Source organism: Manihot esculenta, chromosome 18, assembly GCF_001659605.2.
Source record: "Manihot esculenta cultivar AM560-2 chromosome 18, M.esculenta_v8, whole genome shotgun sequence".
Classification (NCBI taxonomy): Eukaryota; Viridiplantae; Streptophyta; class Magnoliopsida; order Malpighiales; family Euphorbiaceae; genus Manihot; species Manihot esculenta.
The window spans coordinates 25,070,977-25,143,065 of NC_035178.2; the positions used below are offsets into that span (position 1 = coordinate 25,070,977).

A 72,089-nucleotide genomic window follows, 5' to 3' on the forward strand; every position below is an offset into this window, starting at 1 on the left:
ATCAACAACATACATAAAAATTAAAAATTTTCTTTCCATATACATCAACCATACTTAACCTGTGCATGCACTGTATATAACATAACTAATAAACAATGATCCCTCTGAGAGATCTCATCAGTGCCCCCAAATGGGTGACATAACATATGTCGAGTTGGTTTACATAAACATCATAAAATCACTAAGATCATGTATTAAAAGGGATAACAACATTCTACGGTCAAGCACACCTCTAATATCCATAAACATCATTACATAACTATACTGTACTTTTACATTACATCGTACTACGATTTGTCATGTCCACATTCTATCTATTACACAACAAGCTTTACTCTAACCGACCTCCTCTTCTATCCTGTACCTGCAAGCCTGGGGGTAAAAGGGAGAGGGGTGAGCTAAAAGCCCAGTGAGTTGAACTATAAAACATAATAACACTATGCTCCAATGAGATGCATCATAACACAGACAATTCACATAAGGGTTGGGTGAACTTGTCACCAATTAGTCCAAGCTAACTCTGTGCCAGGCCGTAGCATGGGGTCCTGGTCTTCCTGTCATACATACATTACTTACCATTATCCCAGGGCCTCCTCTGGGCTCCTGGTCTTCGAGTCCCATTACCGTGCCAGGCCGTAGAATGGGGTCCTGGTCTTTCCTTACTCTGTGCCAGGCCGTAGAATGGGGTCCTGGTCTTCCTGTCATGGACTAATTGGGTCATCCAACATTCACCCACATCAACAACAATCGATGCAATGCGGCATATTCGTGAAACTAATGCAATCATCCTATTGCATAATCATGATGCATGAAACATGATAAAACATTTAATTTAAAAGATTAAGTTTAGTTCCACTCACCTCTGGCTGACTCTGACAACACCGAAGCAGCTGAACTCACTGCTGGGGTCCTCGGTTCCTCGGGTCCGAACCTACACAGGTGGACTCAAATGAGGGACCAAACATACCTGAACATAACTATAAACTAGTCCCCAAAAACCCCCTAAAACATCATGAAACAACAATACAAAATCATGCAAAGGAGGCCTGGACAGGGCACTTTCGGCGGCAGGTTCGGCGGCTGAAAGTCCCTCCAGAGCCGAAAGTTAGGCAGGTTCGGCGGCACCTTCGGCGGCCGAAACTCCCAGACAGAGACGAAACTCATGCATGTTCGGTGGCACTTTCGGCGGCCGAAACTGCCAGACAGAGACGAAAGTCTCCCTTTCAGGGGCAAGCTTCGGCAGCCAAAAGGCTGCCTCCCCAGCCATGTTCGGCGGCCGAAAATCCTTCGGCTGCCGAACCTGGTTTCTGCCAAAGGGCAGAAACTTGGCTCCCTTTGCACATTTCGCCTCCAAAGTTATCAAACATGCATCAAACCTATTCTACAACACACAAACACAAGCATACATGTTCCTAGGGGCCTCAAACCAACATAAACCCCATCTACAACACATCAAGAAACTCACATTGTTCATGAACATACATTTATACCCATAAACTCCAAAAACATAACCATAACCTAAACATACATTCTATCCCATATATCTACTTAAAACTTACTTAAAACATGTAATGAGCTTAAGATCGGCTCTTACCTCTTGAAGATCGAGAGAGAGACGACCTAAACTCGAAGTTGGGAGAGATTGGGTTCTTGAACCTCCAAGCTCCAAAACTTTGCTCAAAAGCTTTAATCTTCAAAACAAAGTTAAAACAAATGAAAATCTTGAAAGATTTAGAGGAAAAACATCAAAGATGGGTGAGGGACGGCGAAGAGCTCACCTTGGCCGAAAATGGGGAAAAAGCTCGCCCGTTTTCGGCTAAGGGACCCTTTTATAGTGGCTGGCCAGACCACGTTCGGGGGCCGAATGTGCCTCCGCATGCATGCCATGTTCGGCGGCCGAACTTAGGGTTCGGCGGCCGAACCTGGACTTCCCTCACTTATGCTTTCGAGGGCCTAAAGCACACCCGCAACGCATGCATGTTCGGCAGCCGAACTTGAGGTTCGGCGGCCGAACCTGAGTTTTCCTCCAATGCTATTTTCATGCTAAAACTCATTTTCTTTCATGCTTAAAACATAAAACACATTAAAATATTTAATAAAAACATGGTTTTACCCTACTAGAGGCTTCCGACATCCGAGATTCCACCGGACGGTAGGAATTTGGATACCGGAGTCTAGCCGGGTATTACATGACCCGTTTGTGTATCTTGAGAGGGTCAAAGTGATCACAGATGAGATTGGGGCTGATGATAGTAGAGCCATTCAGATGGCTGGGTTCACACTTAAGTGCAAGAAGGCACGAGAGTGGTTCAAGAATTATGTGAACCCGAAAGTGGATAGCATGTCTTGGGAGGAATTTGCAAACGAGTTTGCAGGATGGGCCTTCCCAGATAGTTCAAGGGAGCTGAAGATGATAGAGTTTGAGCAGTTGAGGCAGACTGATGAGATGGGTGTAGAGGAGTTCACAGACAGATTCTTGGAGTTGTTGCCATTTGCAGGGCAAAACCTTGACTCAGACCAGAAAAGGTCAAGGAGGTATATCATGAAACTCCACTCCAGATATTCCTCCTTGATCCAGTCAGCAGATAGGGAGAGCTTCCATGCCATAGTGGATATGGCCTGGAAAATGGAGGCCAGTGCCATCGTTCAGGGGACAGTTAAACAGTCAGTGGCACAGCCTTCTTGTTCTAAGACCCCAGGCTCTTCTTCAATGAGTGCAGCAGCTTCAGGTAGCAAGAAGTGGGACAGAGGTCCCAGGAAGTCTAAGAAGAACAAGTTTTGGAACAAGGTTAAGTCCAGTCTGGGACTAGGGATCGGCTCAAGCTCTGGTGCGGATAATGCAGTTTGTGCAAGGTGTGGTAAGCCACACAAGGGAGTATGTCGGTTCGGGATGACAGCCTGTTACAGATGTGGTTAGGAGGGGCATATGGCTTGAGAATGTCCAAGAGCAGTCCCGATGGCTCAGTCCCAGCAGACAGCTTCAGATAGTGTAGCGCAGCCAGCAGCTCTAGCCATGACTCAGGCCAGTGGCAGAGGCAGAGGGAGAGGGGCAGCCTCTTCTTCAGCGGGTTTCAGAGGTGAAGGTCCATCAGCTCCAGCACGGATCTTCACGATGACACAGCAGGAGGAAGATGCATCTAACACCGTGGTGGCAGGTAACTTAGTCATTGGTTGTTCAGATGTGTATGCCTTGATGGACCCGGGCACATCTCACTCTTTTATTGCACCGAGAGCCGTCCAGAGGTTAGGGTTGATGATCTCTGAGTTAGAGTGTCCTCTCTGGGTCAGTGGACCCAAGTGTGATCCATCAGTGGCAGAGTCAGTCTGCCAGTGCAGTCCAGTCTTTGTTGAGGGAAGATGCCTTTCTGCCGACCTTGTGGTTCTAGATTTGACAGATTTTGACGTCATTCTAGGGATGGACTGGTTATCTACCCATGGTGTTACCTTGGACTGCAGGGACAAGGTAGTCAGGTTCAGAAGTCAGGATGGGTCAGAGGTTATCTTCAGGGGAGACAGGAGGGGTACACCTAGAGGTCTGATATTAGCTCTTCAGGCTTGTAGGTTGCTTAGGAAGGGATGTCAGGGGTATTTGGCTCATGTGAGAGAGCTTAACAGTCAGGTTAGAGAACCCGCCTCGGTGCCAGTGGTTAGAGAGTTTCTAGACGTCTTCCCAGACGAACTGCCAGGTTTACCACCTGCTAGGGAGATAGAGTTCGAGATAGAATTGATGCCTGGAACCCGACCGATCTCTATCCCTCCCTACAGGATGGCTCCAGCTGAGTTGAAAGAATTGAAAGAACAGTTGGAAGAGCTGATAGAAAAGGGCTTCGTCCGACCAAGCACCTCACCTTGGGGTGCACCAGTCTTGTTTGTGAGAAAGAAGGATGGATCCCTTAGGCTTTGTATCGACTACAGGCAGTTGAACAAAGTCACTACCAAGAATAAGTACCCGTTGCCTAGGATCGACGATCTATTTGACCAGCTAGCCGGAGCAGGTTGTTTCTCCAAAATAGATCTGAGATCGGGGTACCATCAGCTCAGGATAAGGGAGGAGGATGTGCCGAAGATAGCCTTCAGGACCAGATATGGGCATTTTGAGTTCCTTGTAATGCCGTTCGGGTTAACCAACGCCCCTGCAGCATTCATGGATCTCATGAACAGAGTGTTTAGCCAGTACCAGGATCACTTTGTTATTGTCTTCATAGATGATATCTTAGTGTATTTCAGGAATGCAAAGGAGCATGCCCATCATCTGAGGTTGGTTCTGCAGACCTTGAGGGAACATGGCTTATACGCCAAGTTCTCCAAGTGTGAGTTCTGGCTGAGGAGCATTTCCTTCTTGGGGCATGTAGTGTCAGAAAATGGAATAGAGGTGGACCCCAAGAAGACAGAAACTGTGGCTAACTGGCCTAGACCCACTTCAGTGACAGAGATTAGAAGTTTCTTGGGTTTGGCAGGTTACTACAGGAGGTTCATTCAGGACTTCTCGAAAAAAGCAGCTCCTCTGACCAGGTTGACCAGGAAGAATCAGAAGTTTGTGTGGACCGACCAGTGCGAAGAGAGTTTTGAAGAGCTTAAGAAGAGGTTGACTTCAACACCAGTGTTAGCTCTGCCATCTAGTGATGAGGACTTTACAGTCTTTTGTGATGCGTCCCGTGTGGGACTGGGTTGTGTACTAATGCAGAATGAGAGGGTGATTGCTTATGCTTCCAGGCAGCTGAAGAAGCATGAGTTGAATTACCCCACACATGACCTAGAGATGGCAGCAGTAATCTTTGCGCTCAAGATGTGGAGGCACTACCTCTATGGGGTAAAATGTGAGATCTTTACAGATCATAAGAGCCTGCAGTACATCCTGAGTCAAAGAGATTTGAACTTGAGACAGAGGAGATGGGTAGAGCTGCTGAGTGACTATGATTGCAAGATTCAGTATCATCCGGGTAAGGCGAAGGTTGTGGCAGACGCCCTAAGCCGGAAGTCACTAGGCAGTCTATCCCACATCACGGCAGTGAGGAGACCAGTGGTAAAGGAGTTTTACAAGCTTATTAATGAAGGTCTACAATTGGAGTTGTCTGGTACAGGTGCTTTAGTGGCCCAGATGAGAGTGGCACCCGTGTTTCTGGAGCAGGTGGCTCAGAAACAGCATGAGGACCCAGAGTTAGTGAAGATTGCCAGGACTGTTCAGTCAGGCAAAGATAATGAGTTCAGATTCGACAATAAGGGGATCCTCCGCTATGGGAGTCGATTGTGTGTACCAGATGACATAGGGCTAAAAGGAGACATTATGAGAGAGGCTCATAATGCAAGATACAGCGTTCACCCCGGAGCCACCAAGATGTATCAAGATTTGAAGAAAGTTTATTGGTGGTCAGCGATGAAGAAAGAAGTGGCACAGTTTGTGTCAGCCTGCGAAGTGTGTCAGAGGGTGAAGCTGGAACATCAGAAGCCGGCTGGAATGCTTAACCCGCTACCTATTCCAGAGTGGAAATGGGAGAATATAGCTATGGACTTCGTAGTGGGGTTACCGGCAGCGTCCAACAGATTGGACTCCATATGGGTGATTGTGGACAGACTCACCAAATCTGCTCACTTCATCCCTGTCAGGAGTGGCTATTCTGTGCACAAGTTGGCGCAGGTGTATGTTGATGAGATCGTCAGGCTGCATGGGGTTCCTGTTTCAATAGTGTCAGATAGAGGGCCCCAGTTCACCTCCAGATTTTGGCGGAGTCTGCAGAATGCCATGGGTACTAGATCGGATTTCAGTACTGCCTTCCACCCCCAGACGGACGGACAGTTCGAAAGGACCATCCAGACTATCGAGGATATGCTTAGAATGTGTGTGCTGGACTTTGGCGGTTCTTGGAGGCAGCATCTACCTTTGGTGGAGTTTGCCTACAATAACAGCCATCATGCTAGCATCGGAATGGCTCCATATGAAGCTTTATATCGGAGGAAGTGCAGGTCACCTGTTTGCTGGGAGGAAGTTGGAGAGAAGGCCTTGGCAGGGCCTGAGCTAGTAGAGATCACCAGCAGGGTGGTACCCATAATCAGAGAAAGAATCAAGACTGCTGCAAGCAGACAGAAGAGTTATGCAGACATCCGCAGAAGACAGGTAGAGTTTCAGGAGGGGGATCTGGTATTGCTCAAGGTGTCTCCAATGAAAGGAGTGGTTCGCTTTGGGAAGAAAGGTAAACTAGCCCCACGATACATCGGACCCTTTGAAATTTTGCAGAAGATTGGAAATGTGTCGTACAAGCTAGATTTGCCTACTTCAATGGCAAGAATCCATCCGGTTTTCCATGTTTCAATGTTGAGGAAATTTGTATCAGATCTGGGCAAGGTTCTTAGTGAGCCTGATGTGGAGATCCAAGAGGATCTCACCTATGTTGAGCAGCCAGTGCGGATCATAGACACCCAGATCAGAAAGCTGAGAAACAAGGAAATCCCGATGGTGAAAGTAAATATGGAAGAGTGCACCTGGGAGGCACGGGAGTCCATGCTCCAGCAATACCCCTATCTTTTCTAAGGTTAGTTCCCTGTGAGTTTTATGTGCTTTGCATGTATGTTATGTGTATGCCATGCTATGTGTTAGTTGAGGAACATTCGGGGACGAATGTTCTTAAGGGGGGGAGAATGTAATACCCGGCTAGACTCCGGTATCGGAATTCCTACCGTCCGGTGGAATCTCGGATGTCGGAGACCTCTAGAAGGGTAAAACCATGTTTTCATGAAATGTTTTAATGTTTTTGATGATTTTAAGTAAAGAGGAAATGAGTTTTTGAATAAAAAACAACCTTGGAGGAAAGCTCAGGTTCGGCCGCCGAAACTCAAAGTTCGGCCGCCGAACATGCATGCATTTCAGGTGTGCCTTAGGCCCCCGAAGGCATAAGTGAGGGAAGTCCAGGTTCGGCCGCCGAACCTTAAGTTCGGCCGCCGAACATTGCATGCATGCGGAGGCACATTCGGCCCCCGAACGTGGCCTGGACAGCCACTATAAAAGGGTCCCTTAGCCGAAAACGGGCGAGCTTTTTCCCCATTTTCGGCCAAGGTGAGCTCTCCGCCGTCCCTCACCGATCTTTGATGTTTTTCCTCTAGATCTTTCAAGTTTTTCATTTGTTTTGACTTTGTTTTGAAGATTTGAGCCTTTGAGCAAAGTTTTGGAGCTTGGAGGTTCAAGAACCCAATCTCTCCCACCTCCGAGTTTTAGGTCGTCTCTCTCTCGATCTTTAAGAGGTAAGAGTCGATCTTAAGCTCATTGTATGTTTTAAGTAAGTTTTATGAAGTTCATGGGGTAGAAAATGCATGAGTAAGCTTATGTTGAGTTTATGAGTTTTTGATGAGTTTTTGAGCAATGTGGCTTGTAATGTGCGTTTGATGTGTTGTAGTTGGGGTTTAAGGTAGTTTGAGACCCCTAGGAACTTGTATGCATGTTTTGGTTGAGCTAAATGCATGATGGTTTGAGTTTGGAGGCATTTGTGCATGTTTGAACCAAGTTTCTGCCCTTTGGGAGAAACCAGGTTCGGCAGCCGAAGGGACTTTCGGCCGCCGAACCCTCTTGTGGAGGCAGCCTTCGGCTGCCGAAGCTTGCCCCCGAAAGGAGACTTTCGTCTCTGTCTAGGAGTTTTGGCCGCTGAAAGTGCCACCGAACATGCATGAGTTTCGCCTCTGTCTGGGAGTTTCGGCCGCCGAAGGTGCTGCAGAACCTGCCTGACTTTCGGCTCTGGAGGGACTTTTGGCCGCTGAACCTGCCGCCGAAAGTGCCCTGTCCAGGCCTCCTTTGCATGTTCTTCTATGGTTGTTTCATGATGTTTTAGGGAGTTTTTGGGGGATGTTTTTAGAGTTATGTTCTAGTTGTTTGGTCCCTCATTTGAGTCCACCTGTGTAGGTTTGGACCCGAGGAACCAAGGACCCCAGCAGTGAGTCAGTTGCTTCAGTCAGTGTCAGAGCTAGCCAGAGGTGAGTGGAATAACTCTTATGCTCTTAAGTAAATAAATCAGTTTTGAGCATGTTCATGCATCACGGATGCCATGTGATATTTTAGGTTGTTTGCATTAGAAATCACGAATATGTTGCATTGCATAATATGTTGTTGATGTGGATGAATGTTGAATGATCCATTAGCCCTCATATGTTATGACATGATGATATGGTATGGAAGTCCAGGTGTGGCCTGCACTACGCCCCTGGCACTATGTAAGAGAAAGACCGGACGTGGCCTGCACTACGCCCCCGGCACCATGGATTATGTATGTTATGTTATGCATAAGAGAAAGACCAGGTGTGGCCTGCACTACGCCCCTGGCATGATTGGAATATGTAAAGGGCTAGATGGTGACAAGTTCATCCTTGATATGATTAGTTGTGATGTGATGCATTTCATGTTATCATATGTTTTTAAATGTTTTATTATTCTGCTCACTGGGCTCTTGTAGCTCACCCCTTTCCCCTTAACCCCAGGTATGCAGGTACAGGGTAGACCAGGAGGTCCGTAAGAGTATTGAAGTCGTTATATGTAATAGATAGAATGCGGACATGATGAAATTGTAAAGTTATAAATGGTTATGTAATGTAATGATATTGAGGATTAGAGATTGTGCTTGATCCTATGTGTATGGTATCCCTTTTAATACATGATCTTAGAGGTTTTGTAATGCTTATGTAAACCAACTCAACTCATGTTATGCCACCCTTTGGGGGCATTGATGAGGTCCCACTGAGGGACCAATGTTTATGATTTATGATTATGTTCAGTGCATGCACAGGTTGAGTTTGGTGTATGAACGAAAGAAAAGTTTTAATTTTTATGTATGTTGTTGATCATGTATGGGATTAAACAGGTTTTCAGGTTGCATGTCAGGCTTGCTACGGGTCCCGGCAGCCTTAAGCCGACCTGGATCCTAGCGCAGGTAGCGGTCCGATTTTCGGGTCGTTACATTATAAATTAAAATTTTAGTTTTGATATTTAATTAACTGGTAAATTTAAAATAATATAAGAATATAAATATATATTTAACATCTATCTATTTATTTTTTATTTTTCTAGCAAATAATATTGATTTAGTTTTAATTTTGTAAATGATGACTGCCGAGTCAAATCCATCATGGGCAAGGCCAGACCTAAGAAAACAGCGCTGACCCAAAGCCACGAAATCCTTTTAGCTGACCGATTCAGTATCTCAAGTTTTGATCCAGACACGCAGGGCAGGCCGGGTCGACCGTGAGTCCAGATCCAGCGGGAAGAAATCTATCCCGGAGATGTGACGTGAGGAAAAGTAGCAGGCCCAGTCACTTCGCAACCCTGCCCGCATGCGCGCCGGGAGGAATTAAATGGCCACCTGGTGTGGAGAGCGGCTTTGACACATCCGTACGTACGAACCTGAGTGAAAGAGACAGGTGGCACTGTAGCAGAGAGGTCGTTAGACATCACTAGCGGAAAAAAGGAAAGGAATAAAAGGCGAGGAACATCTTCCTCTCCAATCTAAGCTTACACCCATACTGTAAACCCTATTTTCTAGATCTTGGAACATCAATTGGCGCCGTCTGTAGGAAACGAAGGAGATCTTTTCGTCACCGGAGTTTCGTTCTTGCAATACCCACTGAGATCTACAATAGCAAACCATAACGAAAACCACACCATTAACACCCCAAATGACCTGAGCTCTGCTCAAGAAGGGCAGCAGTTCTCTTTCTCTAGCCCTACAACTCCCTCCAGCTAACCACGAATACTGTTTAACCCCTCGCCGAGCTCAGCAGGGAACGCACCCAGAACCACCATATCCAACCAAGAACTCCAAACCATGGCACTTCAACTACAAAACACCGCCCACTGGCTAGGGCAAATAATGCAGCAGAGGGGTCTCAATACCCATTGAACGTTTTCTCTGTAGCTGAAGAGGCCCATACTACAGAGCCTCAACCCACCTTTAACCACCAAATCTCTCAGCAAAGTAGCCACAGAATTGGAGAAGGGAGTGGAGGAGTTTATAGAGAAGGCGAGCCAGCAGCCAGGGCTCGAGGGAGAAAGGTGAGGGAGCTCATTGAGAATGATGAGGCAGAAAGTTATTTTGCAGGAACGGCCAGGAGGACAGAAAGCGAAGAATGGAGGGATGGGTACCGCCTGGAGAAGAGGCAGAGGCAAGAAGAGGCAGACGTAGATCAAAAACTGCAGAAGGTGAAGGAACAGCTCCTGGCTGAGCTGGGGGCAAAGGACCATAGCCAGACCCTCCTACCAACATCCTCACCTTTTTCGGGATGGATCCAACAGGAGACCATTCCCAAGAAGTTCATGATGCCTCCCATGGCGACATACGATAGAGCGGGGAACCCGAGGGAGCACATTCTTAACTACAAGACATTCAATGGAGCTGCAAACTCTATCGGATGCCTTGATGTGCAAGGTATTCTCCATAACACTCACCGAGCTAGCAAGGGTCTGGTTTAATAGTCTGGAGGTCGGAAGCATCAGAAGCTTTGGAGACCTTGCCAACATCTTCATCAGTTGGTTCATAGCGGGAGTTCCGGCTGAAAGGAAGACCAGTTATTTAGAGACCGTCCGGCAGAGGAAAAATGAGTCCTTAAGGGAGTATGTAGCCCGTTTTAATACGGAAGCCCTGCAGATCTCGGAGCTGGATGAAAGCCGGGTTGTGGAGGCCATGTAGAAGGGGACCACATCCCCTCGAGTTCTTTGGGTCGCTATGCAGGAAGCCGCCCACCACCCTAGCCTAACTGATGAAGAGAGCGAAGAAATATATAAGGCAAAATGACTCCTTGATAACTAGCAGGTTCGCCAGGGAAGCTGCAGACAAAGGGAAAGCCCTAGATGAAAGGAGGTCGGAGAGACCGGAGAGAAGGCAGAATAAAGGCCCAAAGGTGTATAGGAAACCCTGGGACAGGAGGTAACAAAGGCCATATCCACCTCGGGTCCCTGAAGCAATAACCTCCCTCAATGCATCTAGAGCCGAAGTGCTTATGGCAGTTCAAGACAAGGAGTTCCTCCAGTGGCCCAAGCCTATGAAAGCAGATGCAAGCGGGCGAGATCCTGACAAGTACTGCCAGTACCACCGCACCCACGACCATGACACCAACAACTGCTACCAGCTGATCAGTGAGATCGAGAGGCTGATTAAGAGGGGACACCTCTGAAATTTTGTAAAGAAGCTAGAGGGGGAGAGACCCCAGCAAAACCGCACAGCAGAGAGGCCCCGTAGACAGGGGGCAGGGCTTGTGAATGACGGCTCCAGCGGAACCATTAACATGATCGTCGAAGGGACTGAAGGCTGGATGAGCATGAGGGGAAGGAAAAGAAGTCGAGATGGGGAGGGGAGCAGCAGCAAAGTCCTGTAGGTAGTAGAACACTCCCCATCAATTATCTCCTTCTCCCCTGAGGACGCCCATGGCATTCAGATGCCCCATGATGACGCCCTTGTCATTGAAGCCATCATTCACAACTACTGAGTCCAGAAGATCCTAGTTGATGATGGGAGCAAAGTGAACTTACTGCCGTACAGGGTCTTCCAATAGATGGGGATACCGGAGGAGCAGCTGGTATGGGAACAAGCCCCGGTGAAGGGGATTGGAGGAACCCTAGTGGTCGTGGAGGGGAAGGTGAAGGTAGCCTTGACTTTGGGAGAGCCACCCCTGTCTCGGACTCACTACGCTGTGTTTTTGGTAGTGAAGCTCCCGTTGAGTTACAATGCGATCTTGGGAAGACCTGTGTTGTACGACTTCGAGGTGGTGACCAGCATCAGGTACCTGACCATGAAATTCTCAATAGAGGCAGGGGTGGGAGTAGTCCAAGGGCGTCAGGAGGAAGCAAGAACAGTATATATGGCCACGGTGGCAGAACCGAGCTTAGCAGATGAGGGGATCAACTCAAAGGTCATGGAAGTCAGGGATGAGAAGAAAGAGGCAAGGACAGAGCCCGTGGGGGATTTGAAAACCTTCCCACTATCAGAAGAATAGACAGACAAGGTTTTTAGCCTCAACGCCGGCTTGACTGAAGAGCAAAAGGAGGCAGCTATGGCCTTAATCCGAAGCCATGCCTCAAGCTTCACCTGGAAGCCATCCGACATGCCAGGAATAGACCCTGAGGTGATGACCCACAAGCTAAACATTCTCCCAAGGGCAAAGCCAATAAAGTAGAAGAAGAGGGTGGTTGGGAAGGAGAAGCAGCAAGCTACCAGGGAGGAAGTGCAGAAATTAGAAGAGGCAGGGTTCATTAGGGAAGTCATGTACCCACAGTGGTTAACAAACCTTGTGTTAGTCAAAAAAGCCAATGGCAAGTATAGAATGTGTATAGACTTTACTGATCTGAACCAGACCTGTCTAAAAGATTGTTACCCCCTCTCTGATATTAATAAAATGGTCGATTCTACAGCCAATTTTGATTATATGTTGTCCCTTGATGCAATGTTTGGTTATCACCAAATTCTAATGGACAAGTCGGATGAGGAGAAGACCTCGTTCATAATTGAGGATGGGACTTATTGCTATAGGGCCATGCCCTTCGGGCTGAAAAACACGCGGGTGACATATCAAAGACTGATGAATAAGATTTTCAAAGGTCAGATAGGGAGGAATGTGGAGGTATATGTAGATGACATGGTGGTGAAGAGTCAGACCTTCCAGCAGCACTTGGCATATCTGAAAGAAGTATTCGGAGTCCTGGAGCAGTACAAAATGAGGCTAAATCCAGCGAAATGCGCTTTCTTCATCAGAGGAGGAAAATTCCTGGAGTACATAATCAGTGGAAAGGGCATTGAGCCAAATCCTGAGAAAGTAAAAGCCATACTGAAGATGCCTGAGCCGACCTGTGTGAGAGATATGCAGAGACTCACAGGAAGGGTGGTAGCACTTAACCGTTTCATGTCAAAGTCTGCAGAAAGGTGCCTACCATTCTTCAAGAAGCTAAGGAAGGTTGGAAACTTTGAGTGGACTGAGGATTGCCAACAAGCTTTCAAGGGCCTCAAACAATACCTCAGCTCACAGCATGTGCTCAGCAGCCCATTAGCCGGAGAGGAACTCCTGATCTACTTGGCAGCCTCAGAACAAGCCATAAGTTCCGTGCTGGTAAAGGAAGAAGGAGGAGAGTAGAAACCAGTGTTTTATGTCAGCAAGGTGCTCAAGGACGCCAAGGTTAGATACTTGAACATAGAGAAGTTAGCATACGCCTTACTATTGGCCGTGAGGAAATTCAGGGTCTACCTTGAAAGCCATCAGGGAGTGGTGATGACAGATCAGCCATTGAAAAGAATTCTTCACAGACCGAAAACGTCAGGTCGGATGCTTGCTTGGTCTGTTGAAATTGGCCCATACTGCCTTGAATACCAACCTCAGACAACCATCAAAGCTCAAGCTTACTGACTTCATAGCAGAATGTTCCTTCAACGAAGAACAGACAGAGCTCAGTAGAAAACCGTCAGGAGTGTCAGAAGGAGAGAGTGATGAGCAGCCCTCATGAGAGTTCAGCTAGAAGTTGTTTGTAGATGGGGTGTCCAGTGTTGAAGTCAGTGGTGCTAGAATAATGCTAAAAGGACCCGAAGGGTTCAAGGTCTATTACGCCTTGTGATTGGAGTTCGCTGCTTCAAATAAAATGGCAGAGTATGAAGCCTTAATAAATGGAATGCTGATAGCGATGGAGGTAGGGGCAACCGACCTCAAAATAAACAGCAATTCTCAGCTGGTGGTCAATCAAATAACGGGGGCATATCAGGCAAGAGACCCCACTATGCAGAAGTACCTTGCAAAGGTGAAAGCTGTGGAAGTTGAGCTCGGCGAGTAGGGAATTATTGTACAGTATCAGAGAATACCCTGAGAGGAAAATGAGGAAGCAGACCTGCTCAGCCGTTTATCTAAGGAAGAGTTAGAACAACTTCCAGATGAAGTGTACATACAGCACATCAGCATCCCCGCCTTCGAAAGGCATGTTGCAATAATGGAGATCAAAAAAGGGTAGAACTGGATGACCCCATATCTGGAGTATTCAAAAAAAAGGGAAACTCCCCAAAGATAAAGCTAAAGCAAACAAAATTGCAGCTCGAGCTGCCAACTATCAAGCAGGAAGGGGGATCCTATACCGAAGAGGAAAATCCAGCCCATGGCTTCGATGTGTAAGCCCAGAAGAAGTAGCCATGGTGATGGAGGAAATACATCAGGAAATATGTGGAGCACACGAAGGAGCAGGGACGTTGGCAAACAAGATTTTCATGAAAGGCTACTATTGGCCCACAGTTAAGAAGGAGGCGGAACAGTTCATCAGGAGGTGCAACATGTAACGACCCAAAAATCGAACCGCTACCGGCGCTAGGATCCGGGTCGACTTAAGGCCGCCGGGACCCGTAGCAAGCCTAACATACATCCTGTGAACCTGATTAATCCCATACATGATCAACAACATACATAAAAATTAAAACTTTTCTTTCATTCATTTTCTCATACACCAAACTCAACCTGTGCATGCACTGAACATAGTCATAATCATAAACTTAACCCCTCTGTGGGATCTCATCAATGCCCCCAATGGGTGGCATAACATGTGTTGAGTTGGTTTACATAAGCAGTATAAAACATCTAAGATCATGTATTAAAAAGGGATTACAATATACTATGGTCAAGCACACTTCTAACATCCTCAAACATCAATACATTACATAATATCTCTATACTGTACTTTTACATTTCATCTTTCTACAATTTGTCATGTCCACATTCTAGCTATTACATGCATAAGACTTCATTACTCTCGCTGACCTCCTGGTCTACCCTGCACCTGCAAGCCTGGGGTTAAGGGAGAGGGGTGAGCTACAAGAGCCCAGTGAGCAGAATAATAAAACATCTGGAACATATGATAACATGAAATGCATCATATCACAGCTAATCACATCAAGGATGAATTTGTCACCAATAGTCCTCTACATGATCCAACTGTGCCAGGGGCATAGAATGGGCCTCACTGGTCTTTCTCTTACATAATCATAACATAGCATGACATAACATTCCATAATGCCAGGGGCGTAGAATGGGCCTCACTGGTCTTTCTCTTACATAGTGCCAGGGGCGTAGAATGGGCCTCACTGGTCTTTCGTACCGTATCATCATCATATCATAACATACGAGGACTAAAGGATCATTCAACATTCATCCACATCATCAACATATTATGCAATGCAACATATTCGTGATTTCTAATGCAAACAACCTAAAATATCTCATGGCATTCATGATGCGTGAATCATACTAAAACGGTTTTATTTATTTAAAAGCATAAGAGTTATTCCACTCACCTCTAGCTGAAGCTCTACTGACTCAGAAGCAGTTGAACTCACTGCTGGGGTCCTCGGTTACTCGGGTCCGAACCTACACAGGTGGACTCAAATGAGGGACCAACCAAACATGAATATAACTCTAAACTACTCTCCAAAAACCCCCCTTAAACATCATGAAACAATCATGCAAAACATGTAAAAGGTGGCTGGACAGGGCACTTTCGGCGGCAGGTTCGGCGGCCGAAAGTCCCTCCAGAGTCGAAAGTCAGGCAGGTTCGGCGGCACCTTCGGCGGTCGAAACTCCCAGACAGAGGCGAAACTCATGCATGTTCGGCGGCACTTTCGGCGGCCGAAACTCCCAGACAGAGACGAAAGTCTCCTTTCGAGGGCAAGCTTCGGCAGCCGAAGGCTGCCTCCACAAGAAGGTTCGGCGGCCGAAAGTCCTTTCGGCTACCGAACCTGGTTTCTCCCGAAGGGTAGAAACTTGGTTCAAACATGCACAAATGCCTCAAACTCATGCCATCATGCATTTTGCTCAACCAAAACATGCATACAAGCTCCTAGGGGTCTCAAACTACCTTAAACCCCAACTACAACACATCAAGCAACACAAATCCAACATACATTGCTCAAAACATAACATAAACTCAAAAACCTAACTATAAGCTAAACATGCATTCTACCCCAAAGATCTTCATAAAACTTACTTAAAACATAATGTAAGCTAGAGATCGACTCTTACCTCTTGAAGATCGAGAGTAGAGGTGATCTAACTTGGAGTTGGGAGAGATTTAGCTCCTTGGGCCTCCAAGTCCAAAACTTGCCCAAAACTTGAAAATCTTCAAAGGAAAGCAAAAACTTGTGAAAATCTTGAAAGATCTGAAGGAAAAGATTCAAGATTGGTGAGGGACGGCGGAGAACTCACCTTGGCCGACAATGGGGAGAAAAGCTCGCCCGTTTTCGGCTAAGGGACCCTTTTATAGTGGCTGGCCAGGCCACGTTCAGGGGCCGAACGTGCCTCCGCATGCATGCCATGTTCGGCGGCCGAACTTGAGGTTCGGCGGCCGAACCTGGGCTTCCCTCACTTATGCCTTCGGGAGCCTAAGGCTCACCCGAAATGCATGCATGTTCGGCGACCGAACTCTAAGTTTCAGCGGCCGAACCTGAGTTTCTTCCAAGGGTGTTTTTGTTCAAAAACTCATTTCCTCTTTACCTAAAATCATCAAAAACATTAAAACATTTCATGAAAACGTGGTTTTACCCCTTCTAGAGGTCTCCGACATCCGAGATTCCACCGGACTGTAGGAATTCCGATACCGGAGTCTAGCCGGGTATTACATTCTCCCCCTCTTAAGAACATTCGTCCTCGAATGTTCCTCAACTAGCACATAGCATGGCATACACATAACATACATACAAAGCACATAAAACTCACAAGGAACTAACCTTAGAAAAGATAAGGGTATTGCTGGAGCATGGACTCCCGTGTCTCCCAGGTGCACTCTTCCATATTGTGGTGGTTCCACAAGACTTTCACCATCGGGATTTCCTTGTTTCTTAGCTTTCTGATCTAGGTGTCTATGATCCGTACTGGCTGCTCAACATAGGTGAGATCCTCTTGGATCTCCACATCAGGCTCACTAAGAACCTTGCCCGGATCTGACACGAACTTTCTCAACATGGAAACATGGAAAACCGGATGGATTCTTTCCATTGAAGCAGGTAAATCCAGCTTGTACGACACATTCTCAATCTTTTGCAAGACTTCAAAGGGTCTGATGTACCGTGGAGCAAGTTTACCTTTCCTTCCGAACCGAACCACTCCTTTCATTGGAGACACCTTGAGCAATACCAGATCCCCCTCCTGAAACTCTACTTATCTTCTGCGGATGTCTGCATAACTCTTCTGTCTGCTTGCAGCAGTCTTGATTCTCTCTCTGATTATGGGTACCACCCTGCTGGTGATCTCTACTAGCTCAGGCCCTGCCAAGGCCTTTTCTCCAACTTCTTCCCAGCAAACAGGTGACCTGCACTTCCTTCCATATAAAGCTTCATATGGAGCCATCCCGATGCTAGCATGATGGCTGTTATTGTAGGCAAACTCCACCAAAGGTAGATGTTGCCTCCAAGAACCGCCAAAGTTCAGCACACACATTCTGAGCATATCCTCGATAGTCTCGATGGTCCTTTATGACTGTCCATCAGTCTGGGGGTGGAAGGCAGTACTGAAATCCAATCTAGTACCCATGGCATTTTGCAGACTCCGCCAAAACCTGGAGGTGAACTGGGGCCCTCTATCAGACACTATTGAAACAGGAACCCCATGCAGCCTGACGATCTCATCAACATACACCTGCGCCAACTTGTCCACAGAATAGCCACTCCTAACAGGGATGAAGTGAGCAGATTTGGTGAGTCTGTCCACAATCACCCATATGGAGTCTAATCTGTTGGACGTCGCCGGTAACCCCACTATGAAGTCCATAGCTATATTCTCCCATTTCACTACAAAAAAACAGTGATTTAGCGACCAAAATTTTGGTCGCTAAAAGGCAGAATTTGGTCGCTATTATGAAATAGCGACCATTTAGCGACCAAAATGAAATGGTCGGTGTTTGGCCAGTCGCTAAATTTTTGGCGACAATCTAGAAATTGGTCGCTAAAATAGCGACCAATCAGCGACCATTTTTTGGTCACTAATTTGGTGTCATGGCAAATTAAATATTAAAAATATTAGTCGCTGGACGGAAGTAAATTGGTCGTTAAATTTTAGTCGCGAAATGGTCGCTAATTTAGTCGCTAATTTGATTATAAAATCATTCTTATCCCTCTTGGAAATAAATCAATATGTCCCTTTCATGTTCCATTTATATATGGTTAATTAACTCAATTCTTTTTTTCAATTATTAAATTAACAAAATTAATTTAAAAAATTTGGAAAGTGGATAAGTTTTAAATAACCCATCTCATCATTTTATTTATTTTTTGTAAAAAAGGGAGATGAGTTTCCCTGTCCATAAGAATTACTTGGATTATCATATTTCCATTAAATAAATAAAAATTCCACAAAGATGTTAGAAGTTCTGCATGAAATTAATATACATATGCATATCAAATGCTGCTGCAGAAAATGATGGATCTTAATCTTATTATATATACAATTTTTTTTTTTCTGCAGAAAGCCATTTTCAATGTTCCATCAATAAATCCATGGATGGATGGAGAGACAGAGAAAGAAACAAAATCTAAAACTCAACCAAAATAATTCACAGCCATAGACAAAGGAACTAAACAAAGACCCATTTTCTTCAGTTCTGTGATGTCACTTTCGCTCCCAATTAAACCCAAATCCTCTCTTCTCTCTTCTCTCTGCTCTGTGATCGGCTTTCTTCCTTCTTTCTCCTAATTCATAAGTCAATTAATCAACCTCAAAATATGGAAAAAAAAAATTCTTAATCAGTAATTAATTAATCCCTAATTACCTGCAGTGATGGTGATGATGAAATAACACCCATTTTTTCTCTCTGTTTTGTGTTCTTGTTTAACTGGTTCATCATAATCAGATCATAAATCTGTGCATAAACAAAAGGGGTTAACTAAAAAAGAATATATTTTTAACTAAAAGAAAAAACATATAAATAATTTCTAACCTTGGGACTATTGACAGGAGAACTAGCAGTATACTACCCAAACCTGATTAACTCATAAACACAACAGAAACAAAACAGAATTTCACACAAACCTCACATTAGCATTTCAATAAAATTCAGAAACCCATTTTAACTATCTCACAAAAACAACTCTTAAACCATTCACAATAGTCTTTATTTCAACATTTTGTCAATAAATCTCACAAATACAACCTCAGCACATTCAGATAAATCTTAGAATTTCCACAAATTTCAGAAATCTCCCATTAGCAATTCAAACCCATTTCAAAGATCTTACGTAAAACAACTCCCAATCCATTCACAGTAGGCTTCATTTCAAAAAGTTTATAATAAAAAATTAAAATTAATTTAAAGTTAAGTGTAATATATTTTATTTATATAAATTAAAACAATTAAACAACAATTGATTGCTAATTTTGAGAATAAAAATTTTTCAAATTTATATAAATTTATTATTCATCATAATTTCGATACCCATATCTAAATTTAGATCTATATTTCTGTATATCAGAATATGTACCTATTTCTCACACTCATATTCGAGTCCGAATAACCTAGGTTATAGGTGTAGCAAAATCAAGCCAATATGGAAAACTACCTCTGCATGTTCTCACAAATATTGTATGGGCACTAGGTAAATGTTCATTGTTCATAATTGAGATTTAGGAAGCATCTCCAAAAGTTACACAGAGGTGAACATTGACCAAAGTTAAAAGATAATTGCTTATCTCCCAAATTGTCATACTAGTTTGGGAAATTCTGGTTCTCTTGAGCAACACAGCTCATTAACAGTCAAATAGAGGGGACAAGGCAAAAAGAAATTTGAGAGGGCAAAGCTAAATAGAGCTTGAAAAAAGAGATGAACTTGATACCTGGGAAGTGTCAAGGAAAGAAAAGCCTGAGCACCACTGCAATGAAAGCAATCCATTTCCCGACCTCCCCTCTGTACAATTTAAAATACAGATGTCAAGAAATAAAGTTCAGCAGAAGGTAAGTGAAAGATTGAAGAGCTCTATAAGTTTATTATCAAAGGAAGTTAATACCTTAACAAATTAAATATTGCTGCAGGAAGACTAAAGAAAATGTAAGGGACTAGGAGTGAGGTCAGCATGTTCGTTCTCCAGTTTGTCCGATCCAATATGAGCAAATATCTGCATTGAACATTGAAAATTGTCAATAACTTGCCAAGTATTGGACATAATCTAGGCAAGAACAAATGCAGTCAAGAAGAGACTAGGCTTCAAAAGCTCCTAAAATGAGATACAATCCTTATATTTCTTTCATCGAATCTCCCAATTCAAGAAGGAAAATAATATTAAACAGCATCGGATTACTTCTGTTTTTTTTTCCCCAAGTTTTACAAGCAGGAAACTCGCTGTGTAGTCAAACAATTTAACTTCAACAAGGAACCCAGCATAATAGAAGAACCCAATCAAATCTTATTTGAGAAATAAGCATCTTTATCAACGCCGTAGTCCTGCTTGAAAATGGGTTATCCATCCAGCAATCTGTCCATTAATGGGATTTCTAATAAATCTCACAAATACAACCCTCAGAACATTTACATAAATCTTCGCATTTCCACAAATTTCAGAAGCCCACATCAATAAATCTCACAAATTTTAGAAAGCACATATCTGAAACCACAATCTCAAAACCCATTCAAACCTGCAGTGACTGAGGACATAGACGAAAGCCGCAAGGGGCAGCGGCAACGTGACTTAGGATGAGGAACGGCGGCGAGGAGCAGCATCGGACGGCGGAAGGACTAGACCAGCGGACGCAGAAACAAGGACCAGATGAAGCGACAGAGGAGAGCCACGACAGCAACAAGGACCAAGACGCCAGAGGAAGCGGCGGAGGAACGTCGACCGCCTGATAGAGAGAAGAAGGGGCGTAGGGGGGTGGCGGGCGGCTCTGTTGAGAGTTGAGAGAGGAATGTGACTTTAGGATGGGCAACTTAAGGGTTTAGTTTATGTAAGCTTTTTTTTTTTTTTTTTTCTTATAGTTTATATTATTTAAAACATTTTATATTATACATGTATTAATTAATAATAATAAGTTTAAATTTTATCCTTTAAATTATGATTTTAAAAAAATAAATAATATGATTTACGGTATTAAAAATATTCAACACAACATAATTAATAAGAGTATTAATTTAATAGGGTTAGAGTGAAAGAATAATATAAGTAATCTATATATAAATAGTAATAAGGTAGAATTAATAATAATAACTTAATTAGATATACATATACACTGATAAAGATATATAATAATAAAAAAAATAATTTATAACTTAGCTAAAAAATATATTTAAAAAAATTATTAAGACTTTTTATTTTAGAAATGTATTAGTTTTCAATTAAAAATTAAATAATTTTTTAAGTTATTAATTTTTTAAGTTAAATTTTCAATTAAAAATTAATTACTTAATTTTTTAAGTTAAAATAAATTAATTATTTTTTTAAGTTAAAATTAATTAATTAATTTTTTTAGTTAAAATAATTAAAAATTTAGTCGTGTTTTGTTCCTCTTTAATCATAATATTTAGATCTCACAAACCTCAGAAAGCACACATCTGAAATCACAATTTCAAAATATCCATTCAAACCTGCAGTGACATAAGATATACGTAAAATAAATTGTACTAAAAATAAAAATATACGTAAAATTATAAAAAAATATTTTAACAGTATATTTAATCTTAATTTAAAATTTTAAATAAAATAAAATTTAATTTAAAATTAAATTAAAATTTTAAAAATGAAATGGTTGCTGATTAGTCGCTGATTGGTCGTTGTTTAGCAACTAAAAAAATTAGTCGCTAAATATGGTCGCAAATTACAACATTATATTCCCGCCTAAAAAGTTGTCGCAATTTCGTCGCAAATATGGTCGCTAATAATTCGCGCCATTAATTTCCGCTAGATTTAGCGACCATTTTATATTTGGTCGCTAAATAGCGACCAATTAACTACAAAAAATTGGTCGCTAAGATTTTTATTAAATAAAAATATTATTTCATTCATTTAGTAGCAGAATGGTCGCTGATTGGTCGCTATATAGCGACCAAAAAATTTAGTCGCTAATTTTGGTCGCAATTTCACAATTTTTTTGTAGTGTTTCCACTCTGGAATAGGTAGCGGGTTAAGCATTCCAGCCGGCTTCTGATGTTCCAGCTTCACCCTTTGACACACTTCGCAGGCTGACACAAACTGTGCCACTTCTTTTTTCATCGCTGGCCACCAATAAACTTTCTTCAAATCTTGATACATCTTGGTGGCTCCGGGGTGAACGCTGTATCTTGCATTATGAGCCTCTCTCATAATGTCTCCTTTTAGCCCTATGTCATCTGGTACACATAGTCTGCTCCCATAGCGGAGGATCCCTTTGCTGTCGAATCTGAACTCACTATCTTTGCCTGACTGAACAGTCCTGGCAATCTTCACTAACTCTGGGTCCTCATGCTGTTTCTGAGCCACCTGCTCCAGAAACACGGGTGCCACTCTCATCTGGGCTACCAAAGCACTTGTACCAGACAACTCCAACTGTAGACCTTCATTAATGAGCTTGTAAAACTCCTTCACCACTGGTCTCCTCTCTGCCGTGATGTGGGATAGACTGCCTAGTGACTTCCGGCTTAGGGCGTCTGCCACAACATTCGCCTTACCCGGATGATACTGAATCTTACAATCATAATCACTCAACAGCTCTACCCATCTCCTCTGTCTCAAGTTCAAATCTCTTTGACTCAGGATGTGCTGCAGGCTCTTATGATCTGTAAAGATCTCACATTTTACCCCATAGAGGTAGTGCCTCCACATCTTGAGTGCAAAGATTACTGCTGCCATCTCTAGGTCATGTGTGGGGTAATTCAACTCATGCTTCTTCAGCTGCCTAGAAGCATAAGCAATCACCCTCTCATTCTGCATTAGTACACAACCCAGTCCCACACGGGATGCATCACAAAAGACTGTAAAGTCCTCATCACTAGATGGCAGAGCTAACACTGGTGCTGAAGTCAACCTCTTCTTAAGCTCTTCAAAACTCTCTTCGCACTGGTCGGTCCACACAAACTTCTGATTCTTCCTGGTCAACTTGGTCAGAGGAGCTGCTATTTTCGAGAAGTCCTGAACGAACCTCCTGTAGTAACCTGCGAAACCCAAGAAACTCCTGATCTTCGTCACTGAAGTGGGTCTAGGCCAGTTAGCCACAACTTCTACCTTCTTGGGGTCCACTTCTATTCCATTTTCTGACACTACATGCCCCAAGAACGAAATGCTCCTCAGCCAGAACTCACACTTAGAGAACTTGGCATACAAGCCATATTCCTTCAAAGTCTGCAAAACCAATCGCAGATGATGGGCATGCTCCTCTGCATTCCTGGAATACACCAAGATATCGTCTATGAAGACAATAACAAAGTGATCCAGGTACTGGCTAAACACTCTGTTCATGAGATCCATGAATGCTGCAGGGGCGTTGGTTAACCCGAACGGCATTACAAGGAACTCAAAATGCCCATATCTGGTCCTGAAAGTTGTCTTTGGCACATCATCTTCTATGATCCTCAACTGATGGTACCCCGATCTCAGATCTATTTTGGAGAAACAACCTGCTCCAGCTAGCTGGTCAAATAGATCGTCGATCCTTGGCAATGGGTACTTATTCTTGGTAGTGACTTTGTTCAACTGCCTGTAGTCGATACAAAGTCTAAGGGATCCATCCTTCTTTCTCACAAACAAAACTGGTGCACCCCAAGGTGGAGTGCTCGGTTGGATGAAGCCCTTTTCTACCAGCTCTTGCAACTGTTCTTTCAATTCCTTCAACTCAGCTGGAGCCATCCTGTAGGGAGGGATTGAGATCGGTCGGGTTCCAGGCATCAGTTCTATCTCGAACTCTATCTCCCTAGCAGGTGGTAAACCTGGCAGCTCGTCTGAGAAGACGTCTAGAAACTCTTTAACCACTGGCACCGAGGCGGGTTCTCTAACCTGACTGCTAAGCTCTCTCACATGAGCCAAATACCCCTGACATCCCTTCCTAAGCAACCTACGAGCCTGAAGAGCTGATATCAGGCCTCTAGGTGTACCCCTCCTGTCTCCCCTGAAGACAACCTCTAACCCATCCTGACCTCTGAACCTGACTACCTTGTCCCTGCAGTCCAAGGTAGCACTATGGGTAAATAACCAGTCCATCCCTAGAATGACGTCAAAATCTGTCAAGTCTAGAACCACAAGGTCGGCGGAAAGGCATCTTCCCGCAACAAAGACTGGACTGCACTGGCAGACTGACTCTGCCACTGATGGGTCACACTTGGGTCCACTGACCCAGAGAGGACACTCTAACTCAGAGATCATCAACCCCAACCTCTGGACGGCTCTCGGAGCAATAAAAGAATGAGATGCACCAGGGTCCATCAAGGCATACACATCTGAACAACCAATGACTAAGTTACCTGCCACCACGGTGTTAGATGCATCTGCCTTCTGTTGAGTCATTGTGAAGATCCGTGCTGGAGCTGATGGACCTTCACCTCTGAAACCCGCTGAAGAAGAGGCTGACCCTCTCCCTCTGCCTCTGCCACTGGCCTGAGTCGTGGCTGGAGCTGCTGGCTGCGCTACACTACCTGAAGCCGTCTGCTGAGACTGTGCTCCAAAAGCTGCCCTAGGACACTCCCGAGCCATGTGTCCCTCCTGCCCACATCTGAAGCAGGCTGTCGTCCCAACCAGACATACTCCCTTGTGCGATCTCCCACACTTCTTGCATACTGCATTATCCGCACCAGAACTCGCGCCACTCCCCAGTCCCAGACTGGACTTGACCTTGTTCCAAAACTTGTTCTTCTTCGACTTCTTAGTGGTACTGCTCCACCTCTTGCTGCCTGAAGCTGCTGCACTAAAAGAAGAAGAGCCTGGGGTCTTAGAACCAGAAGGCTGTGCCACTGATTGCTTAACTGTCCCCTGAACGATGGCACTGGCCTCCATTTTCCGGGCCATATCCACTATGACATGGAAGCTCTCCCTATCTGCTGTATGGATCAAGGAGGAATATCTGGAGTGGAGTTTCATGATATACCTCCTTAACCTTTTCTGATCCGAGTCAAGATTTTGCCCTGCAAAAGGCAACAGCTCCAAGAATCTGTCTGTGAACTCCTCTACACTCATCTCATCAGTCTGCCTCAACTGCTCAAACTCTATCATCTTCAGTTCTCTTGAACTATCTGGGAAAACCCATCCTGCAAACTCGTTTGCGAACTCTTCCCAAGACATGCTGTCCACTCTCGGGTTCACATAATTCTTGAACCACTCTCGTGCCTTCTTGCACTTAAGTGTGAACCCAGCCATCTGTATGGCTCTACTATCATCAGCCCCAATCTCATCTGTGATCACCTTAACCCTTTCAAGATACACAAATGGGTCATCCCCTTTTTCATACTGGGGAGCACCCAACTTCATGTAGTCGGTCATCTTGACCTTGCTCCCACTGGCTGAGCTAGGTCTAGGAGGTTGAGTAACTGGGGCTGCTAGTTCTGTAGGTGGTGGAGGTGGTGCAACATTTTCTCAGGTAGGGTTTGCTGGATTTGGATAGTAAGGTGGGGGTGGATACATTGGGTATTGTGAATATTGTGGGTAGTAGGGTGGGTATGGCATCTGTGTGGGATAAGGGGTGAAGCTAGGGTAATCCGATGTACCTCCCATCGAATACCCGGGATTTTATGAGAAGTGTGGGTAGTGGGGTGGCTGAACAAATCCCGAGGCCTAAATGCCTCCTTGGGACTCTCGCATTCCCTCTTCTGACATGCTGACTCCCAAACTGCCATCCCTCCTCTGTTCTACATCCATATAATCCCCCATGTCCTCTGACGCTCCTCCCTGAACTGTTCCTCTAACTGATCTGCTTCTACCCAGATCCAAAGACCTTCTAGGGTCTCTTACTACTCTTTCTCTATTAGACCTACTAGACATTGCCCTAGGCAATGTAGGAGGACGTGCGCTCATGCCCTCATCCTCAGGTGGCACTCCAGTCAATCGTGCAGATCGACGAGTTCCTCTCATCCTGTTTTTTGAAAGGCAGCACATAACAAGCAAACATTAGCATCATATGGTTCATGTGGGCACACATGAACCCTCATCACATACATCACATATCATTAATGCACATGCATATAATCATGGCACATCATCATGCAAGACAGGACTCATCATCCTATCCTAGTGGACATGATCTTCTTATTGTGCTTGACCTTCTATAACCTCTATGAGCCCGACACTCTAGGTCCGACCATATGAAACTAGGGCTCTGATACCATTCTGTAACGACCCGAAAATCGGACCGCTACCGGCGCTAGGATCCGGGTCGACTTAAGGCCGCCGGGACCCGTAGCAAGCCTAACATACATCCTGTGAACCTGATTAATCCCATACATGATCAACAACATACATAAAAATTAAATCTTTTCTTTCATTCATTTTCTCATACACCAAACTCAACCTGTGCATGCACTGAACATAGTCATAATCATAAACTTAACCCCTCTGTGGGATCTCATCAATGCCCCCAATGGGTGGCATTACATGTGTTGAGTTGGTTTACATAAGCAGTATAAAACATCTAAGATCATGTATTAAAAAGGGATTACAATATACTATGGTCAAGCACACTTCTAACATCCTCAAACATCAATCCATTACATAATATCTCTATACTGTACTTTTACATTTCATCTTTCTACAATTTGTCATGTCCACATTCTAGCTATTACATGCATAAGACTTCATTACTCTCGCTGACCTCCTGGTCTACCCTGTACCTGCAAGCCTGGGGTTAAGGGAGAGGGGTGAGCTACAAGAGCCCAGTGAGCAGAATAATAAAACATCTGGAACATATGATAACATGAAATGCATCACATCACAGCTAATCACATCAAGGATGAATTTGTCACCAATAGTCCTCTACATGATCCAACTGTGCCAGGGGCGTAGAATGGGCCTCACTGGTCTTTCTCTTACATAATCACAACATAGCATGACATAACATTTCATAATGCCAGGGTCGTAGAATGAGCCTCACTGGTCTTTCTCTTACATAGTGCCAGGGGCGTAGAATGGGCCTCACTGGTCTTTCGTACCATATCATCATCATATCATAACATACAAGGACTAAAGGATCATTCAACATTCATCCACATCATCAACGTATTATGCAATGCAACATATTCGTGATTTCTAATGCAAACAACCTAAAATATCTCATGGCATTCATGATGCGTGAATCATGCTAAAACGGTTTTATTTATTTAAAAGCATAAGAGTTATTCCACTCACCTCTAGCTGAAGCTCTACTGACTCAGAAGCAGCTGAACTCACTGCTAGGGTCCTCGGTTCCTCGGGTCCGAACCTACACAGGTGGACTCAAATGAGGGACCAACCAAACATGAACATAACTCTAAACTACTCCCCAAAAACCCCCCTTAAACATCATGAAACAATCATGCAAAACATGTAAAAGAAGGCTGGACAGGGCACTTTCGACGGCAGGTTCGGCGGCCGAAAGTCCCTCCAGAGCCGAAAGTCAGGCAGGTTCGGCGGCACCTTCGGCGGCCGAAACTCCTAGACAGAGGCGAAACTCATGAATGTTCGGCGGCACTTTCGGCGGTCGAAACTCCCAAACAGAGATGAAAGTCTCCTTTCGGGGGCAAGCTTCGGCAGCCGAAGGCTGCCTCCACAAGAGGGTTCGGCAGCCGAAAGGACTTTCGGCCGCCGAACCTGGTTTCTCCCGAAGGGCAGAAACTTGGTTCAAACATGCACAAATGCCTCAAACTCATGCCATCATGCATTTTGCTCAACCAAAACATGCATACAAGCTCCTAGGGGTCTCAAACTACCTTAAACCCCAACTACAACACATCAAGCAACACAAATCCAACATACATTGCTCAAAACATAACATAAACTCAAAAACCTAACTATAAGCTAAACATGCATTCTACCCCAAAGATCTTCATAAAACTTACTTAAAACATAATGTAAGCTAGAGATCGACTCTTACCTCTTGAAGATCGAGAGTAGAGGCGATCTAACTTGGAGTTGGGAGAAATTTAGCTCCTTGGGCCTCCAAGTCCAAAACTTGCTCAAAACTTGAAAATCTTCAAAGGAAAGCAAAAACTTGTGAAAATCTTGAAAGATCTGAAGGAAAAGACTCAAGATTGGTGAGGGACGGCGGAGAACTCACCTTGGCCGATAATGGGGAGAAAAGCTCACCTGTTTTCGGCTAAGGGACCCTTTTATAGTGGCTGGCCAGGCCACGTTCGGGGGCCGAACGTGCCTCCGCATGTATGCCATGTTCGGCGGCCGAACTTGAGGTTCGGCGGCAGAACCTGGGCTTCCTTCACTTATGCCTTCGGGGGCCTAAGGCTCACCCGAAATGCATGCATGTTCGGTGGCCGAACTAGGTGCGACATATGCCAAAGGTTTGCCAACACCATTGTAATACCCGGCTAGACTCCGGTATCGGAATTCCTACCGTCCGGTGGAATCTCGGGTGTCGGAGACCTCTAGAAGGGTAAAACCATGTTTTCATAAAATGTTTTAATGTGTTTTATGATTTTAAGTAAAAAGGAAATTGAGTTTTTGAATGAAAATAGCCTTGGAGGAAGATGCAGGTTCGGCCGCCGAACTTCAAGTTCGGCCGCCGAACATGCATGCGTTTCGGGTGTGCCTTAGGCCCCGAAGGCATAAGTGAGGAAAACCAGGTTCGGCCGCCGAACATGGCATGCATGCGGAGGCATGTTAGGCCCCCAAAAGTGGCCTGGCCAGCCACCTATAAAGGGGTCCCTTAGCCGAAATGGGCGAGCTTTTCTCTCCATTTTCGGCCAAGGTGAGCTCTCTGCCGTCCCTCACCGATTTTGAGTTTCTTCCTTCAAATCTTTCTTGATTTTCATGAGTTTTCACTTTGTTTTGAAGATCTTTGAGCAAATAGCAAGTTTTGGAGCTTAGAGGTTCAAGAAACTCAATCTCTCCCATCTCCAAGCTAGGGTCGTTTTCCTCTCGATCTTCAAAAGGTAAGGGCCGATCTTGAGCTCACTATATGTTTTAAACAAGTTTTAAGTTGATTCTTGGGGTAGAAATGTATGTTTAAGTTAGTTGAGTTTTGTTAGGTTTTATGTGTTTTATGGACAATGTAGGTTGCTGTTATGCTTGTGATGTGTTGTAGTTGGGGTTTAGGATAGTTTGAAGCCCCTAGGAGCTGATGTATGTATCTACGCATGTTTTGGATGAGTTGTATGCTTGATGGAATGGAATGGGAGGCTATAGTGCATGAAGAGCCGAGTTTCTGCCCTTTTGGCAGAAACCAGGTTCGGCAGCTGAAGGACTTTCGGCCGCCGAACCTGCCTGGGAGGCAAGCCTTTCGGCTGCCGAAGCCTGCCCCCGAAAATGGACTTTCGTCCCTAGAGGGCACTTTCGGCCGCCGAAGGTGCCGCCGAACCTACCTCACTTTCGGCTCTGGAGGGACTTTCGGCCGCCAAACCTGCCGCCGAAAGTGCCCTGTTCAGCCTTCTTTTGCATGTTTTCCTTGGATGTTTTGAGGTGATTTAAGGGGTTTTTGGGGAGTATTTTAGAGTCTTGATCATAGATGTTTAGTCCCTCATTTGAGTCCACCTGTGTAGGTTCGGACCCGAGGAACCGAGGACCCTAGCAGTGAGTCGGTCGCTTCAGAGTCAGTAGAGCTTCAGCCAGAGGTGAGTGGAATAAACTCTTTATGTTTTAAAGTAAATAAATTAATTCTTAGCATGATTCACGCATCATGAATGCCATGAGATATATTAGGTTGTTTGCATTAGAATTCACGAATATGTTGCATTGTATAATATGTTGATGATGTGGATGAATGTTGAATGATCCTTTAGCCCTCCCATGATATGATATGATATGATATGATACGGTACGGAAGACCAATGAGGTCCATTCTACGCCCCTGGCACTATGTAAGAGAAAGACCAGCGAGGCCCATTCTACGCCCCTGGCACAGTTGGAATGTTATGTTATGATATGTTATGTAAGAGAAAGACCAGTGACGCCCATTCTACGCCCCTGGCACAGTTGGACCACTTAGAGGGCTATGGGTGACAAATTCATCCTTGATGTGATTAGTTGTGATGTGATGCATTCCATGATATCAAATGTTTAAATAAAATGTTTATCATTTTGCTCACTGGGCTCTAGTAGCTCACCCCACTCCCTTAACCCCAGGTTCGCAGGTACAGAATAGACCAGGAGGTCAGCAGGAGTAATGAAGTTATGGTCATGTAATAGTTAGTGTGGACATGAAAAATGTTGATGTATAATGTTTAGTACAGTTATGTAATGTAATGATGATATTGAGGATTAGAAATGTGCTTGACCCTAGTTGTATGTTAATCCCCTTTGTTTACATGATCTTTTAAGTGTAATGATTTTAATAAATGACTATGGTTAACCAAACTCAATGTATGTTATGTCGCCCCATTGGAGCATTGATGAGGACTCCAAGGAGGGGTTAATGTTTATGACTATGTTATGTTTAGTGCATGCACAGGTTGAGTTTGGTGAATGAATGAAAGAAAAATTCAAAATTTTTATGTATGTTGTTGATCATGTATGGGATTAAACAGGTTCACAGGATGAATGTTTGGCTTGCTACGGGTCCCGGCGGCCTTAAGCCGATCTGGATCCTAGCGCCGGTAGCGGTCCAATTTTCGGGTCGTTACAGCCATCAACATTCCAGCTACTCCACAGTCCAACATATCCAGCCCGTGGCCGTTCTCACAGTGGGGCATAGACATCTTGGGTCCTTTTCCTAAGACCACAGGACAGAAAAAGTTCATAATAGTAGCTGTGGAATACTTTTCGAAGTGGCCAGAAGCCGAGGCGTCCCCACCATCACAGCACGAAAAATAATAGAGTTCGTCTGGGGCAATATCATCTGCAGATTTAGGATACCGAGGGTGCTTATATCAGACAATGGTAAGCAGTTCGACTGCAAGACCTTCAAAGACTTCACAAGAAACATGGGCATCTGGCACAAGTCCTCCTCGATAGCCCATCCTCAAACCAATGGCCAGACAAAGGTCACAACCGAGCTATCCTTCAGGGACTGAAAAAACGACTAGATGGAGCAAAGAAGAATGGGGCGGCCAAGCTCAATAGCATCCTGTGGGCATTCAGGACTACCTCCCGGACACCAACGAAGAAAACACCATTCGCACTAGCATTTGGCATCGAGGCTGTGGTCCCCATCGAGCTGCAAATCCCTACTCACCGTTTCCAGTTCAATAACGAAGACTCCAACAGTGACAAGTTGAAGAGTAATTTGGATGCCCTAGAGGAAATCAGAGAAGAGGGCCAAGTCCGCGCAACTGCTTATCAACAAAAAGCGGCTCGCTACTATAATCAGAAGGTCAGGGAAAGAAGTCTGAAGGTGGGAGATCTAGCATTGAGAAAATTGGAAGCCACTAGAAAAAGAGCAGTAGTGCAAAAATTAGCTCTGACCTGGGAGGGCCCCTTCAGAATAACCAAAGTTGTCAAGCCTGGTGTATATCGGATTGAAGACCTACAAGGAAATCTGGAACCCCATGCTTGTAATATCCAGTATCTGAAAGGGTACTTTCCTTAAAATACAAGCAATGTAATATGAACAATTGTACTCTGAACAATATGAATGAAATAAACGATGATATTTCTATCAAACGATGTTATTTTTATCATTATGTGTCTCAATTCTCTTTAAAAAGAAAGAACAGGCACTAGAAGCCCTTAGTGAGGTGGGTGACTGGCCTTGAAAATTAACCCCCAGCACTAAAAGTCCGAGTTGAGAGGAAAAAGTGATAGTAAGGTCAAAAGAGCTTGAATCTTAAGTGAAGTCCTCAGTGAGGTGAGTGACTGGCCTTAGAAAATGACCCCCAGCACCAAAAAACTGAGCTGAAAGGATGAAGCGACAGTAAGGCTAAAAGAGTCTGAATCCTAAGTGAAGCCTTCAGTGAGGTGGGTGATTGGCCTCGGAAAATGACCCCCAGCACCAAAAAACTGAGCTGAGAGGATGAAGTGATAGTAAGGCCAAAGAGCCTGAATCCTAAGTGAAGCCCTCAGTGAGGTAGGTGACTAGCATCGGAAAATGACCCTCAGCACCATAAAATTGAGCTGAGACGATGAAGCGACAGTAAGGCCTAGGAGCTTGAATCCCATGCAAGGCTAAAGAGCCTAGAAGCGACAGTAAGGCCACTAAGCCTGAATTCCACGTAAGGCCAAAGAGCCCGTAAGTGACAATCAGGCCCAAAGAGGTTCTGTAACGACCCGGAAACCGGACCGCCACCGGCGCTAGGATCCAGATCGGCTTAAGGCCGCCGGGACCCGTAGCAAGCCAACATACATACTATTACCTGGTAAAATCCCATGCATGAACAAAACTTAAACATAAAAACTGAAATCTGAACATACACCAAGCTTGATCCGTATGCTACAACATAACTGTGAACATACACTTTCCCATGCTAGAGCCCTCATCAAATGCTCTAGCTGGGTCAAGATTACATACATCAAGCCTGGTTCTCAACTCAACATAAAAACATTTCATAATCATGCATCAACAGGGATTAACCAAACTATAGGGCCAAGCACACGCTAATCCATAAACATTAACTCTACTATCAGCTACATACATTATCTCAAATTACATTACATCAACTTATATTACATGTCCACTTCTAAAACTACTAAACTGATACATAAACATAAACTATTACATAAAACACACGTCTCTTAATCTTTACCCTGCTGACTTCTGAGCTCTGACTTAAACCTGCAACACTGGGGTTAGGGGAGAGGGGTGAGCTAAAAAGCCCAGTGAGTAGAAACAGAGAAAACCGTTCATTAATTACATGCTTTCATGAAATGCGTCATAACACAGAGAAATCACATAATCTTGTCCGTCTCGGGGGCTTATGCAAGATTTATTCCCCACGGACCCTGGTTTCTGAGAGTCTGTCTTTTTGCATGCATCTTTCCTCTCAGAGGATGGATATGACATCAAAAATCCCTCTGTCGGTGCCCGGCTCCCCCATAGGAGCTCACAAAGGCCTGTAACATACATGACATGGTGTCTGGTCCACAGAGAGCTCACATGGACTTTCCTATATGTACTCGTCCGGCTCTCAAAGGACTAAGACAAGACTCGTGACAGATATGGGCTATTGATGTCGCCTCGATCCACCCTTCCTCCATCAACATCAAATAATGCAATGCGTCATATTCGTGAAACTAGTGCAATCAACCTACTACATATAATCATGATGCATGAACATGCTTTAGGCATTAGATTTTGTGCATAAAAGATTAAGTTTAGTTCTACTCACCTCCTGGCAGACGCTAACTGACTCTGCAACTGCTAACACCGATGGCCTCCTCGGTCTCTCGGGTCCGATCCTACACAGGTGGACTCGAATGAGGTGCCAAACACATTCTAACAACTCATAAACAACTCCCCAAAAACCCCTCTAAACATCTCTAAAACATGCATAGGAAACACCCAAGAACGGCTGGACAGGGCACTTTCGGTGGCACCTTCGGCGGCCGAAAGTCCCTTCCAGAGACGAAACTCGGGTAAGTTCGGCGGCAGGTTCGGCGGCCGAAACCCCTGGACAGAAACGAAAGTCCTTCCTTCGGGGGCACGTTCGGCAGCCTAAAGACTGCCTCCCATGCAGGTTCGGCGGCCGAAACTCCTTTCGGCGGCCGAACCTGGTCCCCTCTGGACGACAGGTCCGATTCTGCCAAGCCAAAAACCAAACTCAAATATACCCAAATCCTCACATACTCTCTCCCAATCATGCATACTTACTCCCACAAGCATAAAGGAGCATAAACTAACTTAAAACCCCAACAATACATTCACATAAACATACATTGGGCATAAAACCCACATAAACCTAAACATGCATATCTACCCATACTCAACCATCAAAAACTTCATAAAACTTCATGAAAACACTAGGGAAGCAAGGATCTACACTTACCTCTTGAAGATCGAGGGTGGTGTGACCCCTAACTCGGAGGTGTGGAGAATCCAAGCTCTAAAAGCTCCAAGCTCCCAAAACTCCTTTTAAGCTTTAAATCTTCAAACACAAGGGTAAAAATCATGAAAAACTTGAGAGATGGGTAGAGAAAACACGAAAACGACCAAAGGAAGGCATAAACTCACCTGAGCTCGAGAATGGGGAGAAAACTCGCCCATTTCCGATCTGAGGGCCCTTTATAGGTGGCCTGGTCGAAGACCTTCGGCAGCCTAACGTGCCCCCTAAACTCATGCATGTTCGGCGGCCGAACTTGACTTTCGGCGGCCGAACCTTGGCTTGTTTAAACAAGACTTTCAGAGGCCAAAGGCGCTCCCGAAGCCTTTCCATGTTCGGCGGCCGAACCTGGCAAACGCCTCCTTGGTCTTTTTCTTTTCAAAACTCAATTCATTTCCATTTAAAACCATGAAATCAGTAAAAACCTTTTAGAAAACACATTTTACCCCTCTAGAAGCCTCTGGCATCTTCAGAAATTCCAGATTCCAACGGAGATTCCGCCGGAAGGTAGAGATTCCGATGCCGGAATCTAGCCGGGTATTACATTCTACCCCCCTTACAAAAACATTCGTCCTCGAATGTTGAAACAACACAGACATAGCATCAACATACATAATATGCAAGCAACAAGCAAGCAAAACTAAAAACCTCTCTCCTAAAAGAGAGACACGGCACTGCCGGAGTCAAAACTCCCGGTTCTCCTAAGAACACTCATCCAATAGGAGATACCTCTAGCAATACCCAACTTCCTCTGAAACTCAACGCTTCCACTGCGCTACTCTGATCCTTACTCTTCTCTTCTCTTCTCATCTTAACCAACTGGCTTCTTCTCACTGCTAACCCAAAACTAACTCTAACTCTCACAGGTAGTACCCGAATTTCAGATCTATCTTGGAAAAACAAACGGCTCCAACTAGCTGTCCCAATAGATCATCCATCCTGCATGGGAATACCTGCTCTTGGTAGTGACCTTGGTCAACTGCTTACAGTTATTACAAAGTCTCAAGGATTCATCCTTCTTTTCCCACAACCATACTGGAGCAATCCAGAGTGAGGTACTAGGTCGGACAAAACCCCTTGTCTACCAAGTCTCACCTCTACTCTACTGCTACCTCTCTCTATGCAGGCGCCATCCTATAGGGAAGGGTAGAAATGGTTCTGCGTCCAGACACCACTCCTATACCAAACTCCATTTCCCTAACAGATGGTGAACCTGACAACTCGCCTGGGAAGACATCTAAGAATTCTCTCTAACAACTGGCACTGAGGCTGGTTCCCTGACCTGACTGCTAAACTCTCAAACAAGAGCTAGAACCCTCTGACAATTCCTCCTACGTACCCTACGAACCAGATAGGCTGACATCAAACCTCTAGGCATCCCTACTGTGTTCCCTCAGAAGAAAACCTTTGACCCATCCTGTCCTCTGAACCTGACTACCTTGTCTCTGCAGACCAAGATAGCACCGCGAGTAGAAAAACCAGTCCAACCCTAAACTGACGTCCAGACAGTCAAGTCTAGGACCTCAATGTCGGGTGGAAGGCATCTACCCTCAATTGATACTGAACTGGACCGGCAGACTGACTCTGCCACAGATGAATCACACTTGAGTCCACTGACCCAAAAAGAACACTTTAGCCCAGAAGCTATCAACTCAACTTCTCGACGGCTCCTAGAGCAACTACAGAAAAAGAAAAACACTAGGGTTCACAAAAACTTACACATCAGAACATTCAAAAGTGAGCGTACCTGACACCATCATGTTTGATGTGTCTGCCTCCTGCTGAGCTTGGGTGAAGATCCGAGCTGGAGCTGACGGACCTTCTCCACGGAAACCTGAGGAATGAGGGACTGACCCTCTTCCTCTGCCTCGACCACCAACCTGAAACACGGCTGGAGCTACTGGCTGAGCTGTTCTACCTGGAGCTGCTGGCTGAGACGGAGCCAACCTAGGCACAGTGGGACACTCACGTGCTATGTGCCCCTCCTGTCCGCACCTGAAACAAGCTGCAGTCCCATAACGGCAGACTCCCTTGTGCGGCCTTCCGCACCTCAAGCATCTTGAACTGCCTGAGCCAGAGCTTGAGCCACCAAAACCCAAACTAGCCTTCAAATTCTGCCAAAACTTCTTCTGCGACTTCCTGAGACCTCTCTTCCATTTCTTACCTCTCGTGGCAGCTGTACTCAGAGTGGAGGGATCAATCCCTCCTGAACCCGAGATCCTGGAATCCTGGGTCTGAGCATCTTCCTGGGAATCTCCCATGCCTTCTGCAAACATAGCCACATCCAGACTTCTATCTCTCCTCTGAACCTCCATCTCAGACTCTCTCATACTAGCTGACATCCTCCTTAGATCCATACCTTCTCTGCTTGCGTCAAAAGACCTACTAGGGTCCCTCGATGTCCTCCATCTACTGACTCCCCACGACTGCGCTCTCGGCAGGGTAGGGGGAAAGGTGTCCATACCTTCCCTCTCTAACGGAACTCCTGTCGATTCCACAGATCGATGAGTACCCCACATCTTGACTCCTCTGAAGCACACAGACAAGCATGCAAACAATCATCAGCATCAAATGGTTCATGTGGAAACACATGAACCTACATCATACATACATAGCATACATCTCATGTCATATATTATAGCATTTATGCACATGCATGAAATCATGGCATATCACATCATTATAGCAAGACAGGACTCGACATCCTATCCTAGTGGACATGATTTTACTCTTGATCTTTCTTATTGTGCTTGCCCTTCTATGACCTCTAAGCCAACCTCTTTCCGATGTGCAACACACCGTACTCTTGAGGCCCAAAGCTCTGATACCATTCTGTAACGACCCGGAAACCGGACCGCCACCGGCGCTAGGATCCAGATCGGCTTAAGGCCGCCGGGACCCGTAGCAAGCCAACATACATACTATTACCTGGTAAAATCCCATGCATGAACAAAACTTAAACATAAAAACTGAAATCTGAACATACACCAAGCTTGATCCGTATGCTACAATATAACTGTGAACATACACTTTCCCATGCTAGAGCCCTCATCAAATGCTCTAGCTGGGTCAAGATTACATACATCAAGCCTGGTTCTCAACTCAACATAAAAACATTTCATAATCATGCATCAACAGGGATTAACCAAACTATAGGGCCAAGCACACGCTAATCCATAAACATTAACTCTACTATCAGCTACATACATTATCTCAAATTACATTACATCAACTTATATTACATGTCCACTTCTAAAACTACTAAACTGATACATAAACATAAACTATTACATAAAACACACGTCTCTTAATCTTTACCCTGCTGACTTCTGAGCTCTGACTTAAACCTGCAACACTGGGGTTAGGGGAGAGGGGTGAGCTAAAAAGCCCAGTGAGTAGAAACAGAGAAAACCGTTCATTAATTACATGCTTTCATGAAATGCGTCATAACACAGAGAAATCACATAATCTTGTCCGTCTCGGGGGCTTATGCAAGATTTATTCCCCACGGACCCTGGTTTCTGAGAGTCTGTCTTTTTGCATGCATCTTTCCTCTCAGAGGATGGATATGACATCAAAAATCCCTCTGTCGGTGCCCGGCTCCCCCATAGGAGCTCACAAAGGCCTGTAACATACATGACATGGTGTCTGGTCCACAGAGAGCTCACATGGACTTTCCTATATGTACTCGTCCGGCTCTCAAAGGACTAAGACAAGACTCGTGACAGATATGGGCTATTGATGTCGCCTCGATCCACCCTTCCTCCATCAACATCAAATAATGCAATGCGTCATATTCGTGAAACTAGTGCAATCAACCTACTACATATAATCATGATGCATGAACATGCTTTAGGCATTAGATTTTGTGCATAAAAGATTAAGTTTAGTTCTACTCACCTCCTGGCAGACGCTAACTGACTCTGTAACTGCTAACACCGATGGCCTCCTCGGTCTCTCGGGTCCGATCCTACACAGGTGGACTCGAATGAGGTGCCAAACACATTCTAACAACTCATAAACAACTCCCCAAAAACCCCTCTAAACATCTCTAAAACATGCATAGGAAACACCCAAGAACGGCTGGACAGGGCACTTTCGGCGGCACCTTCGGCGGCCGAAAGTCCCTTCCAGAGACGAAACTCGGGTAAGTTCGGCGGCAGGTTCGGCGGCCGAAACCCCTGGACAGAAACGAAAGTCCTTCCTTCGGGGGCACGTTCGGCAGCCTAAAGACTGCCTCCCATGCAGGTTCGGCGGCCGAAACTCCTTTCGGCGGCCGAACCTGGTCCCCTCTGGACGACAGGTCCGATTCTGCCAAGCCAAAAACCAAACTCAAATATACCCAAATCCTCACATACTCTCTCCCAATCATGCATACTTACTCCCACAAGCATAAAGGAGCATAAACTAACTTAAAACCCCAACAATACATTCACATAAACATACATTGGGCATAAAACCCACATAAACCTAAACATGCATATCTACCCATACTCAACCATCAAAAACTTCATAAAACTTCATGAAAACACTAGGGAAGCAAGGATCTACACTTACCTCTTGAAGATCGAGGGTGGTGTGACCCCTAACTCGGAGGTGTGGAGAATCCAAGCTCTAAAAGCTCCAAGCTCCCAAAACTCCTTTTAAGCTTTAAATCTTCAAACACAAGGGTAAAAATCATGAAAAACTTGAGAGATGGGTAGAGAAAACACGAAAACGACCAAAGGAAGGCATAAACTCACCTGAGCTCGAGAATGGGGAGAAAACTCGCCCATTTCCGATCTGAGGGCCCTTTATAGGTGGCCTGGTCGAAGACCTTCGGCAGCCTAACGTGCCCCCTAAACTCATGCATGTTCGGCGGCCGAACTTGACTTTCGGCGGCCGAACCTTGGCTTGTTTAAACAAGACTTTCGGAGGCCAAAGGCGCTCCCGAAGCCTTTCCATGTTCGGCGGCCGAACTTCACTTTCGGCGGCCGAACCTGGCAAACGCCTCCTTGGTCTTTTTCTTTTCAAAACTCAATTCATTTCCATTTAAAACCATGAAATCAGTAAAAACCTTTTAGAAAACACATTTTACCCCTCTAGAAGCCTCTGGCATCTTCAGAAATTCCAGATTCCAACGGAGATTCCGCCGGAAGGTAGAGATTCCGATGCCGGAATCTAGCCGGGTATTACAGTGAGCCCCGAGCTAGGCTACACGAGACTGAGCTCGGAAGAGAATCAAATGCAAAGAGGACCAAGCTAAAAGAAAAGAAAATGTCAACTAATAAAAATAACGGCTGTAAGCCTTCTCTTACCAAGAAAAGACTGAGGCAAAATGAAAACGCGAACAAATGAGCCAATCTGTAGACCAAACTTGGCTCAGCACGAAACCAAGGAGGCCAATCCAATCTCAAAGGTCAAGGTACTTTAAAAATTGGAGAACAAAAATACGAACTCGCAAAGTTTGACTAAGCGGACGGGCTCACCAGCTAGACGGACTCGCTACACATGGATAGCCAAGCCTAGTACCAAAGTATGGAAGAAACAATCAAGCGTCGGACTCCCTATGCGAAGGGGTCCACAGGCGCGAAATACGTAAAAGGACAAAACAAAAACAAAAAGGCTATGCTCTCGGCTCGGACTAGCTCATAAAAAACAAACACTCAACAGAATAAGAAAAGCGATAGGGGATCGAGCCCCACATCCCATCAAGGGGGCACAGCCTGGACATCAACGGTTGACAAAAGGGCACGTCGAAAAGGATAGGGCACCCCGAGCTCGCAACGAGAATAAGACTTAAAATCGTTTAAGGTATGACACTCTAACAAATTATCTTCCTAAGTATTACATGTCCGAGCTCACCACACAGAAGACATCATGAGCCAAAAGACGGGAATGCCCTTATCGAGATAAGAAAAACTCGCAAGTAAGATGTAACGACCCGAAAATCGGACCACTACCGGCGCTAGGATCAAGATCGGCTTAAGGCCGCCGGGACCCGTAGCAAGCCTAACATACATCCTGTATACCTGTTTAATCCCATACATGATCAACATTTACATAAAAACTTTAAACTTTCTTTCTTTCATTCACCAAGCTTAACCTGTGCATGCACAACTCATAATCATAAACATTAAATCCCACACTGGAGCCCTCATCAAATGCTCCAATGGGGTAACATATCATACATTAAGCTTGGTTTACATAAACATCATTATCACATTACATAGATCATGTACATGCAAAGGGATTAACCATACATGCTAGGGTCAAGCACAACTCTAAACCTCAATAAACATCATTACATTACATGACTGTTCAATACTATTCATTACATCAAATTCTTCCTCATGTCCACTTACTAGCTATTACATACATAAAACTTCCTACTCTAGTTGACTTCCCGGACTGCCTCGTACCTGCAAACCTGGGGGATTAAGGGAATGGGGTGAGCTACTAGAGCCCAGTGAGCAGAATAGTAAAACATTAAATTTAACATTCATGCTTTTATAAAATGCATCACATCACAAACAAATCACATTAAGGATGGACTTGTCACCAATAGTCCTCTACACAATCCAATCATGCCAGGGGCGTAGTGCAAGCCATACCTGGTCTTTCTCTTACACATAACATAACATATATATCCATTCGTGCCGGGGGCGTAGTGCAGGCCACACCCGGACTTTCTCTTACATTATGCCAGGGGCGTAGTGCAGGCCACACCTGGACTTCCATACCATATCATAACATACGAGGGCTAATGGATCATTCAATGTTCATCCGCATCAACATCATATTATGCAATGCAATATATTCGTGAATTCTAATGCAAACAACCTAATATATCTCATAGCATTCGTGATGCATGAATATGCTCAAAGCTGAATTATTTACTTGAAACATAAAGAGTTATTCTACTCACCTCAGGCTAGCTCTGACAAGACACTGAAGCAGTTATCTTACTGCTGGGGTCCTCGGTTCCTCGGGTCCGAACCTACACAGGTGGACGCAAATGAGGGACCAAACATATACTAACATGACTATAAACTACTCCCCAAAAACCCCCCTAAACATCACAAACATGCATAGAAAATCATGCAAAGGAAGACTGAACAGGGCACTTTCGGCGGCAGGTTCGGCGGCCGAAAGTCCCTCCAAAGCCGAAAGTCATGCACCTTTGGCGGCCGAAGGTTCCTTCCAGATCCGAAACTCGTGCATGTTCGGCGGTACCTTCGGCGGCCGAAACTCCCTTCCAGAGCCGAAAGTCCACTTTCGGGGGCAGGGTTCGGCAGCTAAAGGCTTGCCTCCCCAGGCAGGTTCAGCGGCCGAAAGTCCCTTCGGCTGCCGAACCTGAGTTCTTCCAAAATGGCAGAACTCAGCCATTCAATGCACATTTGCCTCCCAAACCTTCCAACTCAAACCCAACACTTCCAAAATATGCATAAACACATACATAAGCTCATAGGGGTCTCAAACTAACCTAAACCCTAACACAAACACATCAAACATACTTATACAACATACATTACCCAAAAACTCAACATTTACCCTAACAACAAACAACTAACTTACACATGCATTTCTACCCCATAAACTTTCATAAAACTTGTTTAAAACATGAAATGAGCTAAGGATCTACTTTTACCTCTTGAAGATCGAGAGGAGAGGCGATCCAACTTGGAGGTGGGAGAGATCTAGCTCTTTGGGCCTCCAAACTTCAAAAACTTGTTCTAAGCTCACAAATCTTCAAAAATCAAGTAAACGCTTATTAACACTTGAAAGATTTGAGGAAAAATCATCAATATCAACCACGGGAGAGCATGGACTCACCGTTGGCCGAAAATAGGGGAGAAAGCTCGCCCGTTTTCGGCCATGGGGCCTTTTATAGGGGGCTGGCCAGACCACCTTCGGAAGCCGAAGGCGACTCCAAAACTCATGCATGTTCGGCGGCTGATAGAGCCAAAATTAGACCCATTTTCTATGTTTATATTTATGTCAATTTACACATTTTCTACCTAACTTTGTGGTTTTTGTCTTATTTTGTAGGAAATGGAGCAAAATGGTAATTTGGCTAAAATGGCCTTAATTCTGCCCAAAAGACAGCAAAAGAGAATAAGCATGGTTTGCCCAACTTGATTGCCCAAGCCAAGGAGAAGCTGAGATAAAGAGGAAAAAGTGATAAAGTATGCTGTCCAGACTGTTTGCCCAAACAGCACTGGGCAAACAGCAAAGAAAGTCAGAAACAGAGCATATGCAGCCAACAGTGATCCCAGACAGCCTGTTTGCCCAAACAGCGTCGGGCAAACAGCACCAGCAGGCAGAAACCAGCAGAAATCTGCCAAACTTGCTGACCAGGTCAACACGAATCCCCACGCACTCCAAACACGTGGGACAGCTCAGAAACACCTGTGTACACCTCAGCAAGCTCTCCTACATATTCAGGAAGCCAAGAAATAAAAAGACAAGAATGCCCTTCAAGAATTCAAGACTAAATAGGAAAAAAGAGTCCCAAACTAAAAAGGAAACTTGGGGCAGCCTCTTCAGCTATAAAAAGGGATGCAAACCAGCAAAGAAGACATCCTGGAATCCTTGGATCATCTTTGGATCACCAGACTTTCGGCAGAGCCACACCAGCAGCTGCGCCCTTGCGCCAGCCCTTCTTTCTTTCTTTTCTTGTTTTCTTTCTTTTCTTTTATGTTAGTTTCAGCCATGAGTGGCTGAAACCCTTTTGCTAGTTGAAGAATAAGGTGAAACTTTGGTTGTTTATGGATTGTGAGATCTGAACCTTTGTGTTAATCTTTTATTAATCAATATTTATGCAATTTTGTGCTTAATTAATTGTTGCCTTGTTATCTTAATCAAATTGGCCTATTGATTATTGATTGCAAAGTTATAAATCTGTTTGTTTGGATAATTCTTAGTCCGTAATTGCTGGAATTGTTCACACACAAGAACACTTGGTGTAAAAAACCAAGAAATTGCATAATCTAGCAATATCACCATGCTTATGGGTAGCTAGAATTAGGTCTCTCTTTCTCTTAATGCAATCAACAATTGTTTGTTGCCTATGGCCCAAGGACGTTCCTTGGCAATTTGTTGATTAGTGATTGATTAGAGGACGTTCCCTAATTGATCTAAGCTTAAGGAGGGATTTGGTTGGTGAGAAGCTTCTTCCACCTCCTAAACTAATTTATTGAACCTAATAAAAGAATCTTTTGTGTCAATGATCAATCCCAACAACTAAAGTGGATCCAATTCTTCAACTAGGCTTTTCTCATTATTGATTTCTCTTTACTTTATTACTTGCTTTACTTGCTTGCTTTCAATTCTAGTTTAGACATCAAATCTTCAAAACCCCCAATTTTACTTTTATTGTCTCTTTATTTACTTGGTCTTGATAAGAAGAATAAATAGTATTGATTCCCTGTGGATACGATCCCTTTGCCACTATCTACAAGTTATTAAGTTGTTGGTAACCAAAAGGGTTATTTTTGACCGGCCTCGACAACCGACTGTCAGCGGCCGAACATGAGGTTCGGCGGCCGAACATGAGCCACATTCGAAAGCCTAACATGCCCTCCTAAACTATCCCACGTTCGACGGCCAAACCTGGAAATGCCTCCATGGTCTTTTTCATTCAAAACTCAATTTCTTTCTTACTTAAATCCTTAAAATACATTAAAACATTTTATGAAAACATGATTTTACCCTTCTAGAGGTTTCCGACAATCGAGATTCCACCGGACGGTAGGAATTCCGATACCGGAGTCTAGCCGGGTATTACATTCTCCCCCCCTTAAGAACATTCGTCCCCGAATGTTCCTCAACTAGCACATGCATAGCATCAAACATAAGCATACATACAAAACACATAACACTAACCATAGAAGAGATGAGCATACTGCTAGAGCAAGGACTCCCGTGTCTCCCAGGTACATTCCTCGATGTTGTGGTGATTCCAAAGGACTTTCACCATCGGGATTTCCTTGTTTCTCAACTTTCTGATCTGGGTGTCTAAGATCCGTACTGGCTGCTCAACATAGGTGAGATCTTCTTGGATCTCCACATCAAGCTCACTAAGAACCTTGCCCGGATCTGACACGAACTTCCGCAACATGGAAACATGGAAAACCGGATGGATTCTCTCCATAGAAGCAGGTAAATCCAGCTTGTACGATACATTCCCAGTCTTTTGCAAGATTTCAAAAGGTCCGATGTACCGTGGAGCTAGCTTACCTTTCTTCCCAAACCGAATCACCCCTTTCATAGGAGACACTTTGAGCAATACCAAATCCCCCTCCTGAAACTCTACTTGCCTTCTGTGGACATCTGCATAACTCTTTTGCCTGCTCACAGCAGTCTTGATCCTTTCTCTGATTATGGGCACCACTCTGCTGGTGATCTCTACTAACTCAGGCCCTTTCTCCAACTTCTTCCCAACAGACAGGTGACCTGCACTTCCTTCCATACAAAGCTTCATATGGAGCCATCTCTATGCTAGCATGATGGCTGTTATTGTAGGCAAACTCCACCAAAGGTAGATGCTGCCTCCAAGAACCGCCAAAATCTAGCACACACATTCTGAGCATATCCTCTATTGTCTGGATGGTCCTTTCTGACTGTCCATCAGTCTGAGGATGGAAAGCAGTGCTAAAATCCAACCTGGTACCCACAGCGTTCTGCAGACTCCGCCAAAATCTGGAGGTGGACTGGGGTCCTCTATCAGACACTATTGAAACAAGAACCCCATGCAACCTGACAACCTCAACAACATACACCTGCGCCAACTTGTCCACAAAATAGCCACTCCTGACAGGGATGAAGTGAGCATATTTGGTTAGTCTGTCCACAATCACCCATATGGAGTCCAATCTGTTGGACGTCACCGGTAACCCCACTATGAAGTCCATAGCAATATTCTCCCATTTTCACTCTGGAATCGGCAGTGGGTTAAGCATTCCAGCCGGCTTCTGATGTTCCAGCTTCACCCTCTGACATACTTCGTAGGCTGACATGAACTGTGCCACTTCTCTCTTCATAGCTGGCCACCAATAAACTCTCTTCAGATCTTGATACATTTTGGTGGCTCTAGGGTGAACACTGTATCTGGCATTATGAGCTTCTCTCATAATGTCTCCCTTCAGACCCACGTCATCTGGTAGACACAATCTAGTCCCATAGCAGAGGATCCCTTTATCATCGAATCTGAACTCATCATTCTTGCCTGACTGAACAGTCCTAGCAATCTTCACTAACTATGGGTCCTCATGCTGTTTCTGAGCCACCTGCTCCAGAAACACAGGTGTCACTCTCATCTGGGCTATCAAAGCACCTGTACCAGACAACTCCAACTGCAAACCTTCATTAAGGAGCTCGAAGAACTCCCTCACCACTGGTCTTCTCTCGGCCGTGATATGGGATAGACTGCCAAGTGATTTCTGGCTTAAGGCGTCTGCCACAACATTCGCATTACCCGGATGGTACTGAATTTTGCAATCATAGTCACTAAGCAGTTCTACCCATCTTCTCTGTCTCAGGTTCAACTCTCTCTGACTCAAGATGTACTGCAAGCTTTTATGATCTGTGAAGATCTCACATTTAACCCCATAGAGGTAATGCCTCCACATCTTGAGTGCAAAGATTATTGCTGCCATCTCTAGGTCATGTGTAGGGTAATTCAACTCGTGCTTCTTCAACTGCCTAGAAGCATAAGCAATCACCCTTTCATTCTGCATCAGCACACAACCCAGTCCCACACGGGACACATCACAAAACACTGTGAAGTCTTCATTACTAGTAGGCAGAGCTAACACCGGTGCTGATGTCAACCTCTTCTTTAGCTCTTCAAAACTCACTTCACACTGGTCAGTCCACACAAACCTCTGATTCTTCTTAGTTAACCTGGTCATAGGAGCTGCAATCTTAGAGAAGTCCTGAACGAACCTCCTGTAGTAACCTGCCAAACCCAAAAAGCTCTTGATCTCTGTCACTATAGTGGGTCTAGGCCAGTTAGCCACAGCTTCTACCTTTTTGGGGTCCACTTCAATTCCATTTTCTGATACAACATGCCCCAAGAATGAAATGCTCCTCTGCCAGAACTCACACTTGGAGAACTTGGCATACAAGCCATGTTCCCTCAAGGTCTGCAGAATTATCCTCAGATGATGGGCATGCTCCTCTGCATTCCTGGAATACACTAAGATATCATCAATGAAGACAATAACAAAGTGATCAAGATACTGACTGAAAACTCTGTTCATGAGATCCATGAGTGCTGCAGGGGCATTAGTTAACCCGAACGGCATCACAAGGAACTCATAGTGCCCATATCTGGTCCTGAACGCCATCTTCGGCACATCCTCTTCTCTTATTCTCAGCTGATGGTACCCGAATCTCAGATCTATTTTGGAGAAACAACCTGCTCTTGCTAGCTGGTCGAAAAGATCGTCGATCCTAGGCAACGGGTACTTGTTCTTGGTAGTGACTTTGTTCAATTGCCTGTAGTCGATACAAAGTCTAAGGGATCCATCCTTCTTTTTCACAAACAAAACTGGTGCACCCCAAGGTGAGGTACTCGGTCGGATGAAGCCCTTATCTACCAGCTCTTGCAATTGCTCCTTAAGCTCCTTCAATTCTGCTGGTGCCATCCGGTAGGGAGGGATAGAGATCGGTCTGGTTCCAGGCATCAATTCAATTTCAAACTCTATCTCCCTAGCAGGTGGTAAACCTGGCAGCTAGTCTGGAAAGACATCTAAAAACTCTCTGACCATGGGCACTGAGGCGGGCTCTCTCTCATGACTATCCAGCTCCCTCACATGAGCTAGAAAACCCTAACAACCCCTCCTGAGCAACCTACGAGCCTGTAGGGCTGATATCAAACCTCTAGGTGTACCCCTCCTGTCTCCTCTGAAGATAACCTCTGACCCATCCTGACCTCTGAACCTGACTACCTTGTCTCTGCAGTCCAAGGTAGCACCATGGGTAGACAGCCAATCCATCCCTAGAATGACATCAAAATCCGTCAAATCTAGAACTACAAGGTCGGCTGGAAGGCATCTACTCTCCACAAACACTGGACATAACTGGCAGACTGACTCTGCCATTGACAGGTCACACTTGGGTCCACTGACCCATAGGGGACACTCTAATCCAGAGACCATCAAACCCAACCTCTCGACGGCTCTCGGAGCAATAAAAGAATGAGATGCACCAGGGTCCATTAAGGCATAAACATTAGAACAACCAATGATGAGATTACCTGACACCACGGTGTTTGATGCATTTGCCTCCTACTGTGTTATGGTGAAGATCCACGCTGGAGCTGATGGACCTTCACCCCTGAAACCCGCTGAAGAAGAGGCTACCCCTCTCCCTCTACCTCTGCCACTAGCTTGAGTCGCGGTTGGAGCTGCTGGCTGAGCCACACTACCCGAAGCTGTCTGCTGGGACTGTGCCACAAAAGCTGCTCTAGGACACTCCCGTGCCATGTGTCCCTCCTGCCCACATCTAAAGCAGGCTGTCGTCCCAAACCGACATACTCCCTTGTGCGGCTTCCCACACTTCATACATACTGTATTGTCTGCACCTGAGCTCGAGCCACTTCCTAATCCTAGACCTGACTTGATCTTGTTCCAGAACTTGTTTTTCTTGGACTTCCTGAGGCCTCTGTCCCACTTTTTCTTTTCACCTGAAGCTGCTGCATTCAGAGAAGAGGAGTCTAACCTTCCCCCGCCGGGGGTCTTGGAACTTGAAGACTGTGCCATTGACTGTTTAACTTTTCCTTCGATTATTACACTAGCCTCCATCCTCCGGGCCATATCCACTATGGCATGGAAGCTCTCCCTTTCTGCTGACTGAATCAAGGAGGAATACCTGGAATGAAGCCTCATAATATACCTCCTTGCCTTTTCTGGTCAGAATTCAGATTTTGCCCTGCAAACGGCAACAACTCCAAAAACCTATCTGTGTACTCATCTACACTCATTTCCTCCGTCTGCCTTAGCTGCTCAAATTCAATCATCTTCAACTCCCTTGAACTATCAGGGAAAGCCCATCTAGCAAACTCATTAGCAAACTCCTCCCATGATAGGCTATCCACCCTCGGGTTCACATAATTTTTAAACCACTCTCGGGCCTTCTTACACTTCAGTGTGAACCCAGCCATCTGAATGGCTCTACTATCATCAGCCCCTAACTCATATGTAATCATCTTGACCATTCTGAGGTACTCAAACGGGTCATCACCTATTTCATACTTAGGAGCATCTAACTTCAAGTAGTCGGTCATCTTGACCTTGCTCCCTCCAGATGAGCTAGGTTTAAGTGCTTGGGTTTCTGGGACCATAGGTTCTGCTGATGGTGGAGGAGGTGCAACATTCCCCGGATTAGGGTTTGTTGTACCTGGAAAGAAAGATGGGGGTTGGTACATAGGGTACTGTGGGTATGGTGGGTAGAAAGTTGGGTATGGCATGTGAGGAGGATAAGGGTTAAAACTGGGGTAATCTGATGTACCTTCCATCGAATACCCGGGGTTCTACGAAAAGGGTGGGTACTGGGGTGGCTAAACAAACCCCGAGGCCTGAGTGCCTCCTTGAGACTCTCCCATGCCCTCTTCAGACATGCTCACACCAAGACTGCCATCCCTCCTCTGATCCATATCCATATCATCCCCCACATCTTCTGACACTCCACCTTGAACTGTTCCCCTTCTGCTCACATCAAAAGACCTTCTAGGGTCCCTTGATGTTCTCTCCCTGCTAGACCTGCAGGACATTGCCCTAGGCTGTAATACCCGGCTAGGCTCCGGTATCGGAATTCCTACCGTCCGATGGAATCTCGGATGTCGAAAACCTCTAGAAGGGTAAAAGCATGTTTTCATAAATGTTTTAATTTATTTTATGGTTTTAAGCAAAAAGGAAATTGAGTTTTAAATGGAAAAGACCAAGGAGACATTTCCAGGTTCGGCCGTCGAACCTCAAGTTCGGCCGCCGAACGTGGGATGGTTTAGGGGGGCAAGTTAGGCTTCAAAAAGTTTCAAAGGTTCGGCCGCCGAACCTCATGTTCGGCCGCCAAACTTGCATGAGTTTTGGAGGCACTTTCAGCTGCCGAAAGGTGGTCTGCCAGCCCCTATATAAGAGCTCCATGGTCGAAACGGGCGAGTTTTCTCCCCATTTTCGGCCACGGTAAGTTCTTGCTCTCCCATGGTTCATTTTAGATGTTTTTCCTCCGATCTTTCACGTTTTAACAAGCTTTATGTTGATTTGAAGATATTTGAACAAAAAGAGCAAGTTTTGGAAACTTGGAGACTTAAGAGCAGATTTCTCCCCATCTCCGAGTTGGATCGCCTCTCCTCTCGTTCTTCAAGATGTAAGAGTAGATCCATAGTTCATTTCATGTTTTAAGTAAGTTTTATGAAGATTTATAGGGTAGAAATGCATGTGTAGTTTTATGTTGAGTTTATGGTTAAATGTGTGTTTATGAGCAATGTATGTTGGATATGCATGTTGGATATGCATGTTTGATGTGTTGTAGATGGGGTTTAGGATAGTTTGAAGCCCCTAGGAGCTTGTATGCTTGAGTATGCATGTTGTAGAATAGGAAAATGCATGATTGAGTGAGTTGGGAGGCGTTTATGCATAGAGAGGCTGAGTTTCTGCCCTTTGGGAAGAACTCAGGTTCGGCAGCCGAAGGTTCTTTCGGCCGCAGAACCTGCCTTTGGTAGCATGTATCGGCTACCGAACCCTGCCCCCGAAAGTGGACTTTCGGCTCTGGAAGGGAGTTTCAGCCGCCGAAGGTTCTGTAACGACCCGAAAATCGGACCGCTACCGGCGCTAGGATCCGGGTCGGCTTAAGGCCGCGGAGACCCGTAGCAAGCCTGACATGCAACCTGAAAACCTGTTTAATCCCATACATGATCAACAACATACATAAAAATTGAAAACTTTTCTTTCATTCATAAGCCAAACTCAACCTGTGCATGCACTGAACATACTCAAAATAATAAACATGATCCCTCAGTGGGATCTCCTCAATGCCCCAATGGGCAAAACATCATATGTTGAGTTGGTCTACATAAACATCATAAAAAGATTTAAGATCATGTATTAAAAGGGATACCTCATACATAAAGTCAAGCACAATCTCTAATCCTCAATATCATTACATGACTGAAACTGTACTTTTACATAACATTAATACATTTATCATGTCCACACTATCTATTACATACACAAGACTTCATTACTCTTGTAAACCTCCTGGTCTACCCTGTACCTGCAATCCTGGGGAAATTGGGAGAGGGGTGAGCTACTAGAGCCCAGTGAGCAGAATAATAAAACATTTAAAACATATGATAACATGAGATGCATCACATCACAGCTAATCACATGAAGGATGAACATGTCACCATTTGCCCTCTGCATAGTCCAACTGTGCCAGAACGTAGAATGGGTCCTGGTCTTTCTCTTACATAGTGCCAGTGAACGTAGAATGGGTCCCACTGGTCTTACATTCTGTACCGTACATATCACATCGTCACATCATAGATCGAGGGCTATGGATCATCCAACGTTCATCCACATCAACAATAAAATGTGCAATGCAGCATATTCGTGAATTCTAATGCAAACAACCTAGTACATCTCATGGCATTCATGATGCGTGAATCATGCTAAAAAGTCAATCCTTTGCTTAAAAACATAATGAAATATTCCACTCACATCTGGGTAGCTCTGACCAGACACTGGAGCAGCTGACTCACTGCTGGGGTCCTCGGTTCCTCGGGTCCGAACCTACACAGGTGGACTCAAATGAGGGACCAAACAAATATGAACATAACTCTAAACAACTCCCCAAAAACCCCCTAAAACATCATGAAACAATCATAGAAAAACATGCAAGAAATGGCTGAACAGGGCACTTTCGGCGGCAGGTTCGGCGGCCGAAAGTCCCTCTAGAGCCGAAAGTCAGGCAGTTTCGGCGGCACCTTCGGCGGCCGAAACTCCCAGACAGAGGCGAAACTCATGCATGTTCGGCGGCACTTTCGGCGACCGAAACTCCCAGACAGAGACGAAAGTCTCCTTTCAGGGGCAAGCTTCGGCAGCCGAAGGCTGCCTCCACAAGCATGTTCGGCGGCCGAAAGTTCCTTCGGCTGCCGAACCTGGTTTCTCCCTTAGTGGCAGAAACTCAGCTTTCCTATGCACATTTGCCTCCAAAACTACCCAAACATGCATAAACCTATTCTACAACATTCCCAATCATACACAAGCAAACATACAAGTTCCTAGGGGCATCAAACCATCAAAAACCCCAACTACAACACACAAGCAACTCACATTGTTCAAAAACACAAATAAAACCCATAAACCTAACCATGAGCTAAACATGCATTCTACCCCATAGATCGACTTAAAACTTACTTAAAACATGAAATGAGCTTAAGATCGGCTCTTACCTCGTGGAGATCGAGAGAGAGACAACCTAACTCGGAGATGGAAGGGGTTGAGTTCCCTTGAACCTCAAAGCTCCAAAACTTTGCTCAAAGCTTGAAAATCTTCAAAACAAAGTAAAAACTCATGAAAATCGAGTAAGATTGGAAGGAAAGAACTCATGATCGGTGAGGGACGGCGGAGAGCTCACCTTGGCCAGAAATGGGGAAAAAGCTCGCCCGTTTTCGGCTAAGGGACCCTTTTATAGTGGCTGGCCAGGCCACGTTCGGGGGCCCAACGTGCCTCCGCATGCACGCCATATTCGGCGGCCGAACTTGAGGTTCGGCGGCCGAATCTGGACTTTCCTCACTTATGCTTTCGGGGGCCTAAAGGCACTCCCGAAGGCATGCATGTTCGGCGGCCGAACTTGAGGTTCGGCGGCCGAACCTGAGTTTTCCTTCAAGGTTGTTTTCATGCAAAAACTCATTTCCATTTTACTTAAAACCATGAAATACCTTAAAACATTTAATGAAAACATGATTCTACCCTACTAGAGGCTTCCGACATCCGAGATTCCACCGGACGGTAGGAATTCCGATACCGGAGTCTAGCCGGGTATTACATTCTCCCCCCCTTAAGAACATTTGTCCCCGAATGTTCCTCAACTAGCACGTAGCATGGCATAAAACATAACATACATACATAGCACATAAACACATAGAGATCTAACCTTAGAAGAGATGAGGGTACTGCTGGAGCATAGACTCCCGTGTCTCCCAAGTGCATTCTTCCAAATTGTGGTGGTTCCATAGGACTTTCACCATCGGGATTTCCTTGTTCCTCAGCTTTCTGATCTGGGTTTCTATGATCCGTACTGGCTGTTCAACATAGGTGAGATCCTCTTGGACCTCCACATCAGGCTCACTAAGAACCTTCCTCGGATCTGACACAAACTTCCTCAACATTGAAACATGGAAAACCGGGTGGATTCTTTCCATTGAAGCAGGTAAATCCAGCTTGTACGACACATTCCCAATCTTTTGCAAGATTTCAAAGGGTCCGATGTATCGTGGGGCTAGTTTACCTTTCTTCCCAAAGCGAACCACTCCTTTCATAGGAGACACCTTGAGCAATACCAGATCCCCTCCTGAAACTCTAACTGCCTTCTGCGAATGTCTGCATAACTCTTCTGTCTGCTTGCAGCAGTCTTGATCCTTTCTCTGATTATGGGTACTACCCTGCTGGTAATCTCTACTAGCTCAGGCCCTGCCAAGGCCCTTTCTCCAACCTCTTCCCAGCAAACAGGTGATCTACACTTCCTTCCATATAAAGCTTCATATGGAGCCATCCCGATGCTAGCATGATGGCTGTTATTGTAGGCAAACTCCACCAAAGGTAGATGCTGCCTCCAAGAACCGCCAAAGTCCAACACACACATCCTGAGCATATCCTCTATGGTCTGGATGGTCCTTTCTGATTGTCCGTCCGTCTGTGGGTGGAAGGCAGTACTGAAATCCAACTTGGTACCCATGACACTCTGCAGACTCTGCCAAAACCTGGAGGTGAACTGGGGCCCTCTATCTGACACTATCGAAATAGGAACCCCATGCAGTCTGACGATCTCATCGACATACACCTGCGCCAACTTGTCCACAGAATAGCCACTCCTGACAGGGATGAAGTGAGCAGATTTAGTGAGTCTGTCCACAATCACCCATATGGAGTCCAATCTGTTGGACGTCGCCGGTAACCCCACTACGAAGTCCATAGCTATATTTTCCCATTTCCATTCTGGAATAGGTAGCGGGTTAAGCATTCCAGCCGGCTTTTGATGTTCCAGCTTCACCCTCTGACACACTTCGCAGGCTGACACAAATTGTGCCACTTCTTTCTTCATAGCCGGCCACCAATAAACCTTCTTTAGATCTTGATACATCTTGGTGGCCCCGGGGTGTATGCTGTATCTTGCATTATGAGCCTCTCTCATAATGTCTCCTTTTAGCCCTATGTTATCTGGTACACATAGTCTGCTCCCATAGCGGAGGATCCCCTTGCTGTCGAATCTGAACTCACTATCATTGCCTGACTGAACAGTCCTGGCAATCTTCACTAACTCCGGGTCCTCATGCTGTTTCTGAGCCACCTGCTCCAGAAACACGGGTGCCACTCTCATCTGGGCCACCAAGGCACCTGTACCAGACAACTCCATCTATAGACCTTCCTCAATGAGCTTGTAAAACTCCTTCACCACTGGCCTCCTCTGTAACGACCCCAAAAAGGACCGTCACCGGCGCTAGGATTCAGGTCGGCTTAAGGCCGCCAGAACCCGTAGCAAGCCTGCTATACTCTCTGTGTACCTGATAAACCTCATACATGATCATACATATTATGTGAAAATAAAACTCTTTGCTGAACCAAGGCTTAACCTGTGCATGCACTATCTCTGTACTCTGTACTCATGTACTCTGTACTCTGTATCCCTGACTAGAGCTTGCTCTAGATGGGCTAACTCATACCTGTTAAGCCTGGTTTTCACATACAGGAAAACATACATACATATACAGATCATGTACAAAACATACATCACTAGGCCACTAGGTCAAGCAACAACTATTACATTTCTTTAATATTACATGTCCACTCTAAGCTATTACAGATCTCTTTTCTTTTCCTGTACTCTGCTGGACTGTCCCTGTACACTGTACACTGAACCTGCAAAACTGGGGTTAAGGGAGTGGGATGAGCTCTATAGCCCAGTGAGTAGAATAGTAAAACATCTCAGTAAAATATGATTTCATGGAATGCATCATATCACAGACAAGCCACATCACGAGTAAACCTGTCACCACATAGTCCCAGTAACTCTGTGCCAGGGCGTAGAATCGAGCACCTGGTCTTCCTGTCATATATGTATATGTGTATATAACACCTGTGAACTTACCATTGCCAGGGCGTAGTCAAAGGCTCCTGGACTTTGCTATATACCTGCCAGGGCGTAGTCAAAGGCTCCTGGTCTTGCTATACGTGCCAGGGCGTAGTCAAAGGCTCCTGGTCTTCCTGTCTGTGACTATTGGATCATTCAGCATTTACTCACATCATCAAATAACAATGCAATGCAACATATTCGTGGATACTAATGCAGTCAACCTATGGCATAAACATGATGCATGAGATATGCTAAAAGCAGTTTGTGATTCAATTAAACGTCATAAATTTAGTTCCACTCACCTCTGGCTATCTGGACTGACTGCCTCTGCAGGTTCTGAAACTCTGGAGCAGTACTCACTGCTGCTCTCTCTGGTTCCTCTGGTCTGTACCTATACAGATGGACTCAAATGAGGGACCAAACTAACTTATCAATATCTCTATTAAACTCCCCAAGAATCCCCTGAAACTCACTTAACTAGCCATGCAAAGCATGCAAAAGAAAAGCTGGACAGAACACTTTCGGCGGCAGGTTCGGCGGCCGAATGTCCTTTCCAGAGACGAAACTCAAGCACCTTCGGCGGCACCTTCGGCGGCCGAATCCCCCAAACAGAGCCGAACATGCAAAACACTCGGGGGCAAGCTGTGGCAGCCTAAGCCACCATGCAAGAGGTTCGGCGGCCGAATGAACTTTCGGCTGCCGAACCTGAGTTCATCCAGAACTCAGTTTCAACGGCAAACCATCTCCTTCTTTCCTTCCATTCCTCAAACCATGCAAACGTCACCTCCTCACCATACATATACTCATGTATATGATCACAGGGGTCCAAGACTAGCTAATAACCCCAAACAACAAATCAAACATAACACATAAACATGTATCCATGCATAACTCATCAAAACTAGCATGAATAACCTAAGCATGCATCTCCTTCGACAAATCCCCCTAAAAACCTGTAGAAAACACATTCAAGAACATCACTTACCTCCTGTAGTCAGAAACTACACACTCTGAACAAGGGAAAACGGATCACCTCCTCTCCCACTCACTTTTTGCTAAAACTCTCAACACTTGGTGAATGAGCAAACTCCTGCATGAGCTGCTCAAAACACTTGCAGATGAGTCATAGAAGACGTGGCTAAGTCATGGCAAGAATCTGAGGCCAACATCTGTCAAAAGCCATGACTCAGCTTGGCTGGCCAACTCATCGTCGGCTGCCCAATCAGATGCAAGACCATGCAACGTTCGGGGGCCGAACTTCCCTTCGGAAGCCAAACACTTTCGGCGGCCGAACTTACTTTCGGCGGCCGAACTTGGCTCAACTGCCTTAGGTCATTTCAACTCAAAACTCACTTCCCTTAACCTTAAAACATTTAAACACATCATAACACATAGAAACCATAACTCCTACCCGTATGTAGAATCCCAACACCCCGGAGTCCACCAAACAACAGGAATTCCGGTGCCGGATTCTAGCCGGGTATTACATCCTCTCTGCCGATATGTGGGATAAACTGCCGAGTGATTTCCGGCTTAAGGCGTCTGCCACAACATTCGCCTTACCCGGATGGTACTGAATCTTGCAATCATAGTCACTCAGCAGCTCCACCCATCTCCTCTGTCTCAAATTCAAATCTCTTTGACTCAGGATGTATTGCAAGCTTTTATGGTCTGTAAAGATCTCACATTTAACCCCATAGAGGTAGTGCCTCCACATCTTGAGTGCAAAGATTACTGCTGCCATCTCCAGGTCATGTGTGGGGTAATTCAACTCATGCTTCTTCAGCTGCCTAGAAGCATAAGCGATCACCCTCTCATTCTGCATTAGTACACAACCCAGTCCCACACGGGACGCATCACAAAAGACTGTAAAGGCCTCATCACTAGATGGCAAAGCTAAAACTGGTGCTGAAGTCAACCTCTTCTTAAGCCCTTCAAAACTCTCTTCGCACTGGTCGGTCCACACAAACTTCTGATTCTTCCTGGTTAGTCTGGTCAGAGGAGCTACAATCTTTGAGAAGTCCTGAACAAACCTCCTGTAGTAACCTGCCAAACCCAAGAAACTTCTAATCTCTGTCACTGAAATGGGTCTAGGCTAGTTAGCCACAGTTTCTGTCTTCTTGGGGTCTACCTCTATACCATTTTCCGACACCACATGCCCCAAGAACGAAATGCTCCTCAGCCAGAACTCACACTTAGAGAACTTGGCATACAAGCCATGTTCCCTCAAAGTCTGCAGAACCAACCGCAGATGATGGGCATGCTCCTCTGCATTCCTGGAATACACCAAGATATCATCTATGAAGACAATAACAAAGTGATCCAGGTACTGACTAAACACTCTGTTCATGAGGTCCATGAATGCTGCAGGGGCGTTAGTTAACCCGAACGGCATCACAAGGAACTCAAAATGCCCATTTCTGGTCCTGAAAGCTGTCTTTGGCACATCTTCATCCCTTATTCTTAGCTGATGGTACCCCGATCTTAGATCTATTTTGGAGAAACAACCCGCTCTTGCTAGCTGGTCGAATAGATCATCGATCCTTGGCAGAGGGTACCTATTTTTGGTAGTGACTTTGTTCAACTGCCTGTAGTCGATACAAAGTCTGAGGGACCCATCCTTCTTCCTCACAAACAAGACCGGAGCACCCCAAGGTGAGGTACTCTGTCGGATGAAGCCCTTTTCTACCAGCTCTTGCAACTGCTCTTTCAATTCCTTCAATTCGGCTGGGGCCATCCTGTAGGGAGGGGTAGAGATCGGTCTAGTTCCAGGCACCAACTCTATCTCGAACTCTATCTCCCTAGCAGGTGGTAAACCTGGAAGCTCGTCTGGAAAGACATCCTGAAACTCTCTGACAACTGGCACCGAGGCTGGCTCCCTGACCTGACTGCTAAGCTCTCTCACATGAGCCAAAAACCCCTGACATCCCTTCCTAAGCAACCTACGAGCCTGAAGAGCTGATATCAAACCTCTAGGTGTGCCCCTCTTGTCTCCTCTAAAGACGACCTCTGACCCGTTCTGATCTCTGAACCTGACTACCTTGTCCCTGCAGTCCAAGGTAGCACCATGGGTAGATAGCCAATCCATCCCTAGAATGACGTCAAAGTCTGTCAAATCTAGAACCACAAGGTCGGCGGAGAGGCATCTTCCCTCAACAAAAACTGGACTGTACTGGCAGACTGACTCTGCCACTGACGGGTCACACTTGGGTCCACTGACCCATAGGGGACACTCTAACCCAGAGACTATCAGACCCAACCTCTCAACGGCTCTCGGAGAAATAAATGAATGAGATTCACCCGGGTCCATTAAAGCATACACATCAGAACACCCAATGACGAGATTACCTGACACCACGGTGTTGGATGTGTTAGCCTCCTGCTGAGTCATGGTGAAGATCATGGCTGGAGCTGATGGACCTTCACCCCGGGAACCAGAAGAAGAGGCTGCCCCTCTCCCTCTACCTCTGCCACTGCCTTGAGTTGTGGCTGGAGCTGCTGGCTGTGCCACACTACCAGAAGCTGTCTGCTGGGGCTGGCCCATAAAAGGTGCTCTAGGACACTCCCGAGCCATGTGTCCCTCCTGTCCACATCTGAAACATGTATTAGTCCCAGCTCGACACACTCCCCTGTGCGGCCTTCCACATCTCTGGCATTCTGTACCATCTGAGCCTGAGCTCGAGCCACCGCCAAATCCCAGACCGGATTTCAACTTATTCCAAAACTTATTCTTCTTCGGCTTCTTGGTGGTGTTATCCCACCTCTTCTTACTTGAGCTCTGAGAAGAGAGACCTGGCCCTCCTCTGCCTGGGGTCTTAACCCCTGAAGACTGGGTCACTGACTGCTTCACTGACCCCTCAACTATAGCACTCGCCTCCATCCTTCGAGCCATATCCACCACAGTGTGGAAACTTTCCCTCTCAACTGATTGAATCAACGAGGAGTACCTGGAATGCAGCTTCATAACATATCTCTTAGCTTTCTTCGAATCGGTATCTAGAGCCTGCCCTGAAAAAGGCAATAGCTCTAAGAATTTATCCGTGAACTCCTCTACACTCATGTGCTCTGTCTGCCTCAGTTGCTCAAACTCAATCATTTTCAGTTCTCTGGAAATGTCTGGAAAAGCCCATCCAGCGAACTCATTCACAAATTCCTCCCATGTCATGCCGTCTAGTCTCGGGTCCACATAACACTTGAACCATTCCCGTGCCTTCTTGCACTTTAAGGTGAACCCTGCCATCTGAATGGCCCTGCTATCATCCGCCCCTAGCTCATCAGTTATTGTCTTCACTACTCTCAGATACTCAAAGGGGTCATCCCCTGACTTGTATTTGGGAGCATCCAGCTTAAGGTAATCTGTCATCTTTACTTTGCTCCCACCGGCTGAGCTAGGTCTGGGAGGTTGAGTAACTGGGGTTGCTGGTTCTGTAGGTGGTGGAGGTGGGGTGCAGCATTCCCCGAGGTGGGGTTTGCCCGGTTTGGATAGAAGGGTGAGGGTGGATAAGCTGGGTACTGTGTGTAAGGTGGATAGAAAGGTGGATAAGGCATGTAGGTAGGATAGGGGTTAAAGCTGGAATAATCCGATGTACCTCCCATCGGATACCCTGAACCCTGTGGGAAAGGTGGATAATGGGGTGGAAAACCATACCCCGAGGCCTGAACGCCTCCCTGAGACTCCCTTGTCCCCTCTTCCTCCATGCCCACATCCAGGTTCCCATCCCTCCTCTAATCCTCTTCCGTAACCTCCCTCACATCTGAAGAACTTCCTCCTTTATCTGTCCCCCTTCTGCTAGCGTCAAAAGACCTTCTAGGGTCCCTTGACACTCTTTCTCTGTTGGCTCTACAAGACATTGCCCTAGGCAATGTAGGAGGATGGGCGCTCGTGCCCTCATCCTCAGGTGGTACTCCAGTCAATCTTGCAGATCGATGGGTTCCTCTCATCCTATTTTCTGAAAAACAGTACACATCACAAACACATTAGCATCATATGGTTCATGTGGGCACACATGAACCCTCATCACATATACATCATTCATATCATAGCATCAATGCACATGTATATAATCATGGCATTACACATCATCATACAAGACAAGACTCCACATCCTATCCTAGTGGACTTGATCTTTCCTATTGTGCTTGACCTTCTAGAACATCTATGAGCCCGACACTCTAGGTCCGATCCTATGAACCTAGGGCTCTGATACCATTCTGTAACGACCCGAAAATCGGACGGCTACCGGCGCTAGGATCCGGGTCGGCTTAAGGCCGCCAAGACCCGTAGCAAGCCTGACATGCAACCTGAAAACCTGTTTAATCCCATACATGATCAACAACATACATAAAAATTGAAAACTTTTCTTTCATTCATAAGCCAAACTCAACCTGTGCATGCACTGAACATACTCAAAATCATAAACATGATCCCTCAGTGGGATCTCCTCAATGCCCCAATGGGCAAAACATCATATGTTGAGTTGGTCTGCATAAACATCATAAAAAGATTTAAGATCATGTATTAAAAGGGATACCTCATAAATAAAGTCAAGCACAATCTCTAATCCTCAATATCATTACATGACTGAAACTGTACTTTTACATAACATTAATACATTTATCATGTCCACACTATCTATTACATACACAAGACTTCATTACTCTTGTAAACCTCCTGGTCTACCCTGTACCTGCAATCCTGGGGAAATTGGGAGAGGGGTGAGCTACTAGAGTCCAGTGAGCAGAATAATAAAACATTTAAAACATATGATAACATGAGATGCATCACATCACAGCTAATCACATCAAGGATGAACTTGTCACCATTTGCCCTCTGCATAGTCCAACTGTGCCAGAACGTAGAATGGGTCCTGGTCTTTCTCTTACATAGCATAACATAACATGGTCCAACTGTGCCAGAACGTAGAATGGGTCCTGGTCTTTCTCTTACATAGTGCCAGCGAACGTAGAATGGGTCCCACTGGTCTTACATTCCGTACCGTACATATCACATCGTCACATCATAGATCGAGGGCTATGGATCATCCAACGTTCATCCACATCAACAATAAAATGTGCAATGCAGCATATTCGTGAATTCTAATGCAAACAACCTAGTACATCTCATGGCATTCATGATGCGTGAATCATGCTAAAAAGTCAATCCTTTGCTTAAAAACATAATGAAATATTCCACTCACCTCTGGGTAGCTCTGACCAGACACTGGAGCAGCTGACTCACTGCTGGGGTCCTCGGTTCCTCGGGTCCGAACCTACACAGGTGGACTCAAATGAGGGACCAAACAAACATGAACATAACTCTAAACAACTCCCCAAAAACCCCCTAAAACATCATGAAACAATCATAGAAAAACATGCAAGAAATGGCTGAACAGGGCACTTTCGGCGGCAGGTTCGGCGGCCGAAAGTCCCTCTAGAGCCGAAAGTCCCTCTAGAGCCGAAAGTCAGGCAGGTTCGGCGGCACCTTCGGCGGCCAAAACTCCCAGACAGAGGCGAAACTCATGCATGTTCTGCGGCACTTTCGGCGGCCGAAACTCCCAGACAGAGACGAAAGTCTCCTTTCGGGGGCAAGCTTCGGCAGCCGAAGGCTGCCTCCATAAGCATGTTCGGCGGCCGAAAGTTCCTTCGGCTACCGAACCTGGTTTCTCCCTTAGTGGCAGAAACTCAGCTCTCCTATGCACATTTGCCTCCAAAACTACCCAAACATGCATAAACCTATTCTACAACATTCCCAATCATACACAAGCAAACATACAAGTTCCTAGGGGCATCAAACCATCAAAAACCCCAACTACAACACACAAGCAACTCACATTGTTCAAAAACACAAATAAAACCCATAAACCTAACCATGAGCTAAACATGCATTCTACCCCATAGATCAACTTAAAACTTACTTAAAACATGAAATGAGCTTAAGATCGGCTCTTACCTCGTGGAGATCGAGAGAGAGACGACCTAACTCTGAGATGGAAGGGGTTGAGTTCCCTTGAACCTCAAAACTCCAAAACTTTGCTCAAAGCTTGAAAATCTTCAAAACAAAGTAAAAACTCATGAAAATCGAGTAAAATTGGAAGGAAAGAACTCAAGATCGGTGAGGGACGGCGGAGAGCTCACCTTGGCCGGAAATGGGGAAAAAGCTCGCCCGTTTTCGGGTAAGGGACCCTTTTATAGTGGCTGGCCAGGCCACGTTCGGGGGCCCAACGTGCCTCCGCATGCATGCCATATTCGGCGGCCGAACTTGAGGTTCGGCGGCCGAATCTGGACTTTCCTCACTTATGCTTTCGGGGTCCTAAAGGCACTCCCGAAGGCATGCATGTTCGGCGGCCGAACTTGAGGTTCGGCGGCCGAACTTGAGGTTCGGCGGCCGAACTTGAGGTTCGGCGGCCGAACCTGAGTTTTCCTTCAAGGTTGTTTTCATGCAAAAACTCATTTCCATTTTACTTAAAACCATGAAATACCTTAAAACAATTTATGAAAACATGATTCTACCCTACTGACTCTCGGTTGTCGAAGCCGGTCAAAAATAACCTTTCTGGTTATCAACAATTTACAACTGCAGATAGTGGTGAAAGGATCGAATCCACAGGGAATTGAGACTTACCTATTTTCCTTATCAAGACCAATAAAATAAACTAAAATAAAAATAAAATGCAAAAGAAGAAAACTGAAAACGAGATAAACTAAAACGAGAAAAAACTGAAAACGAGATGAACTGAAAGTGGAATAAAACTGAAAGAGAAATAAACGGAAAACAAAATAAACTAAAACAAGATAAAACTGAAACCAACTAAACTGTAAGTAAAATGGGGGGGGTTTTGAGATTGATTTAATTAATCTAAAACTGAAAGCAATAAAAATAAGGCAAATAATAAAAATAAAGAGAAATAAATAATAAGAAAGATCTAGTTGAAGAATTGGATCCACTTTAGTTGTTAGGATTGATCATTGACACTTAGTTTCCTTTGGGTTGCTTCAATAGATTAGTTATGGAGATGGAAGACGCTTCTCACCACCATTATCTCTCCTTATGATTAAACCAATTAGGGAACGTCCTCTAATTAATTACTAATTAACAAATTGCCAAGGAACGTCCTTGGGCCTTAGGCATCAAAACAATTGTCAATTGCATTAAGAAATAGAGAGATCCAATCCTAGCTATCCAAACGTATGGAGATAACGCTAGATCATACAATTTCCTTGGATTTTATCCCAAGTGTTCTTATGTAAGAATAATTCCAGCAATTACTGACTAGAAATTATCCAAACTAACAATTAATTACCTTGCAATCAAGAATCAATTGGCCATATTGATCAAAACAACAAAGCAACAATGGAATTAAGCATGAGATTGCATGAATATTGAATAACCAAAAGATAAACCATGTTTGATCAAGTCTCCCAATCCATAAAACAACCAAAGTATCACCTAATCTTCAACTAGAATAAAAGATTTCAGCCTCTCATGGCTGAAACAAAATTAAAAATAAAAGAAAATAAGAAAGGTAGAAGAAGAGATGTGAATTCGTAGGTGTCTCCCAAGGGGGGCTTAAAGACCATGTAGAGGCTTCCTATGTGGCTTTTTATAGTTGAAAAGTGTTGCCCTAGGTCATACTTACTGCCCAAGAGGTATTTTCTGCCCAAGATGTGTCTGAAAAGGAAAGAATCGCGCTTTTCGGCTTTAGAAGGAAGGCTGCGGGAAAATGCACTGCGGAAGGAAGTTGGTGCGCGCGGTTTGGTCTCAGAAAGGGAAGGAGGCGCAGATTATGCTTCCTAAATAAGTTTAGATGCTGATCTTACTTCCTAATTAGTGTAGAGGCTGCCCAAGGTGCTGCCCATGTGCAACTTGCTGCCCAAGTTGTTGTAGAAAAGGAAGGTGGCGCGCAGATGGCTCTCAGAAGAGGAAATCGCGCAGATTGTTTCTGAATAGGAAGGATGCACGAATTTTGATCTTCAAAGGGGAAGATATGCTTATCCATACATTCCTTTTTAGGTGGAGCCTCTTTGAAATTTGAATATTGAATGCAGAAGAGGAAGAGCATCTCTTTGAGATCTTGCTGCCTAAATAGGAAGATATGACTGCTGCAGTGTGTGCACATCTTTGAACAAGGAAAGAAAGATCTGCGATTTGAATTTCAAATGATCTTCTGACTGAGCTTTCCTTGTTTGCTTTTGCTTCTGCACTTTCCTCATTTGAAAACTTTCCTTTTCTGAAAACTTTCCTTATTTGGAAACTTTCCTTTTTTGGCACTTTCCATATTTGGCACTTTTTAGCAGTTTTAAGAGCATTTTCTCCAGATTGTCTCTTTACACCTAATATCTGCAAAACACAATTAAAACCACAAAATTAAGTAGAAAAGATGTAAATAAACATCAAGAACATAATGATAAAATGGACTAAAATATGCTCTATCAAATACCCCCACACCTAGCTTTTTGCTTGTCCTCAAGCAAATAAACATAGTCAAACAAGCTTTCTTTGCTACTTGATCCTTATTTCCACTTAAACTCTTACTCTAGACACCTATTTTGAATCATTGCAGTGAAGAATATATGCATGAAGATTACTCACCTTCTTTCCTTGTTTCCCTTTACTTACCATGGCTAGGATTTGTTTTCCTCAAGAGAGACCATACATGCACATTTATTTGTTCAGATAAGACTTTTTCTAGCTTTCAGAGTGACTTGCCCTTACCTTGAAGTACTTTATACAGGCTTTTTGCACTTTAGATCTTGCTTGAAGAAGTCACCAACCTATTTTTGATGTAACACTTTTTGATATTTCAGTTGGTCACCTATCCAAGTGGCCACTAGCTCTGTTCATAGTCTTTCGACCATTGGAACAATATTAGATTTGTGCTTTTGAGGTCTTTGCCTTTGCGACCTAAACTTGGAGATCCACGAAAATGAGCTCCTGAGTTCCCAAAGCTCCAAAACTTGGTTTAAATGCTCAAAACTTGCAATGTGAGTTTAAAACTCAAGAAAAATGAAAGAGATTTGGAGGAAGAACACAAGAGTTGAAAAGGGAAGGTCGGAAGCTTGCTGTGGCCGAAAATGGGAGAAAACTCGCCCATTTCGGCTAAGTGCCCCTTTTATAGGTGGCTGGCCAGGCCACGTTCGGGGGCCGAATGTGCCTCCGCATCCATGCAATGTTCGGTGGCCGAACTTGACTTTCGGCGGCCGAAACTGGACTTCCCTAACTCATGCTTTCGGGGGCCTAACGTGCCTCCAAAACGCATGCATGTTCGGCGGCCGAACTTGACTTTCGGCGGCCGAACCTGGGTTTTCCTCCAAGGACTTTTCATGCAAAAACTCATTTAATTTCATACTTAAAATCATAAAACACATTAAAACATTTTTATAAAACATGATTCTACCCTTCTAGAGGTCTCCGGCATCCGAGATTCCACCGGACGGTAGGAATTCCGATACCGGAGTCTAGCCGGGTATTACATTCTCCCCCCCTTAAGAACATTCATCCCCGAATGTTCCTCAACTAGTACATACGTAGCAAACAACATAGCATACATACATGAAATACATAGAGACTAACCTTAAAAGAGATGAGGATATTGCCGGAGCATAGACTCCCGTGTCTCCCAAGTACATTCTTCCAAATTGTGGTGGTTCCAAAGGACTTTCACCATCGGGATTTCCTTGTTCCTTAGCTTTCTGATCTGGGTGTCTATGATCCGTACTGGCTGCTCAACATAGGTGAGATCCTCTTGGATCTCCGCATCAGGCTCACTAAGAACCTTGCCCGGATTTGACACGAACTTTCTCAACATAGAAACATGGAAAACCGGATGGATTCTTTCCATTGAAGTAGGCAAATCTAGCTTGTACGATACATTCCCAATCTTTTGCAAGACTTCAAAGGGTCCGATGTACCGCGGAGCCAGCTTACCCTTCTTCCCGAACCGAACCACTCCTTTCATTGGAGACACCTTGAGCAATACCAGATCCCCCTCCTGAAACTCTACTAGTCTTCTGCGGATGTCTGCATAACTCTTCTGTCTGCTTGCAGCAGTCTTGATTCTTTCTCTGATTAAGGGTACCACCCTGCTGGTGATCTCTACTAGCTCAGGCCCTGCCAAGGCCTTTTCTCCAACTTCTTCCCAGCAAACAGGTGACCTGCACTTCCTTCCATATAAGGCTTCATATGGAGCCATCCCGATGCTAGCATGATGGCTGTTATTGTAGGCAAACTCCACCAAAGGTAGATGCTGCCTCCAAGAACCGCCAAAGTCCAGCACACACATTCTTAGCATATCTTCTATGGTCTGGATGGTCCTCTCTGACTGTCCGTCCGTCTGGGGGTGGAAGGCAGTGCTGAAATCCAACCTAGTACCCATGGCATTTTGCAGACTTCGCCAAAACCTGGAGGTGAACTGGGGCCCTCTATCTGACACTATAGAAACAGGAACCCCATGCAGTCTGACTATCTCATCAACGTACACCTGCGCCAACTTGTCCACAGAATAGCCACTCCTGACAGGGATGAAGTGAGCAGATTTGGTGAGTCTGTCCACAATCACCCATATGGAGTCCAATCTGTTGGACGCTGCCGGTAACCCCACTACGAAGTCCATAGCTATATTCTCCCATTTCCACTCTGGAATAGGTAGCGGGTTAAGCATTCCAGCCAGCTTCTGATGTTCCAGCTTCACCCTCTAACACACTTCGCAGGCTGACACAAACTGTGCCACTTCTCTCTTCATAGCTGGCCACCAATAAACTTTCTTCATATCTTGATACATCTTGGTGGCTCCGGGGTGAATGTTGTATCTTGCATTATGAGCCTCTCTCATAATGTCTCCTTTTAGCCCAATGTCATCTGGTACACACAATCGACTCCCATAGCGGAGGATCCCCCTATTGTCAAATCTGAACTCACTGTCCTTGCCTGACTGAACAGTCCTGGCAATCTTCACTAACTCTGGGTCCTCATGCTGTTTCTGAGCCACCTGCTCCAGAAACACGGGTGTCACTTTTATCTGAGCAACCAAGGCGCCTGTACCAGACAACTCCAACTGTAGACCTTCATCAATGAGCTTGTAAAACTCCTTCACCACTGGTCTCCTCTCTGCCGTGATGTGGGATAGACTACCTAGTGACTTCCGGCTTAGGGCGTCTGCCACGACATTCGCCTTACCCGGATGATACTGAATCTTACAATCATAGTCACTCAGCAGCTCCACCCATCTCCTCTGTCTCAAGTTCAAATCTCTTTGACTCAGGATGTACTGCAGGCTTTTATGATCTGTGAAGATCTCACATTTTACCCCATAGAGGTAGTGCCTCCACATCTTGAGTGCAAAGATTACTGCTGCCATCTCGAGGTCATGTGTGGGGTAATTCAACTCATGCTTCTTTAGCTGCCTTGAAGCATAAGCAATCACCCTCTCCTTTTGCATCAGCACACAACCCAGTCCCACACGGGACGCATCACAAAAGACTGTAAAGTCCTCATCACTAGATGGCAGAGCTAACACTGGTGCTGAAGTCAACCTCTTCTTAAGCTCTTCAAAACTCTCCTCGCACTGGTCGGTCCACAGAAACTTCTGGTTCTTCCTGGTTAGTCTGGTCAGAGGAGTTGCTATTTTCGAGAAGTCCTAAACGAACCTCCTGTAGTAACCTGCCAAACCCAAGAAACTCCTGATCTCCGTCACTGAAGTGGGTCTAGGCCAGTTAGCCACAGTTTTTGTCTTCTTGGGGTCCACCTCTATCCCATTCTCTGACACTACATGCCCCAAGAACGAAATGCTCCTCAGCCAGAACTCACATTTAGAGAACTTGGCATACAAGCCACGTTCCCTCAAGGTCTGTAGAACCAACCTCAGATGATGGGCATGCTCCTCTGCATTCCTGGAATACACTAGGATATCATCTATGAAGACAATAACGAAGTGATCCAGGTACTGGCTAAACACTCTATTCATGAGATCCATGAATGCTGCAGGGGCGTTGGTTAACCCGAACGGCATCACAAGGAACTCAAAATGCCCATATCTGGTCCTGAAAGCCATCTTTGGCACATCCTCTTCCCTGATCCTCAACTGATGGTACCCAGATCTCATATCTATTTTGGAGAAACAACCCGCTCCTGCTAGCTGGTCGAATAGATCGTCGATCCTTGGCAATGGGTACTTGTTCTTGGTAATGACTTTGTTCAACTGTCTGTAGTCGATACAAAGCCTAAGGGATCCATCCTTCTTTCTCACAAACAAAACGGGAGCACCCCAGGGTGAGGTACTCGGTCGGATGAAGCCCTTGTCTACCAGCTCCTGCAATTGCTCCTTCAACTCTTTCAATTCTGCTGGCGCCATCCTGTAGGGAGGGATAGAGATCGATCGGGTTCCAGGCATCAGTTCTATCTCGAACTCTATCTCCCTAGCAGGTGGTAAACCTGGCAGCTCGTCTGGGAACACATCTAAGAACTCTCCAACCACTGGCACTGAGGCGGGCTCTCTGACCTGACTGCTAAGCTCTCTCACATGAGCCAAATACCCCTGACATCCCTTCCTAAGCAACCTACGAGCCTGAAGAGCTGATATCAGACCTCTAGGTGTACCCCTCCTATCTCCTCTGAAGACGACCTCAGACCCATCCTGACCTCTGAACCTGACTACCTTGTCCCTGCAGTCCAAGGTAGCACCATGGGTAGATAACCAGTCCATCCCTAGAATGACGTCAAAATCTGTCAAATCTAGAACCACTAGGTCAGCGGACAAGCATCTTCCCTCAACAAACACAGGACTACACTGGCAGACTGACTCTGCCACTGATGGATCACACTTGGGTCCACTGACCTAGAGAGGACACTCTAACCCAGAAGTCATCAGACCTAACCTCCCCACGGCTCTCGGAGCAATAAAAGAATGAGATGCACCAGGGTCCATTAAGGCATACACATCTGAATAACCAATGATTAAGTTACCTGCCACCACGGTGTTAGATGCATCTGCCTCCTGCTGAGTCATTGTGAAGATCCGTGCTGGAGCTAATGGACCTTCACCTCTGAAACCCGCTGAGGAAGAGGCTGCTCCTCTCCCTCTGCCTCTGCCACTGGCCTGAGTCATGGCTAGAGCTGCTGGCTGCGCTACACTGCCTGAAGCTGTCTGCTGGGACTGAGCCATTGGGACTGCTCTTGGACAATCTCGAGCCATATGCCCCTCTTGACCACATCTGAAACAGGTGTTCGTCCCAAACCGACATACTCCCCTGTGTGGCTTACCACACCTCGCACAAACTGTATTATCCGCACCAGAGCTTGAGCCACTCCCAAATCCCAGACTGGACTTGACTTTATTCCAGAACTTATTCTTCTTACCCTTGGGCTTACCCCATTTCTTACTGCCTGAAGCTGCTGCACTCAAGGTAGAGGGATCTAATCTTCCCCCACCCGGAGTTTTAGAACTAGAAGACTGTGCCACTGACTGCTTAACTGTCCCCTGAACAATGGCACTGGCCTCCATTTTCCTGGCCATATCTACTATGGCATGGAAGCTCTCCCTGTCCACTGACTGAATCAAGGAGGAATACCTGGAATGGAGTTTCATGACATACCTCCTTGACCTCTTTGAATCTGTGTCCAGACTCTGTCCAGAAAAAGGCAACAGCTCCATAAATCTGTCGGTGTACTCCTCTACACTCATTTCCTCCGTCTGCCTCAACTGCTCAAACTCTATCATCTTCAGCTCCCTTGAACTATCGGGAAAAGCCCATCCTGCAAACTCGTTTGCAAACTCTTCCCAAGTCATGCTGTCCACTCTCGGGTTCACATAATTCTTGAACCACTCTCGTGCCTTCTTGCACTTAAGCGTGAACCCAGCCATCTGAATGGCTCTACTATCATCAGCCCCAATCTCATATGTGATCACTTTAACCCTTTCCAGATATACAAATGGGTCATCCCCTTTTTCATACTGGGGAGCACCCAATTTCATGTAGTCAGTCATCTTGACCTTGCTCCCACTGGCTGAGCTAGGTCTAGATGGCTGAGCAACTGGGGCTGCTGGTTTTGTAGGTGGTGGAGGTGGTGCAACATTTTCTGAGGTAGGGTTTGCTGGATTTGGATAGTAGGGCAGAGGTGGATACATTGGGTACTGAGGGTATGGTGGGTAGTAAGGTGGGTACGGCATCTGTGTGGGATAAGGGGTAAAGCTAGGGTAATCCGATGTACCTCCCATCGAATACCCGGGGTGTTGTGAGAAGTGTGGGTAGTGAGGTGGCTGTACAAATCCCGAGGCCTGAGTGCCTCCTTGGGACTCTCCCATTCCCTCTTCTGACATGCCAACTCCCAGACTGCCATCCCTCCTCTGCTCTACATCCATATCATCCCCCACGTCCTCTGACGCTCCTCCCTGAACTGTTCCTCTGACTGATCTGCTTATACCCAGATCCAGAGACCTTCTAGGGTCTCTTGCTGCTCTATCTCGGTTAGACCTACTAGACATTGCCCTAGGCAATGCTGGAGGACGGGCGCTCATGCCCTCATCCTCAGGTGGTACTCCAGTCAATCTGGCTGATCGACGAGTTCCCCTCATCCTGTTTTCTGAAAAACAGTACACATCACAAGCAAACATTAGCATCATATGGTTCATGTGGGCACACATGAACCCGCATCACATACACCACATATTATAGCATATCATTAATGCACATGCATAAAATCATGGCATTTCACATCATCATGCAAGACAGGACTCCACATCCTATCCTAGTGGACATGATCTTTCCTATTGTGCTTGACCTTCTATAACATCTATGAGCCCGACACTCTAGGTCCGACCATATGAACCTAGGGCTCTGATACCATTCTGTAACGACTCGAAAATCGGACCGCTACCGGCGCTAGGATCCAGATCGGCTTAAGGCCGCCGGGACCCGTAGCAAGCCTGACATATAACCTGTAAACCTGTATAATCCCATACATGATCCACAACATACATAAAAATTAAAACTTTTCTTTACATGAACATCAACCAAACTCAACCTGTGCATAAACATTAACATAACATTGATCCCTCTGTGGGATCTCATCAGTGCCCCCAAGGGGTGACATAACATACGTTGAGTTGATTTACATAAACATCGTAAAAATCTCTAAGATCATGTGTAAAAGGGATAACACAATCTATGGTCAAGCACACACTAACATCCATAAACCTTATTACATAACTATACTGTACATTTACATTACAATTTGATCATGTCCATAACTAGCTATTACATAAGCATGACTTCTTTACTCTATCCGGACTCCCGCACTATACTGTACCTGCAAGCCTGGGGGTAAAGGGAGAGGGGTGAGCTAAAAGCCCAGTGAGCTGAACTATAAAACATTTTAACACTATGCTTTAATGAAATGCATCATATCACAGACAATTCACATCAGGGTTGGGTGAACTTGTCACCAATTAGTCCAAGCTATCATTGTGCCAGGCCGTAGCATGGGGTCCTGGTCTTCCTGTCATACATACATTACTTACCATTATTCCAGGGCCTCCTCTGGGCTCCTGGTCTTCGAGTCCACAATCGTGCCAGGCCGTAGAATGGGGTCCTGGTCTTTCATTTCCGTGCCAGGCCGTAGAATGGGGTCCTGGTCTTCCTGTCATGGACTAATTGGGTCATCCAACATTCACCCACATCAACAACAATAGATGCAATGCGGCATATTCGTGAAGCTAATGCAATCATCCTATAGCATAATCATGATGCATGAAACATGATAAAACATTTAATTTAAAAGATTAAGTTTAGTTCCACTCACCTCTGGCTGACTCTGACAATACCGAAGCAGCTGAAGTCACTGCTGGGGTCCTCGGTTCCTCGGGTCCGAACCTACACCGGTGGACTCAAATGAGGGACCAAACATACTTGAACATAACTCTTAAAATATTCCCCAAAAACCCCCTAAAACATCCTGAAAATATCACATAGAGATATGCATGAAATGGCTGAACAGGGCACTTTCGGCGGCACCTTCGGCGGCCGAAAGTCCTGGACAGATCCGAAAGTCAGGCACTTTTGGCGGCACCTTCGGCGGCCGAAAGTCCCAGACAGAGACGATTCGGGGGCAACTTCGGCAGCCGAATGCTGCCTCCACAAAGGGGGTTCGGCGGCCGAAACTCCCTTCGGCGGCCGAACCTGGTTTTTGCCAGAAGGGCAGAAACTTGGTTCACATGAACCCCTTGCCTCCCAAAACCTCAAATCATGCATAAACTTCAACCAAAACATGCATACAAGTTCCTAGGGGTCTCAAGCAGTCATATACCCCAACTACAACACTTCAAACACACAAAATCCACACACATTGTTCAAAACATCAATTTTAACCCATAACTCAACATATAACCTAACATGCATTTCTACCCATAGATCTTGCATAAAACTTACTTAAAACACATAAGAAGCTTAAGATCGGCCCTTACCTCTTGAAGATCGAGAGGGAGACGACCTAAACTTGGAGATCCACGAAAATGAGCTCCTGAGTTCCCAAAGCTCCAAAACTTGGTTTAAATGCTCAAAACTTGCAATGTGAGTTTAAAACTCAAGAAAAATGGAAGAGATTTGGAGGAAGAACACAAGAGTTGAAAAGGGAAGGTCGGAAGCTTGCTGTGGCCGAAAATGGGAGAAAACTCGCCCATTTCGGCTAAGTGCCCCTTTTATAGGTGGCTGGCCAGGCCACATTCGGGG

General features: G+C 45.3%; 1 protein-coding gene and 1 long non-coding RNA gene across 4 annotated transcripts; one reads left to right on the plus strand and one right to left on the minus strand.

Moving 5' to 3' along the window:
• Positions 1-18,268: 18,268 nt before the first annotated feature.
• Positions 18,269-20,921, minus strand: LOC122722386. Of its 3 annotated transcripts, none has more exons than XR_006349372.1 (5): positions 20,603-20,921; positions 19,978-20,085; positions 19,807-19,877; positions 18,746-18,956; positions 18,269-18,665 (listed from the first exon to the last, which is right to left on the minus strand). It is a non-coding gene; the product is annotated as an uncharacterized LOC122722386 (long non-coding RNA). The 3 variants fall into 3 exon arrangements; XR_006349373.1 differs by lacking the exon at positions 20,603-20,921 and having other exon boundaries at positions 18,746-18,835; positions 18,914-18,956; positions 19,978-20,596; XR_006349371.1 differs by lacking the exon at positions 20,603-20,921 and having other exon boundaries at positions 19,978-20,596.
• An 846-nt stretch (positions 20,922-21,767) lies between these two features.
• On the plus strand, positions 21,768-31,588 carry LOC122722457. Its single transcript, XM_043953161.1, has 2 exons — positions 21,768-21,831; positions 30,948-31,588. Exons 1-2 carry the CDS (start codon positions 21,768-21,770, stop codon positions 31,586-31,588), a joined length of 705 nt encoding a protein of 234 aa, XP_043809096.1.
• Positions 31,589-72,089: the final 40,501 nt, after the last annotated feature.

Excerpts from the sequence above, each read along its gene's own strand:
- LOC122722457 (XM_043953161.1), top strand. The coding sequence starts at position 21,768 with ATGGTCGCAAATTACAACATTATATTCCCGCCTAAAAAGTTGTCGCAA. Across the intron at positions 21,832-30,947 it reads GCAATTTCGTCGCAAATATG|TTCGACTGCAAGACCTTCAA; the intron begins GTCGCTAATAAT and ends AATGGTAAGCAG.